Genomic DNA, 72,089 nt, shown 5'->3' with positions numbered 1-72,089 from the left:
AACATAAATCAGCAGTGCCTCCGTTATTGAAATATGTGATTTGATATGTGATTCAATGTGATTTTTAATGTTGGGCCATTTCATCTGTAAGTGGTTGAGATGAACAAGGTTAGGGCTAATAAGAGGCACGAGATCCAAAGGTGTGCAGTACCTATTCGCATACAGTGGGGATAAGATTCAGCACATTTACGAAGACAGTAAATGTCCACAGTTGATTGATGTTTCATTACATATTACCAGATAGCAATGTCTTTAACCAAAAACAAAAACGTGTGACCTTTGTTGCAGTCACTCACTCAAGTTGCATTTTTAAATTGGCAAGAGGAACAGGGTCAAAGGTCAAGCGCATGGCTCAAATATTCATCAGTATGCCATCTAACAGACAAACAATTTACAATTTGAATGTTTCAATATAATATTGCCCCATTTGACACTGCTGAACAATGCAGAAGTGTGTCTGTAAATACCAGAGTCATTTGTATCCAACTTGTTATTAGATCTAGACATCAGTTAAAAGCACAAAAGCACAAAGTCGATTTTAACTTCCCATGCCTCTGCATCAAATTATATTTCTGACTTTTTCTGACTGTTTTGATCCTGTCTGTTTTCATATTTTATATGCAATAAGATAAAATAATGCCTTTCTTGAATGGGAATAGTGTCCATGGATAAACTAAACCTTCCCACAGAATGCAATAGTGTCCATCCGGTTTCTCTGCGCTAATTACTGTGCTGTTGGTCTCTGGCCATCTTGTAATTCCCCTTGTGTAACAATATTGGATGATGTATCATAAAGCGCCCTGCCTCCCAGTTCGTTTTTGCGTCACAAGGAAACTCATTAGTGTGGATGAGCCTTTTAGTACTATTGAGCAGACCTGCAGGCTCTAGTATACCAGAAGCCCTAAATTAGTCTCCAACAGCTCCATATGATGTCAGAAACTGCGCATGGAGGACTTAAGACTTTAGAGAAAGAGATTCCAACAATAAACACACACAAGGATTATTGTCTCATTTAAATGACCTTATACATATATTTAGTTAACTGTTCATCTCCCGCTTCTCATGGAATGTCAACCCAGTACAGCAGATATGTGCAGATAGAAAATCATGAGCATAGTACACCGATTCTGGATATCAGTGATGAAACTATCTTACTGTTTGAAAATTCACCAAAATGATTATAAATACACAAGTTAAAAGTCACGCTAACCATCTCTCAAACTCCGATAAGAAGGAGCTCTTCCTCCATGACAAGAGCCGCCTTACACGAGCCTGTGTAAAAGTAAATACTCTCCACAGTGTTTTGTACTCGAGCTGCTCCCAGGCCTTGGTTCACCACGGCCTGCTCTGATCAGTGACACGAGTTGAGGCAGAGAAATTACATTCCAAGGGGAAAAGTGTATTGTCAAGAATGCAATTATCTCACACTGTTCACAATCCCTAATGTTTGGCACAAATTGGCCTGAACAATTAATTGCAACACAGGAGAGCATTCATGACAGAGAGGGCAGTGTTATGCTCAGTGCAGTGATCATCAGTCTCAGCTGTGTCTGTGTGTGTCTTCTCCCAGAGAGAAGCACCATCTTGCATTTTTCGAACAGGCAGCAAGAGTAGATAATCAGCTGGAATGATACCACAGTTAGGCTATATACTGTATGCTCAATGTTTAAGTTGGTACATGAGGATTGTGGACATTTGAGCATATGGATCATTGTGAGGTGAAGTGTACATCGGTCCTCTGAATTTTCGCCCTTCTAAGCCTCCAGGCTAGTGTTGAATGTTGGAAGGCAAGCTGAACATCGAATAAGTCTTGACATTATACGGTCAGCTAGAAATAAAAAAAAAATGCTCCTTGTTCAAGAATGTAGACAGATCCTCAATAAGAGAGGAAGATAATTTTATTATTTATAACTAGAAAAGAGTCTACAACTGTTTTGGGAAGGGAGCAGTCTGACCAGGCAGAGACAGCTTCACACAAATAGCACTATGGTACCTGATCTGCAGGAATACCTTAGCATGACCACTCAACTCACCTCAGCATAACAGAGCCATTAAAAATGGCGGGAAATGTCAATGTGACTCCATTTGCACGATACTGTTGGCTTTTAAGATGAAATCAATTGCCAGGTTGTAAGTGAGAATGTTTTTCTTGATATCAGACAGACACAAATAGACAGTGGTTCATAGACACACACAGTTGGACAGCACTTTGGGGATGGGTTCTTTGGTTCAGTCCTAAAGTAGCAAGCGTTGTGAGTATGAAAATAAAGCAATTGTGGCATCGTTGGCTGGATGCCCTCTGAACCTGCACTGGAACTGTCAGAATGGAGGAAGCAGAAAATGAACAAGTTCGTAAGTTGATGAGAAACTTTACTGTCCCTGTTGTGGAAAATTATCTTTGGCTTGACCACCAAGTGTTAAAACACAGTGAAATTGTGAACACAGGGCAATGATGAGAACAAACAGCAACTGTGTGAAAACCTTGACTGTAATGGAAGTGAAGTGCCTGAAAAGTGTTTGCAGATCGGTCTCTGCACCTTCACAAAGAACATAAAATCACCCTCATTCCTTGCTCATGGATTACAAACATGAGATGAAGTATTAGCAAAGGGACTTACACCTGCTGCTCTCCATTAGAAAGCTCACCAAAGCTCGCATAATATTTAAACACCTGGCCGGTGGTTGCAGAGGGATTACAAGACCTCTTGATCTTCCTGCCACTTTCATTATGTTGTAGGGGGAAAAAAAGAGGTTCCGGACAGCATTAGTATTACCAGGGAAGGTCGGAAATTCAATTTTTCCCCATGCACTTGATAATTCCAGTCATCCGGATAGTAAATAATTTACTGTCAAACCACAGTAGACTAGGGACCCACCCAAACGAACATGCCACACAATGCCCTACAGTTTAGCTCAACAGGAAGAGTATCTTCAAATGGCCTTATAATGTATAGCGACTGATGCTGTTCCACCACACATACAGTAAATACATCAAATCCCATATATTGATCAGGAAATGAATACAATTATCCCAGGATAGGGGTATTATGACAATATGTAGGCGGGGTGACATCATCAGGGTTATTTTAAATGATTTATTGTTTATTTTTTATTTATTTTTTTCCAGATTAGATACAATTTTTGGGGTCAAGAAGTAAAAATGAAATTCCACACATGATCTGATAATATTTATCTCCTCTTTTTTTCCTTCCAGTTTCAATGTTTCCTGCCTTGTTGCTCCTCATATTACACCTGTATATTCTTGACATTTCCAAGAAGAAGCGGTCGTGATTATGTCAAATATGTCTTTCCATATTTCTTTTCCATTATTCTTTCCATGCCAAAATATGGTCAATGTTAACCACCTGGACACGCGTTGTGTCGCTGGTGTTTTGATTAATTCAACCGCGAACAAGATAATGCAACAGTGAGAACATGTTTATTTGATTAAATTTGACAGATGTGTTTAATGCTTCCAGAATAGCTTTTGAGTCTCTGGAGCTGGCAGGAAGCAAAGAAGTAATTTGCAAGAATGTCCTCATTAGGTAGCCCTAACAAATATGAATGATTGGGAGAGGTCTATAGGGAGGCCGTCTAAGAAAAAAGCTTACCAGCTGCCTCAGCAGGAAGGAATGGCTGGGTAAACAACTTCATGTCAGGTCAAGTTTAACTGATCACACAGCAGCATGGAGAGCATGCTCTACTAAAGTGCTAACTGTCTAGAGTTTAAAACCCCATTAATGAGATGATAGTTTCTTGGGTTAACCCTTACAAGCTCTATCCGTTCTCAACGACAGACCATATAGCAAAAACCTGTAGGCAAAACAATAAGTGAATTAATAAATAAATGTATAGTGAATACACTGTCAGTTTTATGTATGTATTAAAAAGTGTTACCTGTTTTTAGAACATCCACGCACAGTCCTGCAGTTTTTAGCCAACAGGTTTGAAAATCAAGCACACAACGAATGCACGTTTGGAATGTGGTGCCTGCCTTAACCTTCAACCTCTATAGTGCATGAACCTTCAACCTGTTTGAGTCAGGGAAACTGGATCAGCTTACTGGGGCAAAGTTTATTCATAAAAAAAAAAAATGTTTGGTTGCTTACACAATTTTTTTTTCTTTAAAATTTTTTTTTTTTCAAACATGAATGTGGCCATTATTTTAATAGTTCAGGATTGTATGCAAGATAACAGGTATGTTTATGCATGGCAGTGGCACTAATAGGCCATCACTCATTTTCGTTTCCTGTACCTTGCACATGTTTAAAATAAAAACATGAATATACGAACCTGTGTATTATTTGAATAGCTTAGTATTGAATGCACAATAAAGAGGTATGTTTATACACAGCACTAGGCCTAGTTTAATATAAAACACAAGTTTATACAATATATATAGTCGGGGGTCCCTGCTCCATCTCACTATCAGTTTGGGGGTCCTTGGCCTGAAAAACGTTGAAGACCCCTAGTTCATCAAACCCACTATTGAAGTTGTAAAAACACTGAGGCATTGAGATGCTTTTATAAATGTGCAAACCAGCGCTTTGATGCATGAACTCTTGCACAGGCAATAATTTACATCAGACACTTTTTTGTTCATATGAACTAAACTGGGCAGGATTGGCAACAGACCCATTCATATAAAGAGTTGAGACTGTAATATCATGTTTAAACAAGAAAATGAACTAGATGAACATACCAAAACATAAATGAATTCAATACAGTGACAATCATGCAGAAAGAAATACTTTGAAGTTGTATTATTGTGGCGGTATTGTGTCTTACTTTTTCCTGCTTCTGCGTTGAGAAAGTTGTCAATATCTCCTCACATGTGTGTGTACTGAAAAATAAATACTGTTCCACTATATTGTTAAAGCAATGGATTTAGAATCACAAAAATAATCTATTAAATGTTTTTCGCTTGGGTGTGTTTGTTCATTTGGTTGATCTTTAGCTCTGAAAATTAGATTTGTTTTTTCTAAAAAGCTCGCCTTAAGCAATAGTTACTTTGACCACTACACACAGATGGAGCATACACAAATTAATTACATTTGAGGGAAGGAAAATATTATTTGAACCTTACTGAATGTGAGTTTGTTAATATTAAACGTTTAAGATGAATAGGCAGGTTCAGTAGTCACAATAGCTTGTAAGTCAGTTAATTAGCTGTCCCACCGACCACCCAAGAAGCCATTACCATGTTTCTTTTTCATTTATAGCTTATTTGTGGTCTGAATTAAGATTTATGTGAGCACGCAAAGAACAAAGAACAAGCTGCACTTAAACTCACGTCCACAATGACAAATGTAACTAAATGGCTTGCAGATTCCTGCCTTCACCTGAATGTTAAAAAGACTGTTTGTATGTTCTCCACAAAGAGGGCTTGCAAAGTGCCACTGGTGAATCTGACACTACAGGTAGTGTCAGATTTTAAATATTTACGAATTGTTATTGATTCTAATCTAATCAGGTAAAACATGTGACAAAGGTCGTAAAATTGAATCTCATGAATTTTAAATACATAAGACACTGTCTAACCATGCAAGCTGCAACATTGTATTTTAATGAAATGATTATTCCCCCATCTGACCTACTGCTGAACCAGCTGAGCACAAGCCAGCAGCACAACATTCAAATATATTCATATTCTCCATAAACAAGCTCTAAAAACACTTGATAAAAAACCCAAAAGTCACCATCACTGCAATATTCTCACCAAAAACCATATCCTGAGTTGGGAGAACACCATTAAATTCACTGATGTGTCTGGTTTTAAAAATGTTACATGGCTTCTCTGTGAAGGCAGCACACTCGTGGAATGCTCTGCCACCACACATACGCGCACAAAACACATGCAAAACATGCAAGCAGAACCTTAAGGAATGGCTTGTTGCCAATCAGGTATGCAAGCGTTGATGTGCTTTCTGTCCTGCCTGCTTGTTTCGCCTACATCTGCATTTCTCTTGATCAGTGTTGCTATTTTCCATTTTTTGATGTGTATGTTATGTGCTTCAGTGTTCTACTGTATATGTGCTTGTACTGTAGGTGGGTTTGTTCTGCATGCTGCAGCCTGTTATGTCTGCTCTGCTTTAATGTCCTACACTTTTCTTCTGTATTGGTTTTGTCGATACGTTTGCTGTTCGTTTGTCTATGAATTTTAATTATGTTTCCATTTGAGACTTTGTTATTTCAGGCTGCCTTAAAACACCTGGCCGGGGGCAGCAGATGTAAATTAGCCTCTCTGGCTAACTCTGGCTCACTTACAGTTCAACTGTCGATTGGTGTGCATTGTCCCTGACAAATAAATAAATAAACAAACAATAAACAAACAAAGCTAATTCAGCCATTGATATAATGTCTAACTCCACTTCCCAGAAATACACGTCTACCTCAAACTTTAACATGGTCTATACACAACATACTGAACATAAAAGCAAGGGTTGGTAATGTTGGCAATTGTCCAACTGAAAAATCCAGCCTGCTGTTGCAAACTCTTTCCCAATAAAAATAACGAGTCACTAAATCTAGCGAGAAAATTCATTCAATAAAATATTGCAGGGATGCATTTTGTAAGCAAACTCCAGAAGTTAGCCCCGCCCAGAAAATAAGATCTGTGGCAAGTTTATGATACTTTTTACATGTATTGTGACCAAGCATCGTCTTTAAATATTCCATTACATCAGAGTGATTCTCCCTTTGCTTAGCCAGTCAAACGTCACACTGGAGTTCTTTTAGCATAGTTTTCTATTTGAGTTTGAAACTGTTAATCCTTTTTATGACCTAAGCAGCACCTCCCTACTGGGAGCTGCCTTTAAACTGTGTCTGCATTTCTGTCTGTGATTTCCTTGAAACAATGGGTGACTCTGTGCCCACCGGTTTAATCCAGCCCACTCTCCCCTACTATAGGTTAATATGTTGTATTTAATGTGATCCTACTGACATGTTTGATGTCAGTCTGTCTACTGCTCGTGCACGTGCTATTTAAGCATCAAAGCGCTCGTCTTGAGCCAACGTTTTACAACTTTCATATCGCTTGGATTAAGTGCAGTGTGACCAAGTGCATTTCATGGTGCGTGTCCCCCTTATGTATGTTCATTAAAAGCTGCCCAAAAACCCAACCGATAGCCACCGAAATGATGCGGCTTATTGATCAAGTGCAGAACAAAGTTCACCAATAGTTGACACGGACTTTTCTGGCCAATCTTTGCTTTAGAGGCGGGGGATAGACAGTGTGCGAGATGATACATATGCGCTTCAGCTCTTCTGAGGAGAAGCCAAAGTCGGCAGAGGTAGTCTCGAGGTGGAAGAGAGATTGTTTTGAGAAAGATGGTTTCAATTCAATCGCAATCTCTGGCGCCGGTGTCCTGCGGACAGGCTCTTCTCGGTGTGGGCTGTTTGGCTGTCGCCCTCCTCGCTTTTCTGCTGGTTCGCCAGCTCGTCAAGCAGAGAAGACCACCGGGCTTTCCTCCTGGTCCATCTACCATCCCTGTGATAGGAAACATTATATCTTTGGCCACCGAGCCGCACGTCTTCCTCAAGAAGCAGAGCGAAGTTCATGGACAGGTAACGATTCGGACTCGTTTTTATGGCTGCAGTGCTTTTACAACTCTGCAAACTTTGCAGTGCATGACCTTATGCCAGATGATCAGACTTGCATGACACACACACGCACGCACACACACACACACACACACACACACACGTACGAGCAAAAGAGACTCGCTCTAACATTTTCTCTGCAGCATTTGGAGGTGAATAACCGACAAAATCAGGGGCTGCCGAAAAGCACACAGAGTTTCTTTTGGTGGCAAGTTGTGCTTTTTAATGTTAGACATCATTTAAGTGCAGAGCTGGATATCTTGTAAATGGAGAGATAACCTTAAATATATGGGTCAGTCTGTCTCATTCACTCACTGTCTGGTTCAGGGAAGTTTAACTGGCTCATGAAAACCCACTTTGGACACGAGTGACAAAGAGCGGGATATGAGCAAAATGTTGCATCATGGCTACAACTGTGGTATTAATCTCACATATCTTGACACAAGGCATTCATTTGCATAGAACGGTCTGCAAATAACAAAAGTACAGTGCTCATGTCGCAACGTGTACCTTTCAGATTTTCAGTCTGGACCTGGGAGGCATCCTGACGGTGGTGTTAACTGGATATGACTGTGTCAGGGAATGCCTCTACAATCAAAGCGAGGTGTTTGCTGATCGCCCATCGCTGCCTTTATTCATGAAAATGACCAAAATGGGTGGTAAGATGATGTCATAAGAATGCAATGCATACTATTTCTCATGCAACAGTATCTGAATCATTGCAGTTGCCATGACATAAGCTCATCTGCTTTACGTCTTTCTCCACCTTCCAAAGGGCTTCTCAATTGTAAATATGGCAAAGCCTGGATTGAACACCGTAAACTGGCTTGCAACTCTTTCCGTTACTTCGGCAGCGGCCAGAAAGAGTTCGAGAGGAAGATCTCAGAGGAGTGCATGTTCTTCGTCGATGCCATTGACGAACACAAGGGAAAACCCTTTAACCCCAAACACCTGGTAACCAACGCCGTGTCCAACATCACCAACCTGATCATTTTCGGTCAGCGTTTCACTTACGATGACCGCGACTTCCAGCACATGATGGAGCTATTTAGTGAGAACGTGGAGCTAGCAGTGAGCGGCTGGGCCCTCCTCTACAACGCCTTCCCTTGGATGGAGTATGTGCCCTTTGGGAAACACCAGAAGCTGTTCCGCAATGCTGCTGAGGTGTACGACTTCTTGCTGCAGGTTATAAAGCGTTTTTCACAGGGCAGGGTGCCACATGTGCCTCGCCACTATGTTGATGCCTATTTGGATGAGTTGGAGCGGAGCGCAGGAGAACCCGACTCCTCTTTTTCCTATGAGAACCTCATCTATTCAGTGGGTGAGCTCATTATTGCTGGCACAGAGACCACGACTAATACCCTGCGCTGGGCCATGCTGTACATGGCTCTCTACCCCAACATACAAGGTCAGTTATAGTAGAAGCCACATCCCGATATGACAACATTTGACCCAGAGAGAGATTTGATGGACATCTGTTTATCGGCTCCTCTAAATGTAATGCTTGTGTAAATGTTCCGCATGAATAAACGCCTGATGCCATCTGTTTTTCTCTTCAAAGACAGGGTGCACAGGGAGATCGACAGCGTGCTGGCCAATGAGAGGGCACCCACGTGGGAGGACAAACAGAAGATGCCCTATGTGGAGGCTGTTCTGCACGAGATCCTTCGCTTCTGCAACATTGTCCCCCTCGGTATTTTCCGTGCCACCTCCGAGGATGCAAACGTCAACGGGTACACAATTCCCAAAGGCACCATGGTGATCACAAACCTCTATTCAGTGCACTTTGACGAGAAGTACTGGACCGATCCAGGTGCTTTCTCACCACAGAGGTTTCTGGACAGCAATGGTAACTTTGTGAGGCGTGAGGCCTTCCTGCCATTCTCCCTGGGTTAGTCTCTCTGTTTCTCTTAGATTCCAATACTCTTGATGAAAATGATTGTGGCTTTAGGTTCTTTGATGAGTGAAACTGGAAGGTAATCACAGTATGTCCCAGGTCAGTGGTGACCTCAAATCAAATGCTGCCAAGCCATAAACATAAAACTCAACTGAAACACATGAATGTGCATCAGCGAGAGGTCTTAAAGACACTAAATTCTGTCTTCAGCTTAATTTTTCTCAGTGCAAACTACTTCCCCCTATAAATGAAATAGAAATGTAAAACTGTATGTATCATGTATACATACCAGCATCCCATCTACATAACTCCATACCCACCTTTGCATTACAAGACTAAATAAAATAAATACCCTGTGTTGAGATTAGAGCCAAAATATATTCTCTCATCTCTCTTTTGTCATGTTCTATACAGTCCGTTACGATCACAGTTCATTGGCCGATAAGCATCCATAACATCCCCAAATTCAAAAGAAACATCTGTTAAAAACCAAATGTGTTTCCTTCAGCTGTCGCATATATTTATGATTTTCATTTTGTTCAAGTTCCTGTTCTCATTTGTTCCCTCATCTGTAGCGTTTGTGTTCCCCAATGTCTTTCTTGTATTTTTGAGGACAGATGTGTCTGTGTGTGTATGAGAGAGTCTAAATGAAAGAACTTTCTTTTTTTTTCAGGGAGGCGGTGCTGCCTGGGCGAACAGCTGGCCAGGATGGAGATGTTCCTCTTCTTCACCACTTTGCTGCAGAGGTTTCATCTTCACTTCCCTCCAGGAAGCATTCCCAGTGTCACTCCCAAACTGGGCATGACCTTACAGCCCAAACCTTACTCCATCTGTGCTGTCCGCAGGCAGCAGAAAAGTCCCTGCTTTGGAGACACTCCTTATCACAATTAGCCAAACAAGAATTAAATACAGCTTGTTCAAATATTCAAGCCAGAATTGAACTAGTTTGCAGAGCAATGCAACCACATGATACAGGTGCATAACGCTGTATCGCTCTGGACTGTAGCGTCCAGTTCCTGTGCATCACAGTTTTTCCAAAGTAGCTCTTTACATATGAACATTTCATTCAGTTTATACAATTACTATTGAATTATTTGACTGAGCAATATATGCATGTTTGCACAATACTTTTAAGCAGCAATGGAGGCGACAAAACTGTGTGCTGAAAGACATACCGGGAACAATTGATTTAGTTCTCTGTAGCTCAGGGTTGCTCTGACTCCAGAAAGTGAAATGTCTATGAACCTTGGTGCAGGTAGTGATGTCAATTATTGATAGTAAGTACACCTATGATGGATCATAGCCCTGTCCCCCAGACAGCTTCAGGTCAGACAAATGACACCACTTGTGGAGTAACGTGTGGAGCGAAATGTGACTTTCAAAGAAAGTTCTGAATACTGTGTGTTGGACATGGGCCATCACCTGAACAGACTCTGACCCTTCCTCTAGGGATTGCTCACTCTGGAAAATATGTCTCTTGGAAGGCAAATGCAACTCTGGTGGATTTCTAGAAACTGACTGTGCAACACTGGTTTCTGCTAAATGGTGTTTATCAGTACGAACAGAGTACTGCATTTATGTTTGAGGTTCACTTTTGTTTGTCCTTTTGTTTTTGCAATACTGGTGGTATGAGTTTTGTGTTGTGTGTATTCATAAAGTCTTTTTCTTAAGATATTTAAAACATGCCATGTCATCTTTTAGCTGCTGCTAAATTGCTAAAACCCAACACTAAAATGTACAAAGATCGCATATTTATTACTTAAGTGTTATCCACATGTTAAGACCCCAGATTATCCCTTTCGGTACTTGCAGAATAATTTCAATAGGAGTATGCCTATTAACCCAAGACAGCTGAGTCACCTATGTTCTAAATTTGCCTCTCTCTCTCTCTCTCTCTGTCTGTCTCCCCCCCTTTGCACTGCTCTGCTCCCAGTAGAATACACTCGGACTTCAACACATTACGTGCTTTTTCTTCTGTGGCTTATTCACAAATTGAGCAGACACAGACAACATTCGCATCAATGTGGAGTTTCATGCGACCTGGTGAATGAAAGTTCAATACTCTGTCTCATTTCAGCTCAGTTTTTCTCGACACCAACTCCTGAGGAAAATATCTGGTTCTTTAGCTGCTAAACGCTCCCCTATGTTCACCCAATAGTCGCTGGCTGCCGTTTGGTGCTGGAGAGGTAGAGTACAGTGGGTTTTCAGAACGTTTTTGCCAAAAATAGGGTCCCGCTTCCGCCAAAAAAATGACACTCATCATGTCTGAGGGTGTGTGATCTTTAGCAACCTCTTTCCTGTCATATGCACCGGTTTGAGCCTTTGTTAACGTAAAACATTTTTCTAACAGCCGCTTTAAAGGCTCTGCACACCCACACAGGGGATTTCTGTTAATGTGGCTGATTAGACCTCTGCTCAGGCTGAAGTTGGTTGGAGCTCTGCCGGGTTTCATGCCCTTCTATAAAAAACGAGGGCGTACATTGTTCCCCCATATCAAGTGCAACCCGACCAAGAGTAAGAGAGATGTCAATCAAGCAGTTTGTACACACCCACTGACCTGAGAGGAGGTTTAATAAGGCGTATCAGTGAAAACACCTGTGAGCGTCTTTAAGGTGATACTCTTCTGTTTATTTTGGGTGGCCTGGACACAAAAAGTAGGTTATTGTAGTATATAGTGAGTTTATACAGACACACACACACACACACACACCAATACAAATCAATGAGAACTTCTGATACTTTAGGGATGGTGTTTTATGACAGCTATAAATAACAACAAAAATCAGTTGCCCCCACAATGTAGATAAGGGTGAATGGTTACATTAGACAAACGTACGTATATTGATGCTACATAAGGGTAACAACCATTCATAGATGTATTTATGGCACAATCATCAGAGGACACTGTGGTTTGAAAGACTGCACAGTGAGAAGCCAACAAACCTTTACAACTTAACGAGCCGGAGTATGTCGGGTCGGGAGCTACCGAGGATTTATGATCCAGCATGGCTCCATGTGAGAAAAACTGACGACAGAGTTGTCAGAATGCATATGGCTCTGACCTGAGTCCAACTCTGAATTTTACCACCGTCACTGCCACTTTAGAGCCCGGTGAAATATTTGACTCGAGGTGTTTCTCTTGCATGAACAGTACTGGAGCCCAGAGAGATTATGCCAATCAGTGTATCAAAGCCCACAAACGACTGTATGTAGGTCAAGTTTGGCACGAGTTGGGTCGACTGAGACAACAGTGATACAGAGAGATAATGGAGAATACAAGAGTGGTTATGAGACAGAACAGCGAGAGACTGAAACCAAGTGTCAAATCAAAATCAAAACACCAAACCCCACAGTTCCACACCTGTAAATAGAAGTGGATAAAAACTCTGGAAACACAACGGTAATTACAGGATCTCAATGTACAACATGTCAGCTGCGTGTAGAAAACGGATGCATTCATTTGATTATTTAAAAAATATATATTTATATGCACATACTCTTTTGTACAGCGGCTAAACACTTGTTTGGTATTAAAATGTGCACACCTGTATCTATTGTTTTGTCATTAAATATTACTATTGATTTACACTGCTTACTTAACATAGTCTCCAGAGATTATGATTTTATAAGGTGACAAAGGAGCTATCGGCACATATTCAGCCTTCCCTTTCATTAAACATTGTATTCTAGTGGAATGCCAAGAGTTCTTGAGACAAAAATAGAGTAGTATATATATATATATATATATATATATATATATATACAAAACCAAAATGGAAATGAACCCTGTATCCCTGGGTTTGGCAAAAACAAAGACATAATGAGGAAAAAGAGAGAGTTGGGTGAGCTTTCAATTGATCTAAACATCTGTTTGCCTGCTGACTGAAACACAGATCAATAAATATGTACTGTTTGCTTGAAAACAGAGAAGATCGAACATTGAAAAAGAAATTACCCCATAAACTGCGAAACGGTGTTGCTGCAGGAGAGACTTTCGCTGTCTGCTAAGAATGGAGAGAAGCGTTTCTCTAGTGAGGTTGTAAAAAGGTTACGCAAACAGTGAATGGCCGAGAGACCGTATGCTCCTCTGTCACTGAGCATTTCAATTGCTTGAATTTGTTTGTAATCTTTCAATGAACGACTTGACTACAAACTACTTCAGTCACCCAGATTAAAATGGTAAAATTCCTGAATCCTGAGTAGCCTTTAGAATAGTATTTAGAATCAAAACAGGAAAAGCACTCCTGATCTCAATGTTAAAACACCAGAGGACATTTCACTGATTAGAAATCAACCATCACTGAAAGGACGCACAAATGTACACAAAACTTACATATTAATAATTAAAAATGTGCTCTCTTTCCCCCTACTCATTCTCTCTATCACATTCCTCGACACAAAATGAAGCAAGGAAAGTTAAAGAACCCCCCCCCCCCAAAAATAAAAATAGACAGGTGGTACACATGAGTAAAAGCATCAAAAATGATGCAGATATAATGCTCTTAATCAGTCAACATTTCAATAATGTCTCTGTGACTGAGTCTGATACAGTGTTTTGTGTCGCCAGCAAGGAGAGAGAACTACACAAGCCGAGGCTCTGGGCCAGTATGGACTCAGTAAAGGTTCAGGCAGGCACCTTTGAGAGAGAGAGAGAGAGAGAGAGAGAGAGAGAGAGAGAGAGAGAGAGAGAGAGAGAGAGAGAGAGAGAGAGAGAGAGAGAGAGAGAGAGAGAGAGAGAGAGAGAGAGAGAGAGAGAGAGAGAGAGAGAACTAATTCAAAAATATACCTGACATTGAAGCTGAAACAGTCTCAGTCTCTTGTCTTTCCATGTTTGAACTGTTTGCTTTGGTAAAGGGTATCAATCGCTTCATGACGACGCTTGCTTCACTATTTTTCCTCTTTTCTCCATCTTTCATCTTTAAATAGACAGGAATTGTTTTGTACCTAAGGGATGTGTAAGAGCTTCGTATTCAAGGCAGCATCACAGCCAGGTCACCATGGAGGGAAAGTCAAAGCTGGACCCTGTCCACAATCTTCTTCTTCTTCTTCTGCACCCTTTCTCCTCAGCTCTGGTGCTTTTTTCTGGGTGCGCTCGACTCTCCATGGGGTGAAAGTGCATAGGAGTTGGGCTCCCACCGTTGCAGCAAGGATCCGCTCACAGTAGTAAGGCCTTTTTGTTTCTCCAAAAACAATGTGACTGCTTAAGCATCTGAGTGTCTGCACAGTGAATCTTTCGATATGTGTGTGTGTGTTCATGTGAGAGAGAAGGAGAGCGAGAGAGAGAGGAAGCAAAGTGTGTTTTATGTGCATTTGTCAACTGTCTGTGTGTGTGTTTCTCACGTCCGTTTGTGTTGGTGAAAGGCAGGTGGTTGAGGGACTCATGTCCTTGTACTGCCTCTCCTCTTCATCTTCACGCGTCTCTGTTCTTTCCTTCGATCGCTTGCTACTGCCGCTCCTCTCCCTCCTCCTCCTCCTGGATGACCTGGATGTCATCTGACGAGGAGGTGGGCAGGCCGGCTGGCAGGATGGGGAGGAGGCCGTCTGGCTGCTGCTGCTTGCCGAGCTCCTTGCTCTTCTCCTCCTCCTCCTCTATGGTCTTCTTCCACACCTTGTGGTTCTCCGTCAGGTGCTGCATAATGTTGCAGAACAACCTGTGGCGGCTCTTCCTCCTTTCTGCAACGAAGAAAACACAAAGAACTGTTAAGAAAATCTAGATTGGTTTCCTGTAATCTGTTTTTGCAAGGAAAGCCTGACAGTACTGATCAGCTGTTGGTGTCTTACTTGGGGCCAGCTCGTCCTCCAGCTCATCATCTTCATCCTCATCTTCATCTGTGTCTGTGTCCACCTGCCCCTCCTCATCGTCTTCATCTGATCTCTCTTCATTAATCCAGTGGCCCGGAAGCAGGCCAGCGGCATCATAGGAGTTACAAAGTGGTCCAACAATGTGAGTGATGAAGGACTCCTGTAGCTTTGCCAGCTGCGGAGAGGAGCGGTCCATGAAGGGGCTGATGGGTAATCCCAAACTAGCCTCCTCGTCACCCTGCAGATTAGAAACAAAGATTATGGTCTCGGGGGACATAGATCTTCAACGATGAGCCTTGATATAAACTACAATCACGGTAATGGGAAGAAAGCTATTAGTGTTACAGTACTCTAACTAATTTGTTTGTTTTGATTTATTGTTTTTTTATTCTGCAGAACATTTCCCATGCAGGACAATAAAGACTGCACTGAGCTGAGCTGAAAGGTCCTCCTTAGACGATTAATTGTCATATAAATTTGCCTCTCTACATTAATAGAGGTCACTAATATAACTAATCTATCCCTCTTGTTTTTGTTTTTTTCCCTTGTCCTGTCCCTTATTTGTAACTTTGCTGTTTAGATGTTTAAATGTGTCAGACATGTGTTTTCTGTGGAGGCGTTAGTGCTGGGAAGGTGATTACTTTAGGGTATCGATTTCTGCCGTTACTGACATATTACTACGTTAACGAGAACGGACCGGACGGATTGACGGACCACATAATGCCACAGAGGTCGCCGGGCACGGAGGCGTGAAGAACAAGAGAATCTTGTTTGAGGTATTCCTTTTTACCTGGTTTAAAATGCTAAAGATAATAAAGATAATACACATCAGCAGGCAGTCTGTACCTGCTCATAAAATTCATTGACGATGCCTTCTGTCCACTTGAGGTGCAGGTCACGGACTTTGGCCGGCCCATTGATATCTGCCAGCTTGATACACACTTGACACACCAGCAGCCTGTCGTTCTCATTGGTCCAATCAATTCCTGGACTGTTCACATCATTCACCTGTTAACAAACAAACATATTTTTTCCTGCATCCATTACGCTGCGTACTAATTAGTCGCTACTAACTAAACGTTAACGTACCAGCCTAATGTTTCAATCAATATTTTGCCAGATATTATTAAAGGATCAATGAATAGATAATGATATATTGTGGTCATATAACTCATCTCAGACCTTGGCATTGAACTCAGCCAGGAAGTCAAAGTGCTTCTTGAGGTCTGTGGCCAGTATGGCCTCGATGACGAGGAAGCGAAATCGCTTGAACTCCACGTGATCCAGGTTGACCAGGAAGTTGAACTCGGGCCGGGACAGGTAGAGGCTCCAGGCAGACGCAGCGTGGTGGTTCTCCAGCACCGACCTGTCATTGTACAGCACCGCCTACGCCACACAGGAGGGAAAAGCCAAGTGGTGAGCGAGGGGAAAGATCACACGCTAAGAAGATTCCTCCAATTTCCTCTCAAATGTCAGCAATAAATCTGCTTACATAACACGTCTGCATGTGTGTTACACAATGTGTTAAGGCTTTAAAAATAGAAAGCACTCAGGAAATGAGATAAACAGGACTTGAGGGCATTTGGTTGTGAATGTAGATATGTAATCGCCTCAAACGCAAATATAGCTGAGGTAAGAGACAGAAGTAGTTATGAGGACATTGGATACCACATAGGCTCACTGGCAATCAATAGGTTCAGGGTTCCCTCTCCCTTCGTTTAACCCACTTTCCTGGGACTTCTTCAAAACCCAGACAGTGTGAGTGCTATCAGTGGTCATGTTGAGAAATTACAATATTTAAACAGGGGCATGCAGTTAACCTTTCCCCCGCTCTTTTAAATGACTGTTCACAGTGAAGGAGCACGATGGGGATCAACTGGCTGTGTGGAGTGGAGGTAATCTTATACAGGATCTCCTCTTCAGACATAGTTTGCACAGTATATTTAACTTTGTGTTAATCTCGGGACATCAAATAATGAAAGTATTGTATTTTGCGTAAATCGAGCAGAAATTTTTCATCCAAAAAGGCTCCTGTTAAATGATACTACGCATAGCTTGGCTTTGTGTTATGCAATATGTAAGGACAAGCCATCTAATGCAAATGTTGACTGGGAAGTTACAGATTGAACTGTAAAACTGCAAACATAGGGTTTCTGTAGGATACTCATAATGCATGAGAACAAAACAACATTTTGAATGAATTGTTTCTAGTTCTGCAAATACACGTTAGGCAGTCAAGGTGATTAAGAGGTATGTAAAAACTAAAGAATTATGACGATTTAAAAAATTAGATAAAAATAGGATATGCAGGCAGTGCATTTCGTGTGGCTTAGTGCATGTGTGGGTTGACAGACGTGCAGCAACCACCAGGAGCCACTCAGACAGACTTTGTCACTACTGCAGAGAGACAGATGTGTCATTTTGTGTTTGTACACAGGGCTGGTCTCGGGGACAAGATGTCAGTGGTTATATTTGCCTTCCTGTTAGAAGGCAAGTTGCAGACCTGTTGCAAGCAGTGTCCCTCACCATGGAGCGGTTACCTTAGTAGAGTACAGACAAATGCTGATACCGCAGCAAATGCATTTCATTTCATTAATATCCACGGACGATATTGTGTGTTGCTTTGTAAAGCTTGGACAACTGCAATAATAGTGCACATACACACGTAATGTACGGGTGTAATAGAAAAGTATAAAGAAAGCACTGTGCTCCGGTGTTAACAAGGATAGCCAGCAAATTGACCACCAACTTTGAGAAGTATAAACGCATGTAGTTGAGTTTAGTATCAAGGTGGCCAGTTTAAAGAGGGGACTAAGGTGACAACCAATGATCTAACGCCATCAGTTACCTTTGGATATACTTTTGTACATCTTCCGACACAACAGTTGTGGTTAAATGTAATTTTGCACAAACCCATATTTTGAAGATCTGCTCCTGTGTTTCTGTAAAAACAAGTGTGTTTATGTGTCCCAGTGAGCTTCATAAGTTTGTCCATTTATGCTACAAAACTTAAATAAATGCTGCAGGATACCTGATATGCATTAGTGGCTACTAGAAAGGCATTTGTGCGACCGGGATGGTCATAATCGTGCATTGCAGCTGCTACATAAAGGGCCATGAGCTCCAGGGCAGGTATGTTCCAGGACAGGCAGCCATAGCTGTCATCTGAAATCGAGGAGCTTTTGGAGGAGGCGTAGGATATCCTGCCTGGAGAGATCCCACTATCTGAATCTGGAACATGACAACAAACATGATGGATGTCAATGGATGTCGCAGTGATGAAAAATAACGTGTAGGTCTACACCGTCTACACCATTGTTGTGGCAAAAACAGGTTTGAATTGTGGCTTTTCCCAAATAGAGCAAAACCTTATTTGTGACTTATCTCTATAATTTAAGCAGAAATTGGATCGAGAGTACACTCTCTCTCTCTCACACACACACACACACACACACACACACACACACACACACACACACACACACACACACACACACACACACACACACACACACACACACACACACACACACACACACACACACACACACACACACAATTTCTCATATCACGGCTGATTTCTCTGTCCCTTCTTATCAAATGACAGCTGTTCTGGCAGCCTCAGTGTTAGACGTCAGCATTTAAGCCCCAGGTCATTTTTAATGGAGCTAAACTTTCATCAGCAGAGACGAGCCTGGGAATTTCTGCTTTTTTTTTTTTTTGCACACCTATATGTATGCTGTACAGGTGACAACTAGTCTGGTTTCAGGTTAGATGTTATATTGTTCTGTTTAACTTTGCATTGAACTAATGTGCATTCTCCCACCCAATAATCTGACTTCTTCCACCAGATGTTCAGCAGCATTGGTACACCAAAATGTCTTAAACCAATCAAAGACCATATTATTCATGCTAGCTACATTCTCAATCAGTTCAACACATGGAGATGTTACACAATGCAACCATGCATTTAGCCCGAGATGATTATTGTGCAGCCATGTGTCCGGGTCGTAACCTGTGTTCAACAAACGATCTAACAGCTATGTCTGTGAGCAGTGAGTATATGAGCCCACCTGTGTCACTTCCTGTCACATGCTCACTGTGAATCTGCTGGAACCCGGGGATTGGTCGAGTGGTCAGGTACCAGACAGCATGGAGCACATCAGTAGCATGGACCCTGTTGTGATCTGGAACCATAATAGTTTAATTTGTCTATTGCACCATTAGCACTCACTTGAAAGGTGAGATCATTTATGGATAACTGAAACTGCATCGTAGCCTGGCCACACAATGAACAACACCATGAACAACCTGGCCTTACATTAAAAAAAAACAAAAAAAACTAATGTGAGTCTTTGAATTTCTTGAAACACTACACTGTGGAATACTCACAGGGAATGTCCCTGTAGCCACTTTCCAGAGCACAGAAGTATGTCATGAACTCCCTCACAGGGATCTTGAAAATTTCAAACAGACATGTATCCTGGAAAAGGGTGTATGTCACCTGGGGAAACACAAGCCAGCTTTACTGAAACACCAATCAGAACACAACCAGCTCCCTCAACGGTGTTCAGTGGCACATTAAAATACATTGAACATTAAAATGACTTTGTGCACACCATTATGCATGGACGAGAAGTTCATTATCTGTGCAGACATGTCATTTCCAGCAAAAAAAAAAAAAAAAGGGGGACACCATTTGCACTTACTGAAATCTAATAATGTATACGTATGTTGCATGTTTACATTAAAGTCAGACTAAATCCTAAAAGTCCTGCCCAAAAGGCTGCAATGATGATTGTATCCAGAACGGTTTGCTTTTCTTTACAGAGTAGACAGGCCGACAAATTAAAAGAGAAACTGCTACAGCGACAGGAGAGGACTGGTTTGTGCGTGTTGTACTAACATAGCTGAGTATCCTTCCGTTCTTCCCTCCTGTTCTGTCCACCAGGTCAAAGATCTGGAAGTTCCAGGTGTTCATCCTCTCCATGAGAGCCTCATGGTCCTCCAGCATAGGATGTAGTCTGAACTCCTGCTCACCCGAGACACAATCAGAAAATATCGTACAAATTAGCAGAAGTATTGTTTCCACTGACACACAATGCTCTGAACATGCAAAAAAAAATATGAGCATGTATTGCTGATAGAATAGTACAAACTACATGACAAATGGAGTAATTGTGTCTTCAGCTGTTTTGCAGTAAACAATCATATTGTAACCCGGAGCCCTCTGATCAAGCACACCTTTGATTCCTGAGTCTGCTGGTCTGTGCTGGAGGTCTTCTCCTTCTCCTCCCCTGCAGCGTCTGGTCTCCCGTCCCCAGACACGTCCGCCTCCACGCTCTCCTCCCTGATATGAGGCTCTCCTGTGAAGTCCAACCCTTCACCTGCTGCATCCACAGAGCACAGGAAGCCGTGAGTATATGGACACACGCGCACACACACACACTCACATGTCAACTTCTCTCTTTTTATCTTGTTACGTTCAAGTGCATGGATTTTAAACTGAATTTAAATGAATACATTGCAGTAGCAGAATGAAACTGTTCTTAGAATGTATTCTCTATATTGATTTCCCATATATTGAAGTATTTAAATGGACTTTTAGTAAAGATAATGTCTCTTACTCAGTTTGAAAAAATAACTTAAATAAACTGAATAGAAAATAAATGAATCAAACCCTATACTAGTCACCAGAAGGTATAGCGGCTGTTGAAGTTGAGAAAACAAAGTGTTAGTCTCGCGAATAAACTAAATGTTACAAAATTAAAATATACATTCATACATGTGTGCACCTCTGTCTGTCTTTGTGTGCAGCAACTTGCATTATGTTTGGGGTCCAGCAGAGGGCAGCGTTAACCCACTAAACTGCTTACAGAAGTGTTTCTCTTTCGATCTCCAGCAAGACTGTTTGCCACCACGCCGATACGCTACTTAATGTGCATGAAATGTAATGCAACGTGTTGTATGTACCTGAGCGCCTGCGTTGAGCCTCACTGGTAAATGGTTGATATGATTCCCCTGTTTCACCGCTGGAACCTCCCTTGAGCATCTGACGACCACAACTAGCATGGACGCAACAATCACAGGCATGAGCAATTGCAGTTATAACCACTGACATAGAATACACAGTGACGCGCTGCTTCAGTGCTGCAGGTCTCACCTGGTGCACAGAGGGAAGTGGGAGCTACGGAGGGCCTGCTGGAAATCAGGTGAGCTGAGGGTGTATTCCAAGGGCTTGTGCAGGTTCAGATTGACACTCGGCTTTGTCAGGAAGTCAGCCGTGTCGGGGAACTCCACAGGCGATCGAGTGACGAGGGACGACGAAGAACCGGCGCCCACTCCGAGAAGACTGTGGCTTGGCGAGGTGACTGGGCTCAGGCTGGGAGATGCGCCTGGAGAGGACAAAGGGAGAACAGAGCGGCATGAGATTTAGTCAAAACATGAGCAACTAATCCACATGTGGTGTCTCTGAGACGTTTTGGGGTAAAGTCTCACCTGCTCTCCTGGACCCGGCATGGTAGGTGAGGGTAACAGAGGAAGACCTCTGCTTGGGAATGGTGAGCAGGTTTGGATTGGGCCCATTAGACAGGCCTGAGCTGGAGCACAAAACACACATATTCAACTCTGGCTTGAAAAATATAAAATCACCTTTCAATCTCAGCATACTGTGAGCAAAGCTAAAGAACAAGATATGGAATACTCAATGTCTTGCTGTCAGGTGTTTCGTTTCGATCGTCTTAAACAAAGACGCTCTTCGGCCAACAACATAGCTAGTCTCTACTACCATCCTGTGGAGAAATATAGACACTACACCCCAGTGTCCACAGCAGGTTTATTGTTTGAGTGAATTGAACACTGTGTGATAGATTTGTTTACAGTCACTAAAGGAGCCTGACCTTCTCTCAATGCATGTGAACCGTAGGTACTCTTATCGTCCACTTAAACTCATTCCTTAATTATTGTAAATTCTGATTTATTTATCACTCAGACAAGAAACAACACTATGACGTGTTAACAGCGCCTTCTGCTTTTGCTTTCTCTGTGAAATTGAAACTCACACAGGGCTAAAACATACATTTTGGCGTCGGCAGAAACCCAATAAAAGAGAGTACTTCAAAACAATTTCACACAATTTCTTGTTCGTGGGTGACAGACTGCTATAAATCAAGCTCAGAGTCACAGTTTACAATTAAAACTACGTGCATTTATAGGTTCTTTGTTTCTCAGCTGATGATAGCGGGGTCTGGTCTGTCCCATGAAGCAGGATTTGTGGGTCTGGCAGCTAACTTTGCACTTCTCAGTCTCGATCTCACACAAACGGCTTCAAACCAAAACAAAGGCTGTGTTTTGTGTTCACGGTTCAAGAAATGAAAGTTCCTTCCTCGCCAATCAACTGTGATGAAAAGGGAGTCACTGCAGTATGGACATTAGAGTGGCATGTTTTCTAAAGGTTAGAATGACTTTGCTTTTCGTGATCATTTACTGTATGACATATATGAAATAGAGCCAATGTTCTGCTCTGGTAATAAAAGTGACACCTCAGCATAGGCATCTAACTGTCAAATCTGGCTTCTCTACTCAAAATCAAACGTGATCTACGTTTATCGCCTGGTCCTCAGTACAGATGCATAATACCCAGTCGACCTGGTTTTCTGTGAAGTGTATGGTTTCTATTTTTATAATGAAGATGAATTCTTGCTCTGAGACCCATTCATAACATCTTTTTCAGGCTGACCATAAACAAAAAATGACCCTTGATTTCACTGTGCACAGCTGCTCCTGAGCCACCTGAGGAAGATCATAGCTGGAGTAAAGTCACATTGCAAATACGGCCAATTAATCTGCTCCTAGACTGGGCAGGTTCAGGGTAAAATGTAGCCCAGGTGACGTGTGCGAGCTATTCTGAAGACGGTGTGTTTTTGTTTGTTGGTACCTGGTCAAGTTGAATTCAGGGTGAGGTCTCTTGCCAGTGTTGCGTTCCCAGCGTAAAGAGGCGGAGTCGAGAGGAGAGAGTGCTGAGCACGAGGAGGAGGAGGTGGAGCTCCGCCTGGGCTGAGGGGTGGGGAGGCTGTTTCTGCTGCTCAAACCCTGATGGGGAAAGGAAGCCTCCAGTATAGACAAATGTGTTGTTTCTTTACACAAACTGAAGATGCTGGTCATGTTACGTAAACAACATGATCACATGATTTCTGAACTCAAGCCACATTCAGACTGACAATAGCACAACGCCAAAAACCATAAAACTAGCAGCGGGCTCCTGCTAAATAAAAAACAACGTACAAGAACATGGTCATATGGCCAATATGTTTACTGGCTCAATGTTTGCGTCATCTAGCAACATAACACAACATCTGGCTAATCAAGTATGTGAATGGTGAAATTCAGGTATCTACATTGTGACAATCAAGGATATTGTCGCTCTAATAACTTTTCACAGCTGTAAAATCCTTTCTCACAGTAGATACTGCCGTTTCTGAAGGAACTTTTAGTGCCTGAGCTCGTTCCTAAGTTCGGACACTATGACTCCTTCGTATAGCGTATTACTCATCTCTTTAAGCATCCATACTAGGTAGTTGCAGTGGTCGTGCTTTTACCCACCTTAATGATTCTCCTGTCACTCCTCTCCACAGAGTCCTCCACCTCATCGCAGGGGTAGAAACCTGGGAAGGGGGTGAAGGGGTTGACCCTTGGGCGGCATGAGCCCGAAAATGTCCCCATGAGGCTTGAGATGCTGCGCAGGGCTGAGATGGTGGGTGGCAAGAGAGAGGAATCCATCAGCAGGTCCGACACCAGGTTCCTGGCCTCGTTGATGACTGAGAGATCCACGCCGTTGCCGCTCACTGCACCCTGCCAAATGCACACAATACATCACACGGATTAGGGAACGGGGCAGCAAATGCACTGTCAGAGAGGCAACTTCAGTCCAACACACTCAAAAGTAGTCTCATGCCAAATGTTGGCTCATGGCTTGTGCAGCCTCCTGCCGGAGTGCACCATAATATTGACAACAGACAGCGTGACAACCTACTGATTCATGCCAATCAGTGTCAACATTTGGGCTAGCCGTGTAGCGGTAGGAACAACGAGAGTAATGCAAATACACTGCATCTAGAGCCCATATGAAAAGTGTAGTGCTATTCTAATATCTGAAGTTAAATCTCATAAATTGTGAGAGCACTGTAGCACAGACAGGTGTAACCCCCGCGTTATTCAGGGCACCTTTTAATGTGGGAAAGTATCCTGGCTGGCTTGGCTCGGCCTAACAGGAACAAATAATGTGTTTTAGTCTGTGGGAGCTAAATTCTTTATTGGATTACGCAAATAGTTCAAACAAGACGAGGAATGTCTGAGTAAGATAAAAATGTGGCATGACAACAATTCCAAGGTCAGTGTATGCCAGCTTTTGCACAATGTGTATTTTGCCGAACCAAAAGATGTCAGCGAAAGAACTGAGTGTACTAAAGGTGACTGATAGATCTGTGTGTGTTACTTGGATGAACCACGCACAGGCACCTTTAAGCACAACTTAGATAAACACAGTACTGACCTGATACTGTGGTTTGTACCAGTGCTTCAGATCCCAGTCCCACAAGATCATCTGAAAGATACAAGAGAGACACATTAACTGCATATTATGTTTATTGTGCATAACAGAGAATATGAAACGTATTGACACAGAGAGAGCACAGGCTTTGACCGCCGCTCCACTATTAGCACACTGTCCTAAGACTTTTCAGTGAGGGCACTGGCAGGTCAGCGCCAGAGCTTCTGTTAAGTCTATTCTGCCTGTTATCCAAACACACAGTGTGGTAACAGTTTAAACGAAGGATTTCCTGCGCCACGCGATGCACTTTATACTACAGGTATGCCATTGCACAATGCCTTAGCCACAGCACACTGAGGCCTTTCACTGACAGCAACAGAAGAAAAGCAAACCACTGAAACCACCACAGTGCGTCTACAATGGAGCTATGAGATCTTATCTGGCTCAAACTACGTCAATTGGCAGCATTTCCACACTGTCTGTTGGTAACCAAACAGGAGCTCTCACACATGCACGTTACAGCGGTGTACAGTCAAAGCTGCAGCAGGTTGTGTAACACCAAGCTGCAGGGCCTGAAATAATCTAATCCTCTGGCTCAAGTATAAATACAGAAATGATTAGTTATGATAGCGCTAACTAGGTTTGTTAGACAGTCCAATTATACTTTTGCACATTCACTGATTTCCCTAATGTGTGCATTTCATTTTGTCAGCTATATGCACATTCAAGTGAAAGCACTGAATTCCCCTTTGACAGCATTGAAAACATAAAGTCTTCCGCTTGTGGTGAAGCTGTCGCTTCATGCGGCGACAAAAGGACACAGACTGTAAGTCTACTTTCGTGTTTTAATGGTAAGAAATATGGCAGTTTTGCGATGTAAAATCCAGGCAATAGACATTTATTTTTAAGAGCAAACGTGCAGTCTCACCCCACACCACAAGGGGGAGAGACACGGACATTAAGCCTCACAGTTACCAACAGCCTCAACCTGACATGTAAACACACACCCTCACATATCCTTTTTTTCATCATGAACATAAAAAATGTTAAATACTTGATTAATCATTCGGTCACATTCATTCAGCAATGGCAAGAACTTCAACAACATATTTAGTCAAATAAATTCACTTTGTTTAATAAGATATTTCCTTTTTAGACGTAAACTTTCCAATGTACTCTTATATACTAGCCTTCACAGCAAGGTTTTTTCGGACTATTTATCCTATTCCTATCCTATACATCTGTAGGATAGGATAGGATAGGATGACACATGCGGTGCATGTAAGCAATAACTACGGTTACTAAACAGATCAGTGGCTCCATCCCGTCTCCTCCAATCAGTAACTGTTTCATTGATCAAAGGGGGGAATGTTGGGTGTTTTTCATCAGCATCTGTACAATGCTTCCAAACATGTAATATGGCAAATAAGCACTGCCATGGCAACCTGACATAGAGGCCAGCAAACAATGCTCCATACACCATGGCAACGGGATGGCGGGAGACGGCCGGAGGACAGAGTTGTTGGCCTTCTGCTTGTTTACGGAGAAGGGCTGAAATGGAGAGGGAGATGGGTAAACGCTCGAGGAGACGATGCCATTAAGTGGAGAGTTAAGAACCGAGAACCAAAGACGGAGATTAAAAAAAAGAAACAAGACACAATGAAATAGGACGTACGCTTGGCCTTCATTTCACTCAACCTAAAGAAGTTTAGCTACATTCTCTACTGTCCCTCTCGATCACGCACGTAGTACACTGTGACACACTCAACACAGCATAGTTTGTGTACAATCTCTCCGCACCACACCTTTACAGTATACCTTTGCACATTCTGTGCACAATGTACATTAACATAAACGTCTTCTCCGCCTCACACACACACACACACACACACACACACACACACACACACACACACACACACACACACACACACACACACACACACACACACACACACACACACACACACACACACACACACACACACAGGAAAAGCTGGCTGAATGGGGGCTCCACCACCGCCGCCATTATCGCCATCGCAGCAACTTATTTACAGTGAGGGCCTTTTGCAAGTGACGAGATTAAAATCTTTCAATGAACAGGAGATATTTTCTTTAGCGATGTTATGGAAACGTGACATGAGGGCAGACGCAGAGATGGAGACACACAACAGCTGACACGTGAGAGACACCTGCACACATGCAGACGCACAAAAGCTGGCAAACATTTAGCTGCATTTGTGAAACAAACATTGTAGACATCCAGCACAACGAGGTACAAGCACTTCAAGCATTTCCATTTTCTACTACTTTTCCACTCAACTAGCTCCATTTAAAAGGGGAGCTATTATAATTTGTACTTGTTTAAACAAAGGAATCATGAGACCATCTTGTAAAAATGTTGTGGGGACATTTGTGCAATTGATCATTGTACATCAATTTCATAACTTCATATTTACACTGGGAATATGGGGACCTGCGTGCAACAACCTCAGACTGCCTACCTTTTAAATCTTTCCTCTACTACTCATATATTTCACTACTTTCTATTTGGGGCTGTCTTTTAAGCACACGTGCACAGAAGGATCTGCCAGTCTGCGTAACTCTGTGTGCACACCATGAAGACTATTTGTGGCGCAGGTAAAAAAAAAAGGTATGTTAATGCACACCTGCATGAATATGCAAAGCAAACAGGGAGAGACGCACGAGGGTCGCACCGATCCAGCTTTCTTAGTCCCGACACAGATACCTTAAAAATCTTCAAAATAAACAGAAGTTAAAGTTCATTTTTTTAATGTAGAAACAGAGATTAGAATTCCAGTGTAAAATGTATTGAATAGAATTGAATTGGCCCCATTGTCAACCATATCCAATCCAGCTGTTTTGAGTCCAACATCCGTATCGGTACACAGAGAAAACAGACAATAACACACACAATCAAACACACACTCCAAACTAAATATACACATCAAAATAACACTGCACAAACACACCGTTATTAACACAAGTCGTAAAGATTTCCGAACAGGAGTCAATAAACCTGCGCAAGCTAGTAGACGGCCAGTTGTTACACCTGCGTGTCATATTAGCTCGGCTCTGTGGTGTGAGAGGTGCTAGAACTGATAAAAACACGCTAATAAGAGTGTGGGGGACAGAGAAAGGGTATCAATGAGGCAGGCAGGCTGTTGTATGGAGAGAAGCAGGGCACTGCTGACGTCAGTCTGTGGCGACACACACACACACCGTCAGCAGCCCTCAGTACATGCACACACCGCTAATGAGGACTGGTCTCTAGCTGTCAAGACACGCACGGGAAGAAAAGGGGGGAGAGAGCGAGAGGGAGAGGGAGAGAGAGAGAGAGAGAGCGAGAGAGAACAGGCTGGCTTGATTCTCTTAGGCCTGTTGAGGAAAGACAGTTAACCAGATGAGAGGACTGCAGTGTGTGTGTGTGTGTGTGTGTGTGTGTGTGTGTGTGTGTGTGTGTGTGTGTGTGTGTGTGTGTGTGTGTCCTAGTGGTCAGACATAGCTTGAACTGCCAGGATATGGCTGGGCCTGTACAGCACAGTGCCAAAGCTCTGGCAGGTAAACTGACGGTAGGTCAGCAAAGAAACAGTCTCTGAACTTTTGACCCAGACTGCTACAACGGTGTTTCCTATAGTTGTATACCCATATAACAAAATACATTATAGGTTTACTGTAAAATATACTAAATACAATTATCACTATAAATATATAATCATGTTTGGTAACAATGATACATAATGACTATTTTCTTCATAATCCCGTTAATCTTCCTCACAGATAATGACAAACACAAAAAAAGATAACAAGTGCAACAGTGAACTTACATTAATCCCTTACCAAAGAAGAGGAAGTTGGAAAAAAAAAGGTTTTAAACTTAAATTATGTGGAAGTGGTTAAGATATCTTTAAAGTAGAAATAAGGCTTTGACAAAGGCAAAATATGAATATTGTAACAAGGACAGGAAGCATGACCACTGGTAAATGGAGGGCTTGTTGGCTTAAAACACAAGCGTTGGCCCAAAAGCTCACAGTGTCCAACGTGCTAATTGTTGACATCCAGCAGTGGAGCTCAACCTCAACAACAAGCAACTGTATCCTTGGTTTGCGGACATTCACCTCAATAACATTTTAAAAACATTTATCACCACTTCTTTGGCTTGAGCAAATGGGAAATAGAAAAAATTATTACAGTCTCAGTACAGACACCCATTAAGACTGTTCTGAGCGGCTCATCTTTTAAATCAATTCAAAAGCCACGTTGACACAAATAGAATTTATTTCTACTTAGTTATAATTTATTGCATTTTTCAAGATCAAATTAAATTAAATTAATTTTGTGTATGGTTTAAAAAGCACTCAAACATTAATCTTGAATGTTGAAAACAACATAAGAAATTTAACAACTGATGGGTTTGTAATATATTCATTTTTAGTATCTGTGGACAGATCTTTGGTAACTTTTGTTTCTCTAAATACATCAGAGCATGATAGCAACATTGTAATAGGTCATGCTGATGTATTTTCAAATGAATATATCATTGCCAGAATTGCTGTATCGAAATACCTTATTTTTTACTCTTTTGTTCCACTTTTTGGGGAGTCCGTTGTTTTACAAAGTCACAATTAATGCAGAACGCAATCAGTCACTCTTTGCTGAACGGTTCAAAGAATATACTGAATCAGAGTTAGCTGTTCGATGTCAAAAGCATGACGTAACTAAGCGGTTTCCAGTGAAAGGTTTGAAGAAATAAACTACTTCCTCCCAGTCTAACCAGCCAAACAATCTACAGGACCAAAGACTTGTAAAAATCTTTTTGCATCTGTGCTGCTTGGCTCGCCACCAGCCCACAGGTCAACGGAGCCAACGGGAAAACTCTCGGTACTCCAGATGGCCAGTCCGTCTATGGCTGTCACCAGTGTTGTCAGGGCAACCTAGCAGGACCATGGAAAATTATTTGACGAGGAAAAGGAGCTTGTGCAAAATGTCATCCCTCTCTTTCACACTGGTCTACCACTTCACTGGACTGGTGTTGCTCGGCGTCTGCCCTGAGAAAGCCAGCGTCCATTGGTGTCATTTGTAGAATGAAGTACCTAAGTATGACGAGATCTGTTTCTGGCATGAACTAAAGGGACAGGTCACCATGTCATACATGGTTCTCCTCTTATCTGTAGAGCTATTTATCAATCTACATTGTTTTGTTGTGAGTTGCCTAGCTTTGGAGATATCGGCCGTAGAGATGTCTGCCTTCTCTCGAATATAATGGGACCATATGGCACTCTCCAGAAATCATGACTTTATTTACTCAAGATAATCCACATACCTTGTTGAACTGTAATTCTGGGAAGAAACATTGCAGTTCAGTTTTTCATGGCGCTTTGAGCTCCACAGGCAGTGTCCCATTCTATGCGAGCGAAGGCACACATCTCTACAGCCGGTAAATCCAAAATTAGGCCACTCCCACCTGAACAATCTATATTGATAAACAGCACTACAGGTAAGAGGAAAAATATGTTTGTTTTTTTTAATTTTGGGTTGAACCGTCCCTTTAACGGATACATTTCTCTGGTTGTAAAAAATAACTTGGTGAAATTTAATGTCACAACAGACAGAAATGAACAGCAAAGAAGAGCTTAAACAAACAAACAAAAATCCACTAATATTTCAATAGTTTTCATTAATATCACAATGCGGTTTCCATAAAAAACAACATGTAATTGGCTTTAATTAGAGTGAGAAGCCGCCTTCTAAGTTTTCAATTTCGTCTCAATCCTTGGGGGTGGAGCAACAGAAAGCACATAATATGTCCATTTCACCCCACAAGGTAGCATTCTTTAAAATGTTCACAGTGCAAAGCTTTACGGGTATTTATAAAAGTGAGTGTGCTCAGTGTGGAGACACCCAGGCTAGTGACGAGCAGGAAATAGGCTTTGGAATAACCAAGTAATCACCTAAACATGTTGTGAATCAGAGGGAGATACTGTGTGACACTACAGGAGAAGCTGATCTAAAGCATGATGTAGTACAGGTTACTAGCCAGGTAACGATCAGTGTCTGTATGGCATTAGGTTACTTGGCACCATGTTCCCGTGTGCTACAGGAGGATAACAAGATAGCAACACTGATTAAAGGGAACACAGCCACAGCACAGAGGGAACGCTGGTATAACCGAACAAAATCTTTTGGATCCAGGTATCCCATCTGAAAAGAGTGTTGAAACAATAATTATGGGGAAAGATGAGCTTAACTTTTTATATATTTGGCTCAAGTTAGTGTCATTACTGATCTGCTTTTCAAGGAAATGGAGACAACTCATTGGTTTCCTCCTCACATCCCAGCACCTTGTCACAATATATGAGGACGGTGCTCTTACCACCAATCTGTGAAATAAACAACTAATGCGAGATTGATTTCTTGTAATACAGTAAGTTTTAAAAACTGTACATCGACAGGCCTTCATTCACAAAGTAGACACACCCTCCTCCAGGTCATAACCCTGACCTGTGTCACAACGCAAGATACAGTGAAACACCTTTTCTAAACCTCTCTAGCCTCAGTCTCTCTCCAGACAGCCATGGTTGTTTTTAATTATTTCCACTTTTCATTTCGTCAAGACCACGAGATTGGACGAGTCAAAGGGACATGGAAGTGACCTGGTTTCATCAGACGTACAGTATGGTCATCATGGTTGGTGTCCATCACGGTGGGGACCCATTAAGGATGAAGAAAAGGCACAGAGGCCTAACAGGCTACAACCGCTGGACTGGATGAGTAGAGGAGGCTACAGAGAAGAACACCTGGAGGCTCAGGAAGGGAAGGCCACACTAGACATCCCTCAGGCCGCTCTGAGGCTGCAGGTGTGTCCTCGTTTCAAGAGGAAGCCTCGGGAGATATTAAAGGGTCCCGGCGGATCTTCCACACTGTCAGATTTACTGCATCTCTCATCTGACCTTAGATAACTTCAGCATCCACCAGAAAGAGATGCAAGAAGGTCAAGAATAAAGTCAGGTGACTGGATTGGTAAGAGCTATATTAGTTGACCAAAGATTGTTAAATAATGATTACTTTTTTACTACGTTAAATACTTTTAAATTCTTTGTCCACCTTTCAAAGCATCCCAGCTGTTTTCATTTTACATCAAAACAGCTGATATCACGTGACATGGATTTGCATCTATGTGTATTTTACACCCAACCGAGTTGGCGTATCTACTGCCAGTCCTCAGTCCGTCAGAGCTAGAGAATAACTGCATTTCCCCACATATATTCTGTCAGTGTGACGCACAAGAAACGAGCCAGTTATCCTCATCTATTCATGCTACTTAACCCATTGTGTTCACCTGCGGTGCATTGTGTTGCAGAAAATGCTTTGAAAGATCATCATGTGGAACAAGCAACGAGATTGAGCAATGAGACTGTCAGCACCTCCTGTGGTAGCTGTTGACAAGGAAAGCTTTGTTATAGGGAACAAAACAAAAATGCCACAACAAACGTTTGAGACATCGTGTGCTGCAAGATGGTTATCAACGCAGATGATGGCTGGAAGGATTCTTGAGCCCATCCTGGACGGACCTGGACGTCTGTCAGCAAAGCGCTCTTATAGCCAATGGGTTTTACAGACACACAGTCAGGCGAAGAATTACTCTTCTCTACTTGTGCAACTATATATCACAGTCTTCAACATACTTGGGGCAGAGAGCGCAGAGCCTCACACATGTACAGCAGTGGGAGGAAAAGCAAAGAGGTCACGATGGAGCCTTAGCTCAGGAAATGGGGCAACAGCTGCGCAGTGCCATGCTTCATGTTGAGGAGAAGCCACACAAAGTGGCGTAGAAAATGTAAACCGCAAACAAGTGGAAATAGGTTTCAGTAAGACGTAATCTATTTTAAATGTTAACAACAGATTCATTATTTCAGTTCAACAATGCAACTTTAGCTTTGCCTTTTTACTGAAAATGGAATTTAAGATGTACCCGTTTCTATATTGTAAAGATCTGTTTTGAATTCTAATAAAATAAACGTACAATGTGAGAATATATGTATTTTACATTTGGGAAATTATCCAAATTTGATAAATTCTTAAGATTCTATTTTGTTATGGACTGTAAAAATGTTAAATCTTCAGAAAATGTTCATTATAAGTCATTCTGTTTATTTTCATACATTGAACTTTACACCCTATCTTTGTTTAAAGAACAATAGCTGAGGATTGTACAAAAAGCCATTATTAGAATTATACAGCAATACAATAGGAATAATAGTGGGTTTTCTCCCCTTTTCAGTGTATTGCTATGAAATGAAATGTTAGTTATTGTGATACAGATTGTTCATCATATGACTCAGTCAACAAAAAACAAAGAGACTAGTCGCTACTACACCTTTGAGATTTAGGAGAGCTGAATATAAAGAGGTTGTTTTGGTGTAGGGATGTGACAACTAATTTGTAGCTTAACAAGAGACACATATCTCAGTTTAACTGTCAGCGTTGACTCACACAGACAAAGCATGAGTCAATGCCAATGCCACAATCTGAGTAAAGTCAACCCTAATACATCAATGATGAACTTTTCCCCACAGTGGTCTGTTTCATGCTCAAACGGCCGGTAACTCAGATTCTACTCAGCAGCTACCAATGCTGGCAAAATACAGCCTGCGCACCACTTGGCAGTGTTTTTAAGACCTACAAAACCATAAAAAAAGATGAAATTGGATTTGAATCTGACCGACAACATGCATCTTTTCCTTTGTAATCTAATGCCACTGTGTGCCATCTAGTAAATCAGAAAGGACAGACATTTTGAAAAAAACCTAACTTGATAATAACTAATAAACTGATCGAAGATAGGATGCAGTTACTAAGGCTTTGTTTGGGCACGGTGTTTGAAAGTGTGTCCCTTACATGCACAGCTACTCTGCAGGTCAGATATACTGCAGGTATAGGTCTCACGAGACTTGTCAGACAATGCATTCTGCACACTGTAAACAAATGTTTAAAATATGAATTATAGAAACAGAGTTCAGCTTTTAATTCAAGTTGCCGACGGCAAACAGACTGGCCTCAAGTCAAATCATTTAAAAACTTTTAGGATGACAATTTTTAGACATAAACATATTCCACATGAAGGGATTTAATCCATGCAAGACTTTGGCCCCACATTTACTGGAAACCATTCAGTAAATCATGCCCCTATAAATAGTTGCAGGCAGTCTGCACTGCAGGCTGTGTATGCAGGTTACATTTTATCAGAGCTTCGATTTTTTATTTTTTTTTGTTGACGTGGAACGCAACAATTCATAGCTATCACGAGAGATTGGCAAGAATATAGGCATGTATGACCTTTGGAGAGTGGTGGCAGAGTGCCGAAGTGTAAATACTCGGAATAGTACTTCACAAAGTCCTTTCTGCTGACATTGATTTGCTGATCTGCAGGTTCATAAATATCCCGGGCTCACCCAGTGTTAACACAAGTAATTATTAAAAGGACTATTGACCTTATGACGCACAGAGAGTACAGTCAGAGCCTAACGAGAGCTTCATGTCATCAAAAAACATTCAAGCCGCTGTTTATTCAGGTAAAATAAGCAGCCACATCTGTTTATGTTTTGTTTCCCTTTTCTTAAACCTGTATTTCCCTCGACCGATATCAGCAAAACGTTTGGTTTGCAACACGCTGTTTGGAGTTAGTATTGTCAAAGATATGCGAGAGGACAGAGGTGATCTCAGTGCCAACGCTTTTAGTTGAATCTGCGGCCAGGCCGCCCTGGACCAGACGGCTTTACCGTCAAAGGCACCCTGCGCACATGGTGGTGTTGTATGCATTTTTGGTTGCATGGCTTTTTGTTCCATACATTTTATCTACGTTTGTTTACGATCTTACTCCAGGAGTTTGACTCTTGGCAGGCACATGGGATCTACTGGGTGTTTACTCCCCAAGCTCTTGAACTTTAATGCCGCGTTTAAACCGACAACAACGCCACGTCAACAACGACAGTGAGGTCGCTCTGGGCTCTGGCACAGCGTAGTCCGGTGAAAACGCTGAACCTGGCTCAGCTTTTACAACAATGCAATATGTCATATAGCTACACACTACACTGGCTGGATTAAATGATGCCACTGTGGTAACTTTCCTCAGTTATACATTTGTTCTCCTCTTCATAGAACAACCTCCTGTCTGGTGTTTTGGCATCTGATATGCATGTTATCATGGATCAGATCGGCAGTAATTGAATGGCGTTTAACATTATGTATGCTAACTGCGTATGGCAGCTGCACCACATGTTTATTTGTACCGAGCCTTCATTTAAAAAGGACAGCTCGGGACATTTTGGACAGGCTGTTCATTTATGTATAATTCAGCGCTGAAGGGATTAGTGGATTAACGGAAAATGAATGGTTAACAATTTAGAAAATTGATTGAGTGGTTAAGTCATTTATCAAGCAAAAATGCTGCACACTCTGAGGCTCCAACTTTTCAAATGTGAGAATAAGCTATACTTTCCTTTTATTTAGATCAGTCATATTTTGCATTTTTTATGAGTAATTTGTTGTAATTGTTGTCAAACAAATAGTCTATATTCTCAGCATATTCTACCTTAGACAGTTTCCTTCTATCCAAGTGCAAACATGTCATGCATGTCCTTCACACGCAAACTTTTTTGACCACTGTGGAGCCCAAGACCAAGCTGTAGTTTGGAGGTAGGGAGACCTGAGTACAACAGGAAGGTTATACCTGATATGGACATGAGCGCTAGATGAGGGAGGCTCAAAGCCTTGTAAGGGAACATCTGGTTTTATCATGGAATCAGTGCAAGCTCCTCTCATAAACACAACCTAACGCCTGTGCCCTGGAGCTCTGGCCAATAACAAGCATGTGAACACAAACGCCATCCATCAGGGGCGAGCAGCGGGAGGAGGAGTTGACAGGGAAGTAGAGAGAGTGAGACACGGACACAAAGAGCAGCGAGAGGAGACGGAAATTGAGTGTTAAGTAAATCATTTACAATCAAGTGAGCAACGCTGGCTCTCGGCAGCTTCTTATTTCTACTTTACGTGTCAAATTCACAAAGCTGCCTTTTAAAGCAGAGGTTGGAAAAAAAAAAAAAAAAAAGAAGCTTACAGTTGTACACTTGTCAAATTAAATTAAAGGTCAAAATCAATATGGAACTGGCCGCTCTTGGGCGCCTCAACGTCTGTCTACTTGTCGTTAAAGTTATTTGAGATTACACTCAAATTACTTATGGTTATACATTTTGAGGGTAATTTAACCAAATTCAATACACTCTTCTAGGCAGGTTCATACTGAGGGTCTGTTTGTGTGCTCCAGAGAAACAAAGGGCATGTTGCCGCCTGTCCTTTCCTGCCCTGATTGTGGTGTGAAGGCCTGGGTTGGTTCATAGAAGTACAGGTCAGCGTCCTACGGGACTCCTTCATGTATTTTTGTAAATGCCTCACAGCTACAAAGGTTTCTTGTACGGCAATTGTAGCTGGATGTTGTTTTTACAAGGTGCGATAGGCTATAGAAACTTTGCTGAGTGATATAAGATCATAAAATAAGTGGCTGTAAATCATTAGGCTCATACACACACATACACACAAGAGTCCAGGGAGAATTATTACTGTGCTCTGTAGCTCGATGGAGCCCTTTAGCCTCTTTTAGGTCAATATTTTGGTTTAACATTCGAGTATTCACTGTGTGGTTCAGTCCGTAGCGCCCCGCTCTCATCTATCCCCGTCTGTAGCAGCAGCAGGAAGATGTTTTCAGTCAGAAAGCTACCTGCCTGACAGCAGACAAAGTTGGCGACTAGCTGGTGAAGAAAGTGAAAAATGTAGCAACCTCAATACGCAAACATTTTACTCAGGAGTTGGTGGAGACCAAACCGGAGATGAAAGTGAATTTTGGACATCAGATGGCCAGAACATGACCCTCATGAGATAATAATGTTGCTCTGTGTCTGCTGAACGTGTAAGTAGGCCACCGTTTGCTAACAATAAGGCAAAATGAATATCTCAAAGCTGCGCGTCAGGAAGCTGGTTTTCCTCCGCCCTCTAATGGCCAGAAATACAAGAATGCAGCTTTAGGGTCTGTGTTTAAAAAAACACTGAGTCTGCATTTCAAATGGCATATTTTGTCTTTTTACTTTTAGTGCATACTGCAGCTGCCCTTACAAAGTACGTACTGTTGCATGCAGTATGCATTCAATTGGAACACACTACTTCCTCATAACATTGCACCTTGAACTTTGACCCTCTTGTTCACATGTCAGCTACGCAGAGGATTGTGGGTCAGAATAGCCAGAAAAGCATGCTGGCTTGCAGACTGCAAAAAGCGACCGGATTTAGCAGGACATCCGGGTATTTTTGGCATTCTGCATTTGACATACTATGTTCTGGGACATACAAAATCTTTTTCTGGCATACTAAATCATAATGGAAGTATGGGTACTGGAAACCACAGTATGTTTGATTTTTCTCATAGATCTCTATTATTTAAATCCTTTCAAATGTAAACATTTCACACATTTCTAGATCTTCGGAATATTTTTGACAGCTGAAATGTCAAAGACCGTACTGCAGTTCTGGCATTCCATTCGACGCAGATGTTTCAAGCAAAATGCCTTTTTTTCAGTGTGAGGCAATCACCCACAAGTGTGCAACAATCCGCGTCCCTTGGTATGGCAAGACAATCGACAACTGTACGCTTTTTACAACAATGTGTGGGCATACAGCATCCCCGTGCTGATAGTTTGCAACACTGTAACACTTCAGGGACTGAATCATACACTGTGAGATGCCCAAAATGTATTTTGTTGCAACTTTGCAATGTAACAAAAGCAATAAGTTGATGTTTCATGAGAATTATCCACCCTGGCTTGGTACACACTGTAAAGTCCCTGGTGTTTAGTGCACACATAATGGAGTGAGACTGCCATGAGGCAAGCATGCACTAAGAGACGAACATGGAGTTGCTGTTGGAAAAGAGTTAAGGAGTGCAAAGTAAGGACGAGCACTCGAGTTCAAGAAGTACTGATCGAAACAGTGAGTTTCATAAATTGATGCAGTAAATCCGTTCAACATTCTTTCTGATGTCAGATTCTTGGAAATAGTCAGACAAAGAAACACACATGTCTTCTTGCTTTTAAGACAGATCGCATCAACAATATTTGAATTCAATAGATATTTCTGCAAATTAGCACAGAAGTATTCCAGAGAGGCTATTTGGGGGTGACCTGCATCACAGGATGCAACAGTCACATGACTCCAATTCAACAGTCACATGACTCCAATTCAACAACTGAGCACAGGATATCTAATTCATTTGTAGATATTTATCTTCTGCTATTGATGCTTTCAACAAACAGAAATCAGCACAAAATGTATCCGAAATGGCAGTTAAAGACTAATGTCACAAATGAAGGCAGAATAGAAAATGTTTTAAAGTTGTTTTAAAAAAAGTGGGTGTTTGAAGTGTTAAATCTAAAATTCCTCATAAGAGAGTCTTGCAGTTTACGGTTTAAACAGGCTACTTTCAAATAGACCGGGGTCTTTGAGTTTTTCCTCCCCTCGGTATCCCATCATCAGAACGAGCAGACTCAGCAGCTAGTGCTGACAGAGTGCGGATCACAACATGATGCTGAAACCACCAGAGTTCAGCATTTTACATCTGTAAGTATAAACTCGGAGCTCGGTGAGGTCTGCCTACGTCTCCTGAGACAGATGCCACATGGCATAAATAGTGGAACACTGGCTGATGTCACACAAACAAACCCGAGGTAGGTTTACTAAACAGAGTTAAGGCGAGCAAAGGTGAGGCCTACATGTACCCAGTTTGCCAAGTTGTGTGTAGTATACAGTCCTTTGACTTTAGATTTCTAGGTATAGAAACACTGTGGCATTACTGAAAAAGAGCACTCCTGTTTATAAATAAAGTCTAAAAAGGGGCAAAACGTCTGTATTAGCAATAGTCTGAAAACAGTGATTGTCAGGTTCAACAATAAAAGAAAGGGAGAGCTAGAAAATGTTAATTTCCTTGGATTAAAGACACGAGACCATTGCACGTATCTTTTTTCTTTATATACTTTATGAAATTGTTTATTGTTTTTTGGACCCAATGTCACCCGGGGCATTTTGGATGAACCACACCTGCCATCACAGAGCTTGTTAGCCTGTTGTTGTGCATGATGTATAAATATGGATGTGGTTTCCACTTTTCAACCATACTGACGTTACAAACATATTAAGCTTTGTTTATACTCTCGCTTCAAACCGTAATGCGGAGCACGGAGGCGTTTATACTCAATACGCTTTCGTTGCATGATTCTCTGAAACGTCAGAGGGCGTGCAAACAAAAATGACCCGTGAATAAGCAAGAAGACAACGAGTGCAACCGGCAAGAAGCCATAAACCAACCTCCACAATGCTGAGCAGGAACTGAAATTAACTGGAAACTCATATCTCATATCTCACGGAGGACTTTATTGCCTTTGCACAAGCCCTGTAAAGAAACACGTCAAGTATTAAATGTACAATAAAGAAACGAAGGCTGAATATCCTGGAACAATTTGATTTGGCTGGCAAATGTATGTACGTGTATTAAAATGAAGATTTGTAAGACCTCCTGTTTCTAAAGCATCTAAAAACGAATTGGGATTCTTTGTATCATCCCTGAACGACATATAAATAGTGCTTCTATCAGTGAAGTAGTTGTGACATTCAGGTGATTGTGCGCACAGCGCGCGCCAAGTTAGAAAATTCAGAGGTGCACGGCCGAGCGGCCTGAACACTCGCTGACCCATCGCGCACCACGTGCAGGCTGTGATTACATCATTTTCTGGCGCGTGCGCCTCGCGTCGGCTTCACTAAGGAGAGCATAAACTAAGCTTCAATCCTGGCATGGAGTGAGTGTGCAGGCGTCACCTTTTTCTTCATTGACGCCGTTTTCTGTTAGCCTTGCATGTCATGTGCGTAGAATTATTTAAATGTCATTCCACCTTGTGAAAGACCAATCGGCATAATTCCTTTAAAATTATATTTAGAAATGAAAGAATCTACAACACTGTAGGTTATTGTCATGAAGCATCCGACTCACTGAATACTGGACGGACAAATCAGTCCAGTGTCATGAAACATACAGCAGACTTAAGGACGCCCACAAAACATTTCGGTGCCGTTTGTTTTGTAGAGCTGCGTTGCCTGTATGTGTTCCATGACACGTTAACTTCACTGCATCATCTTCATGGACAGCATATTAATGTGTCCCAAACATGATAAATGATCGTCGCTGAATACATAGCTTAACAGACCTCTATGATACCTTTAGCCTTAGGCAGGGCCGCACAGTCGTTGTTCTTTATAGCATTGCCAACCTTTAGTGATTAGTTACAATATTGATGCATGTGATCAAACACTTAACAGGTGAAATGTATGATGATTATGAGTGAGTCTTACAAGCATACTTGAGATTAACTGGCCTCTGTCCCCTGGCTGTGTCACATCGGCACATTTGTTGCATAAGTATCAAAGTCTTTCTTCAGCTCAAATACTTGTGTAATAGAACTAGAATTGCTTACAACCCAAGTGTCTTGTTCCGATAGATGGGTGAAAAATATGAGACACTGCCTAAATGTTAGGCATAGTGATTTAGCAAGCCTTTCAGCCTCCTTTTGTCAACAGAAAAATATGTAAAAAAAAAAAAGGAGAAAAGAAACACACCAACTAGCTAGCCTAGAACATCTTTGGCTCTCCTCAATTTGATTTAAGCCTATTTTTGCTATTTGTAAAAAAAAGCAATCAATCCAATGTGTTGCGGAATGTATCAGTATCAGAAAGAGAGTTCAGCATTTTTATAGTGTATAAATACACGAATGCAGTATCTCTTAATTGAATATCGAGACAAATCTTTGGCTTGCAGCACTCCAGAGTGAGAGAGTGACTCTTCAAAGGTTCTTATGAGCACATCATGACGGGGCCTTCCCGGGGAGCAGACTGTGTGGGGCGGTCCCAGCAGCTCTGACTGTATCTGAGAGGCACAGTGTGCATCAGCTGCAGAGGGAGTGTGCGATTAGAACCCTGTGCCCTCCGCTCACTTGTTCTGTCATCAGTGAGCTCCATATGACTGCCGCAAACACCTATCTCAGCACCCCCTCCCCCCCAGTCCTGCTGGTGCTGGTTTATCTCCAGCAGCAGCCTGCATCAGCAATCTTCTACTGTAAACCTGGTAGATTACTGCGTCACTGCTCTCTAACCTTTCTCACATTAAAAACAAAGATACTGTCTCGTGTGTGTCAAGCAAGCATAAGCTAATTGTTTTGCTTCGGTATTGTAGCTTTGATGCAGACAAAACACGTGTCAAACTGCAACAGAAATAAATTCTTGCAAAAGTGAGAACTAAAAACAATGCTTCAAGGAAGACGTGCACTTCTATTTTAACCTCAAATGTAGATAAACTTTTTGTTCGGTCCACTTCAACGGGTCAAATTTCATGTGCTGTCACAGGAGAGTGAATGGAGGGGGGGGGGGGGGGGGGTGATACAGGTCCCTGGGAACAATGGCGAGCAGATCAAGAGCAACCTTGGCCGGATGGGGGAGGAATCACACTGAGGCTCAGAGTCAGAGCATTTCGTCAGACACTAAATCTATCTACAAAATCTTACTTACATTATGTTAGGGGAAGAGGAGGAGGGGTGTCTGGCATTTGAGGCTGTGTGTGTGTGTGTGTGTGTGTGTGTGTGTGTGTGTGTGTGTGTGTGTGTGTGTGTGCTTGTGTGTTGGGGGAGGGGCGGACGGGGGTCAAAGAGAGAAAGAAAAGGAGACAGCGACAGACTGAACAAAAAGTGAAGAAAAGGGGGTGGGGATTGGCCGAGATCAGTTTCTCCAATATATATATATATTATTTATTTTTGCTCAATTAAACCTCACCATTCCACTTTGAAAGATTTACTTTTACCATAAGTCGCTCAGAATAAATTGTGCAGTTATTGGAAATGGCGATCCTGTTGGTTGAAGTTGGGGTTTTCATTGCAGTGACTAATAGAGCTTCTCAGTTTTGCCCTTTTCAGTGGGATCTGCCCTCAGCTGCTAAACACACACAAGCCCTCCTCTGTAGCTGTGGCTGACGTCAACCGTCACTTAGCAACAGCCTTTTGGTGTAAAAGCAGCAGCGCTGACACCGTTTTCAAAAGAGGCGCACAGAGAACGACAGAGAGAACTGAGAGACAGAGATAGAGAGAATGAAGCGAGGGAGAGAAAAGTAGAGGGAGAAAGTGAGTAAAATTTCAGTCGAGATTGCTGTGCAATGTTTGGATGAGAATGCAATGCCGAAAATGACAATTGTATGCATTCTCGGTGCCACATAAACGCTGGAATCCCTCGAGTCCAACTGTGCCTTCAAATGATCACGTAAAGCTTTAAGAACATTGAAGGAAAAGATGATGTTCTGTCAACAAAGTCGTCTGGAGGCTATGACCAGCCAGTAAAACCTCTGGTGTGCACTCATTTACATCAAACTTAAATATACTACCATCCCATCCCCTCATACAATTTACATATGTGCTCACTTACACCGTCTATGTTACAGATGTCAAATTTTACTAACCCCCCCCCCCCCCCCCCCCCCCCACTCTCACCCTGTCACGGACTGAACCAACAGTCAACACATGCGAGGTTCAACAACCTCATCCTGAACTTAAAAGCTCAGCCACCTGAAATATTTGCATTGTTGGGAACCTTGTGGTGTGATCCAAACTCTTTGAGACGAGCTGCGCGGGAAAACAAACTCCTCGGTCTCCTAAACTCCAAAACTACAAAAAGAAAATTGTGTTGCAAATGAAGCCAGCAGTGCGAGGAACATTTGTTCTCATTAGTAATCTTCCATATTTCATATTTGCAGTTTTTTCATGTAGTGGAAACAAGCAAAGTATGGGAGGCTGATACAATAGTTGCAGGTGTGTGTGGGGGGGGTGTCTAATTAGCCCAAACTTAGTTGATGGCTCGGCACCCCCCCCCCCCCCCTATAGTCCAACATTCTGAGCCCAAACTAAACAAGAACTCAGCCACGAAGAAGCTTTGTGCACAATAACTCGAGTAGATAGACGAGGTCAGGACATCACATCAAGGCTCATTAGAGGAAGATAAGAAAGAGGGGGAGAGCTGCACAGCTCTTTATACGCATTTCCAAACACAGCATCAAACGAGCCATAACCCCAACTATGTCCTCAAACAACAATGACAAGAGAGACTAAATAAAACCCGTGTGTGAATATTTGCTCTTCAGACACCAGAGTCATTACGGCTAAGCTCTGGCAGACCTATCATGAAAACTAAAGAGCGGCGAGCTAATTGCTGGTGATCGTGACGCAAACCGTTTCCAGGGTAACCCGGGTTTTGGAGTACCCGCTCCAGCATTTCCTCATCTGTTTGCACTCACACTAGCAGGCTGACAATGCAGCCACTGCATCCTGTTTCACTCTGCAGTCAGCCAAACACACACACACACACACACACACACACACACACACACACACACACACACACACACACACACACACACACACACACACACACACACACACAGTACCTCGCTCAGCTTAACCCTTTGTACCGAAGAATTAAAAGCAGCTACGCAAACTCGTTGTGACGTTTATATTATTCACAGAAGCCCATCAGGGTCCAACAGCAACAACAAAACTAATTGTATTAAAATATTTACATTAAAAAAAAAAGAAAAGAAAAGAAGACTATCACACATATCGGTAACATTGTTAAATGCTGATTCAGCTTTTGGTTTGGCATTCATAAAATGTTTACCTATTAAGAAAGTGGCATCAGTGAGGCGTTGCTAAGCGATGAATTAGGACATCTCGGCCTTGATATTGCGACTGTAACACAAGCTCCTGAACACGGAGGTTAACTTCACACGTCACTCTGCCTCAGCTCAACAACAGCTCGGTTTCACATTTCATCAAATAGATTTGTATTATAACAATCAGCTGAAAGACAACATCAACAACACGTTCACTAGATATATATTTCCATATTTGTATTCATCTTCTCTTATAAATTAAACTGTGGATACCACACAGGGCTTCGTACGTTAAAGCTGTCCTATGTTCACATGGAGTGAGAGAAATTGTTCACAAACATTGATAATATCGACATTTAAGTTTCCTTCAAATAAAACTAAAAACACACAGAACCTTTCTTGCAACATTAAATGGCCTATATTTTAAGACAATGCATTTCTTCTCCATCAGCACAGTCCTTCGAAGCTACAGTCTATTCCAACTTAAGTTAGAAAAACAAGTAGAAAAAGAACAAATTACGTTGAGCTCAATCTTTCTTCTTTTTAAAAGAAATAAGTGCAAAGAAAACATGAAGTAAATTCGATTGTGGCGTTTATGACGCATTCTGAGCACGTAGGTGTCCCAGCATGCTCAGCAAGGTTTCATGTGATTCTCATTTATACCTTTAAGCAAGATGGACTTATTTATATATAACACAACCAGCATGTGGAGGATTTAAAGTATACTGGAAACAAAACTGAGCGATTGTTTCAGCACACGCAACTCATCTTGAATTGAACACGCGTTGTTCAGACAGTTTAGTTTTGATGACAGTGAAGCAAAAGGCAAAGAAGCTGGCAGACAGTTCCACTCACAGATGCTTTCATCTGCACAGAGAATACTCACGAAGAGGCAGAGGATGCAAACAGTATGAACACGACATTGGCTACAATATCATTTGATCTCGTTAGACCAGTGAAAACACAAATAACCTTATTAGTATTTTTTATAAATCACAAATCTATTCGATTTTAAACCATTCAATTTGACCCAAATGACTTGGTCTGTGCTTCTATGATACTGATGGAGGGTTTATTCATTAGATGTGAACATTACAGAACTAGTTCAATGCACTCACACCAATAGTGACGGCCTGTATACATTCAGACAAAAATGTCAAATTATAAAATCGGAAAAAGTGATATTGCGAAATACTCAAGAAGCCTTTATCTTAGTCTGATTTCTGGATGAATAAGTAGAGCCGGGGGGGGGGGGGGTTTCGGTGGCAAATTTTTCCTCCTACAGACTTTCTATTGCACACCGTCGCAAGACGCACAATTTCTCCCTTTCTCATCACTGCTGGAGGCAGACACTATATTCTACAGGGCGATTAATGAGACTTGGCATTTTTGCTTTTTCTTCTTCTTTGCAATCACCCTGCGGTACGTCACTGGGTTGTGACGTCAATGTTATATCATTCCACATGGCTTTACAGCAAGCGAACGTGACAGCTGAGAGCTGCTCTGCGTTTTCACTGCTCTCCCTTCCAACCTTTCTCTCTGCAGCCTGCGTCTCTGCTCTTATCTGGATGGGGGGGGGGGGGTTAGTTAAGTGTATTATTTACCCCCGCCTGCCCCCAAAAATACAATAATCCTACTTAAAAAATATATATGATCTCCACTTTATCTACTTTAGCTCAAAAAAAACGAACTGGGTCTCAGAGACACTTGCCGACATAATTTCGGGGAGGAACAAGCTGCCATTCAGGTTGGAGGATATAATCGTTGTTTTGGATTCCTACGACCCAAATATGCAGCAGAGAATTTGTGACCTGTGTGACGGACTTATTTTGAGTCTCCTATTGAATAATAATTTAGCACAATACAGTGGAGCTTGTTAATGCAATAAATCTAGGACTCAGTGTGCCTAACCCCCGGCACTTGCAGCCAATCCATAAAGCTTTGGTTGTGCAAGAGGTTTAGAGCTACTGTGCCAAAAAACATTATCCGAGACTTGAAATGATCAGAGCAAAAACGAACATTACTTGAATCTGGGAAAGACTAAATGAGACAACTGCTTTCATGTGTAAATCATGTTTGCACCTTTTACAGACAGAAACCTTTGTCCCGTTTCAGGATTTCTAAATGAGCAGTCTAAACACCCAACTGTGAAGGGCTTTCCTTTCTAGTCAGTGTGACACATTTTAGGATCGCACCTCCAATCAGAAGACGTGCTCGGCTACAGAGACCGTCACCGAACTCGAACGCAACACTGAGTACGAGCAAAGAGGACTGGGAGGTTGACCTTTAAGAGAAATGGAGCAATCTTTTGACTCATCATAATGTGGCCATAACACGACATTCAAATGAATACATCTGTAAATGCTAAGCACTTATTCTCATTTTTGTTTGAACTTCTTGCCTTTTTGTTCACGTCGAATAGCACGATTGTACTTAGAATATGCAAATGACAAAGTATTTTATCAAAGATGATGCTGTCAAAAGATGCTTTAAATAACTCGATAGCTTGCATTCATAAAAAAAGAAGATTACAGTAATTAAAAAATAATTTAAGCAAAAACTAACTTTCAAATAGTACGAAATATTGCTTGATTGGTTTCCCCGAATCTAACAACGTCCTACTTACTTCATCTTGATGTTAAAAAATATCTAAAGAAAATGTTGAAACTGTAAATAGTCTGGTGAAATGTGTGCCACTTGACAGCTGGATTTAGGTGATCAATGAAGCTAGTTGGTATTGGTGGTCACATTTAACAATCATTTGTAAAGTCAGCCTTTTCAAATGTAACTGTTGAAATGCTTGTGATAAAACTAAAACAAACTGTGGAAGCTTTGAAGGGCTGGAGAGAAACTATATTTTTGTAGCTCAAATATGTGCTTGTCAGTATCGGTGCATGTCCACTGTAGCTATTCAACGCTGTACGTTTTTCTGTCATTTAGCTTTAAGCAAAACCTCTTTTAAAAAGTTTTACAAAGAACGGTCACAATTTCAGCCTAAACATAAAAGAGCTTCGTCTAAACACACAGTTACCAACTGTGAATGAACTTCTGCTGTTTACAATACCAACTACCGGTAATAGCTTTAGGTGGCCCATTCAAGCTTTCTACGAGGAGTGAAGGTGAAGAAAATGTTGGGACAAAACAATAAATGTTTATAAGAATATTCACACACGTGTGTCCTCCATTTGAACTCGCAGATCGGATTCACGGATTATTAAAAAAAAAAAGAGGGGCGGACGCCATAAACGATTGTCTGAAATTCTTGTATTTTTAGGTGAAAGTGTCACTCAGGTATTACGGCTTCACAGCTCTTTAAATCCTTCATGTGCACGACGAATGACAAGCTGGACACAAACAACCACAGGTGTCTGGTGGCACAACGCTGGCCCTGCTGTCTCTCAGGCCATCGTCAGAAGCAGCACTTTCAGTTTGAATATTCATGACGGTGTCCACTTGCACAAAGTCTGCACCCACACTAATGTGAGTGCTTGTGAAGAACACATCAAGATATTTCATATATACGTGAATACAAAATGTCTCACAGTAATAAAGCAACTACTGCAAATATCTTCAAGTGTTTGTATTAATACACAAGACGTGTCATAATATATGAAATCAACAGATGCAGTGGAGGCAATGAAACGTAATGTAAAGCGTCAATTGCCATGTTGCCATTATGTTCTATATTAGGACTCGGAGCGTATTGCCCACTCATTTACCACAATACTAAATAAAGTCATGTTTAAAAAGGTATTTGTGGTCTGGGTTTACCTCCTGGTTAGGACCTTTGCACCAGACAAAGTACTGTTGCTGTAATTACCTGCAGTACAATACATAATCCACATGATTGAAGGATGTTGGTTAAACTGTTCACGGCATAAATATTTGGGGTGTCCTGCTATGCCATTTTAAGAAGCACCTGGCAGTGAACCATAGCCATGGTGTGACATGATGAATCATCAAAAAGGCTGAGGCTAATCAAAAAAAAATTGTGACAATGCGTTCAAGTTTTTCTTTAGACTCTTGTGAAAGAAACATTTTCTTAATATCTAGTTTACTTCGTTTCAAGAGTTAGTTCCCAGATTGTGTCTCCGGACCAAAACATCTTCACTTTCATCTACATAACGCCGAAAATGTGCGACGATGTAGAACACATCACCACTGAACCCTTAGCAACTCCTTTCCAGGCCCGTCTCTGTGCCTCTTTTTGCCGGCCTCTGACGCAGAAGCGCTCTCATTAAGTTATATCACAAAAGATAATTTCTTATGCTCAGTTTACGGGTCTTCTTCACTGACTAGATTACCAGATTATCAAACCCAGGAAAGGAAAAGCTCAGTGCCACCAGTAGCTACAATTCAAAACGAGATCCAAGAGCGTCAGCAATCGCTCTTACCTACAATAATTGTAGGGCACTGTAAGGCCGGCCCATTTAGTAAGATCTATCCCAGCATGCAGTGGGCACAACACGTCAGACAGGTTGCCAGTAAGGTGCATCAAAATGACACCGACAGATAGAGACACACACCCAAACATTCACAACTTTGACGTAAGGGTTTACTGGCAGAGAGGCTGCCAAACACGTCTTTTAAGGACAGCATGATGACGACGCAGGCCATAACATGCTCGCAATTTTAGTTATCTTTTTCCTCAATATAATTTGTGATGCATGTCAGATATTCAATTGATAATAACACAATCAATAACCTCTTAACCACTACATTATTTTGGGGTTGCTTGTTATTGTTTTTGTCTGTCTACTCTACGGTGTACATTTATGTGATTTTTTTGGAGCAGCTGAAGCAGACAATGTAGCAATTTAAGGAAAATGAATACCAATTTTTAAAAAAACATGGTTTGTTTGATCAAATAACAAAAAATAATGTCCTGTTTCAACTTTCAATGCTTCAACTGACAGTGATAAGGTTAGTACTTTAAGTGCATCGCATGCTGTACATATCTAAAGAGACAATTCAGTCTTACTCAGTTTCAAGTTTTGGATTCCCAGTCGCTGAATATGTCAACACTGTACTACACTGATTGTCTGTTGAGTGAAACATAAATATGGAATGGGAATACTCTTGTTTTTACGAATACACAATGCTTCCTTCGTTGTTTACGATCACAAATCTTCTGCAAACAACTTGGATCAACATACGGTGCTTTCAAAAACACCTCATCTTAAGTTCAAGTCAATAACTTTGTCTTCCAAATGAAAAGGTGGGCAAATGTTGGAGCTGAGACCCTCATCACGAAAACTTACTTTCGAAAAAAAGATAGAACAGCCTCCATATATATACACTGTTTACTTTTAGTTAATTTTCAGTTAAATGAAATTGTAAATATGTAATAACAGAACAATGATTCATAGGATAAAGCAAACGGCGAAATTGTGTTTGTCTTGAATGACCCAACCTGTTTTGTTCTGTTTCAGTCTTCAGTCACTGAGGCCTAACTCAATGTGACTAATCGGCTAACAGCCTAAAACACAAAAAGGTGGAAAAACAACTGCTGGAAATAGAACAACCGAGACAAACTGATGGATATACATGTTTTAGTTCTCTGATCATTTCTAACAAAGTGTGACGGACACAAAAGCAATGTGTGTGAGCAGACGGCTTGGCATCCACTAAAACAATGTTTTGTTTTTTAAAAATAAATAAATGCCGACAATAATGTTGGCATTTATTTACACACAAATTAAGTCAGCAACTTGCAGCAGCAGCTTTGTGCCCACAACATATTGGATGCAACACGATCGTCTTCATTGAGAATGGACATCACTCGATATCGGTGTATTGGTTTACAAAACGAATGCAAAGTAGAAGGGAGCACTATTTTGCAGTGGACCTGCAAGCAGACGTTATACAGCTTGTGTACACAAGCAAACAAAAAGATGAGGAAACACACGCTGAATGTGGACACGTAAACACTGGATAATCCCTGCGTGTGCTCGCCATCGTTTTGTTTTGTTGACTGCTACAGTCAGGTGGGACCGTAGGCCACATCACTTGCTATACTGCTGTCTGTGTTGTTATTCTCCCAGCCTGATGTAGGTGATTATCTGGTATATAAACTTTCAAATGAAAATATTCCCCACAAAAGTACATACCGGTATATGCTCAAAATGATGGATGCTATGAAGTGATGTAGACAAGAAGATTGCACACAATAGGATGCTGAATGTAAATTCTAAGTATATCTTTCGGCTGTAAAAGACACTTTTTAAATAATTGTCTGAAATGCAAAGCCCTTGCTCGGCATTTAGGGCTCATGTAATAACACTGCAAAACACAATGTTAGTTTGCCTATACCTGGAACATTATACAACGTTCTCTTTTAGCCGAACACTTTAACACAGAGTCACCTATTGCAAATCTAATTATTTGGTTAAATGCTTTTTTTGTTGGTCAGTAGTTGGATTTACTTTGTGGGTTTTTTCATGACATGAGATTGTGCGTTTCCCTCCTCTGATTCACATGTGTGCCTGGGTAGCTGTGGATGATGGGGGGGGGGGGGGGGGGTATTTGTGAACAATAACAACAGACGTGGTCCTGCAGGGGAATACATACCTGTTCTCTGGATATACAGGGTAACGAAGGTCTGCGGGGCATTTTACAACTGCCATAATAGCTGGTCGACGTTTCCCCGAGTGAGACGCAACTGGACCTTCTCCTAGGTCTGATCACCGGGACCTTTTCCTCCGCGGAGGAAACCCCACTCGGTGCTTCCCTCGACGGGTAGTAACGGTCAAAACAGAGCCCCAGCAGGGAGCCCGAGACCCCGGCGAAGCAGGCGAAGAGCGGTCTGATGAGTGCGGGCAGACCGCTCAAACTTGTGAAAGAAACCAGCCACACAACGCTGGCAAAAACCAGTATGAGAACACTGTGTTTGAGTTTCAGAGTGGGGATCAGGGTGAGCAGACCCACACATCCCAACACGAATAACAACCTGCCCACCATTTGCATCTGGTGTTGGTCCTCTCCCCATTGCAAAAACCGCAAAACCAAAAAATCCCCGAGGTAACACGATGCTGGCAGTGACACGAGCCAACATTTACCGCTCTCCCTCTTTTTCCTCCGCAGGTAAAACGTTAAAAAGAAGAAAGCACAGCCTATGCTGAATAAAGGACTGATGGACTGGGAGAAGCCCGACAAAAAAGTCCGCAAATCCCAAAGCGAGTCACTTTGCAAGCTCCTAGAAATGAGGAAAGAAACCACGAGGGCTACGAACGCGCCGACGTAAAGGGTAGAGACCTTTAACAGTTTTGAATTAAGAATGTCTTCGTTGCAAAACCTGCACACGTTCAACAAAAAACCCCTCGGATGGTCCTGTTTGAGAGGGGTGACGCAGCTCTTCACATAGCCGTTCCTGAAGCCCTCTGAGCTGTTTACACTTCCAGTTCCGTCGTGGTGCCTTGTTTTACTGTGCAAAAGCTCTCCTTCCTCCCGTGCAGCCATGGCTCGACTGTGGCTCCTCGTATTCCACGCAAAAAGTCCCCCTCTTCCAATATTCACGCCGTGTTAACGCTGAACTACATGACAGCGAATGCACTCCATGGTCACTCAAACGTGCTCCAGCACTCGGACTAAAGAAAGAAGGTGAGATGTTGTTTTCACAGAAAAGGGGCTCTCTGTCGCCACCTAGAGGCCACCACTGAGACCGGTCAGGACTTTGTACGGTGGAGCGTTCAATTAATCCTGGGCGGCATCATTATTATAACGTAATCAATATACTCAGGGGTTGCAGTTAAATACCAAACTTTAAAAAATGCTCCCATCTAGAGAATAAAAAAAACCTCACGGGTACTTTTCAATCGTTTCACTCCCCTATCCTAGTTTAACTGTTTCAGATATTCCTTGTAGGAAATACTTTATTATTGATTTGAAATGTGTTTTAGACTCGATCTTATCTCTACACAATTTTAATATCACTTGTTCAAAATAGACACGTATATTCAACTTTATTTTCAGACACATGAGTCCACATAAAAAAAGATAAACAAATACATAAATGAATGAGTGAATTTAGCCGAATGTTACAGAGTTTGTTTCATTTTTGGATGCTTCTAACGACTCAAGCTCTCGCATATCATTTGAATTGGCTTGGCCAAAGTCTACTTAAATTGTATGACTAAAGTAATAGTATACGTCATAAAAATAATTGGTCTTTTGATCGGTGTCGCCACGCTGCATCAAGTTGCTCTGGGATCGTTTGCTTCGCCTGGTTCGCTCAGTCGAATGTCGATCACACTGATCAGAAAAACAATGTAACCGGTGGTAGCTGTTGAGTAGTGGTCATAGTTCACGATTAATAAATATGTAGTTGAACATAATTTCCGAATCAAAGTTAATGTTTATGACTGGCAAAAAAAAGCCCCACCTGGATGCTATCGGCTATAGCTAGCTAACGCTAAATACATAAAGGCTTTCCACGAAGGTAAACTAACCAGCTTGTTGACATCCTAAACTTAGAAGAACAGTCTGTGAACATGATAGACAACAAGACTCGATTGACTGAACGTATTGACCCACGTGAACTGACTTAATAAAACAAGTGCTCACCCTAAAACGAAAGACCTGTCCCTTATTTCACGGAACTGTAATTATTATATGGTCCAGGTCATATAGACTTAAACAAAACACAACAGCAGAGTGATTACAGTAGAGACAAATATCTGTGAAAAAAGGTCTATGGAAAGGCAGGGCAGTTTTATCAATAGCACATTTTAGTAAGGTAAAGATTCAAATGTATGCAGCAACGAATAATGGACAGAGGAAGAAAGTACAAGAAAAGAAGAGAACAACAAACAACAAAAAGACAAAGAACCCTCAACCCCCCACGAGAAACTGACAAGTCCTGCATCTATCCCACAGAAAACAAACAGACATTTATACTGATAATGTATCAACCTTGAGGAAATAAAAAAGTTTTCACTTTGCGTAGTTTGGGCCCAGTTGTCTCAGACCGTAAAAGACACTGTGACTACCATGTGGATTGCACATTTCCAGATGTAGCTGGCTCAGATGTAATATATCAAATAAAGGTGATATGAGCCCATGTCACAAAGACTATATCAAGACATGTCATCAGACGTTTCTGAAAAGTAAAGATCTGATGACATTATTCTAAGCTTTACTCCCAGTCAGTTACTGTTGGTTGAGTTTGTTGTCAGTGGGGTGAACAATGCTGCCTTTTATCACTGAATACACTTGTGTAAATTAAATATAGGCCCATGCGTGTCTTTTGCCTCTCCTTTTGTTCCGTAACCGGTATGATGATGCCGTTTGGAGAGCTCAGGTTCAAACCACCATGACAACATTTTTTATGTGTTAATATTCTATGAAATTGTTCACTAGTGTCCTTTTAATATTTTTCCTATAATTAATTACTTTATTCCTTCCTGTAATCTGAATGATCTGGTACAATAGGAACTGTGTGGCCTAAGAGAAACCATGCCAACAGAACAGGATATTTTTAACGAAGTTAAATGAGAATCCCATGAACAATAGTTTTGTTAGTAAGCATGCAGTAGATAGCAGCATGTGTTTTGCCATTGCTCTTTGTCTGACAAGGTTCTGCAGTGTAATGTAAACAAGTACTTTGCTCTTGACTTGAACCATAAACCCTCATCATAAAAACTGCAGTTAAAGATTTATGCCTATGTAAACACTTGCATGTGTTAGAATTATTGTAGTATATTGTAGTGTTTGCAGCCATACAATACTGTTAAACCAATGAGTATTGTTTGTGTAGTGACAGCCTGATGCAGTTTAGTCCTCTGTGCCATAAAACTTCATGGTCCTCAAAAAACTATTCCACAGACAATATACAAATATTTGTATGATGTTTGCTTAGGGCCTTTGGCCATGGATTGTTGCATTGCTGTCAATTTGTAGTTAAAGAGTGGACAATAGTGACTTAATGAACCACTTTAAGACACACGGTTCATTCAAGTTTCCGTGCATTCACTGTATCACTAAGACTAAGACTAAGCTTCCACTGGAGGGTGCTGCATACCGACACTGAAAACCTGATAATAAATGATTGTACAACATTACAACTAGCTGTACAATTATTTTGAAAGTATACTTTGTCTCTTTCTTAAAGTGTTTACAGGAAATACATCACTGTTGCAATAATCATTATTATTATTTTTTATACAATTTTTTGTTATATGAAAGGGCAGTTTAGTGCCCAGTTCATTATAGCAGTTACTTAGTCTTAATTTAGCTTTATTGTGAAACGTCTTCAATACCATCCACCCATCATTGGCGACAGTCTTGTTTCTCATGTCTGTGACGTTTGGGGTTAATGTGACGTTTGGGGTTAATTTTGCATTCGCGTTTGAGCCATCCGGCGCACGGTAGCAGTGATGTGGCTCAGAAAGTAATCTTCCACGTCAGTAGGAAGTAGTGGAGAGAGGGATCACCTGAGAATTGTTACAGATGTAATTATCCAAAATTGAGTGTCGAAGGCCACTTCGGAGGATAATAGTCGTGCAATCAGGTAAGTTATGTTACTTAGTCTTAACCAACATCAGTGATGTTTGTTTTTCTGACCCGTTGTAATTGCTAAAACAGCTAAGTTAGATCACGATACTGTCCTCCATTTCATTGCTAGCCTGGGCAAAAGCTAATCTGGCGTCAGCTAACGTTCGCTAGTTCGCAATTGATTATATAGCTTAATTTAACGTAATCAATTGAATAGTCGACAGACTAGCCTCAATGATGTTTGCGTTTAATCTGGGCTTTCGCTCTACAACGTTTGATGCTAACGGAGGTAGCGCTGCTAACGCTGTAACAGCAGCTTCAGTGTGTACGAAGGTGTTAATGCTGCGTGACACACTTTATTAACTTCGGGAGTAATAACCTCGTTATCAGAACATTGTTTTTTTTTTATTGACAGTAGTCTGTTTTTTTACAGACAAAAGCATCAGAAAATGTATAAAATATATTAGAAATTACCAATTTTCAATTCATGTGTTGTGCATTTCTTTGAGGGGACTGGAAGGACACTGTTCTGTTAGGCGACGGTACTAAATAAACAATGAGCCGGTGTGCTATAAACGTGCAGTTTACCTCCAGTAAATAAGAAGCGGCTATATTTGGTAAACCATGCTTTGTAGACTCTATTAGCTCTGAACGTTTTCCAGTAAAAGTAATCCCCTTGATTGATACCTGGTTGACTGTTCTGTGTTTTAAAAAGCTCATAGAAGAAGAGTTGTCTGCCATGCTTTCTTCGGCTTCTCTTGTTTGTGTCCGTTGTTTATGCAGATTTAGTTTAGTTTGTAGTTATCGCCCACATTTGCTGCACTTATATTTATGTGTCTGAGTATATGTTTTCTCTGCTTTTTACTAAATCTACTCCTCTTCTGTTTCTCATAGGTATTTTTACAGTGAGCAGCATTCATTGGGATTCTTCTAAACGGACACAAGCCCAGTGGCAAAATGACAGCTGCAGAGAACGTTTGTTACACTCTGATCAATGTGTCATCTGACTCGGAGCCAAGTCAGCCTCAAAGCTGATCTCGGTAACTATTCTTAAAATGAACTTGCAAAGCTATCTTACATGCAGATGGGAGATATTCATTTCTAAATGTCTCCACCTCAATACAACAGGAGGTGGCTGGAATTTAATTTGTGGTGGTCACAGAGTTGAAAAAATACTCATAAAAACCCAACATCTCCTTTCTGAAATGAATGAATTGCTCATCAAATTACAAATCACTTTATATCCTCAGTGGAATAAAAAACAATTCCTTCAGAAAGGTTTTAGATAAAGATCCATGAAAGTCATAATACATGCGTGAGGCCATGCCGATCAGATTCATAGTAAAGTAATGGTTTTTTTTTTACAGAAAAGGGGGAGATCAAGGCAAAGACTGAAGCCCTGAAGAAGGTCATCATCATGATCCTGAATGGCGAGAAGCTGCCAGGGCTGCTGATGACCATAATCCGCTTCGTGCTGCCACTTCACGACCACACCATCAAAAAGCTGCTGCTGGTTTTCTGGGAGATTGTTCCCAAAACAACGCCAGATGGAAAACTGCTTCAGGAAATGATCCTGGTCTGTGACGCCTACAGGAAGGTAAGATTCATCCACTCAGTCTGGAGAGCTGTATATTTGTAAATCAGGTGTTCCCTCCATCGCTATACACCGTGTGTATCAGCAGGGAAAATACAGTTTACAGTAACGGTGTGAAAACAAAATGGGGAGAGTTCTTTTTTTTTCAGCAATCATATGAAATCGTTCTCTGAATTCCAGGACCTGCAGCATCCCAACGAGTTCATCCGCGGCTCCACTCTGCGCTTCCTGTGCAAGCTGAAGGAGTCCGAGTTGCTCGAGCCTCTCATGCCGGCGATCCGGGCCTGTCTGGAGCACCGTCACAGTTATGTGCGCCGCAATGCCGTCCTGGCCATTTACACCATCTATAGGTACAGACTGTTTCATATTTGATGTTCAATTGCCCTTCCACACACACACACACACACACACACACACACACACACACACACACACACACACACACACACACACACACACACACACACACACACACACACACACACACACACACACACACACACACACACACACACACACACACACACACACACACACACACACACACACACACACACACACACACACACACACACACACACACACACACACACACACACACACACACACACACACACACACACACACACACACACACACACACACACACACACACACACACACACACACACACACACACACACACACACACACACACACACACACACACACACACACACACACACACACACACACACACACACACACACACACACACACACACACACACACACACACACACACACACACACACGTTTTGTACTGTGAATAACAAACGGCTGATGATATTTACTTGTTTTAGGAACTTTGAACATCTCATCCCAGACGCTCCAGAGTTGATCCACGATTTTCTTGTCAATGAGAAAGATGCCAGCTGTAAGAGAAATGCTTTCATGATGCTGATTCATGCAGATCAGGTCCGTAGCATGTTGTCCTTTTCTCACTGTTCCTATTGCTGTGTGCCACTATGACCTACAGTCTCTATCCCAAACTTACCTCGTGTCATTCGACGCATTCGCATCTTACAGGATCGGGCTCTGGATTACCTCAGCACATGTATTGACCAAGTTCACACTTTTGGCGACATTCTCCAGCTGGTCATTGTGGAGCTGATTTACAAAGTGAGTCGAGGCCTTTACTGGTCTAATATAAGCTTAGTAACACAACGGCATACTACCAGAGGAGCTGCTTTCATGTCTGAACTCTTGCTGCGTTTGTTCTCTGCCTGCTAGGTTTGCCACGCTAACCCCTCTGAGCGCGCTCGGTTTATCCGATGCATCTACAACCTGCTGCAGTCCTCCAGTCCGGCTGTTAAGTACGAGGCTGCTGGCACTCTTGTCACCCTCTCCAGTGCTCCCACAGCCGTTAAGGTGCATTACCACGGTTTAGTCAGTGATCTTGTGTGTGCCATATACTGCATACATACGGTACTGATATTGTACTACACATGACCCAACAGCGGCGTAGTCTTTGGTCTTGTACCTTCTCTTATGCACTCTGTGTTTTTGGACTTCAGGCGGCTGCCCAGTGCTACATTGATTTGATTATCAAGGAGAGCGACAACAACGTGAAGCTGATTGTTCTTGATCGTCTGATTGAACTGAAGGAGCACCCCACTCACGAGCGTGTACTCCAGGTACGCTGAATTATTGCTGTGGCTAGTTTTAGTAACATTTTAGTAATAGTATTTATGATGTTAGTCTTTTGAGTTGACCCATTTGCTGCACCGGCAGGGCATCGTCTCGGTTAAGACCTAACGTGGTCGTCTCTAATGCTTTGTTATCCAGGATCTAGTGATGGACATCCTGCGCGTTCTCAGCACTCCGGACTTGGAAGTCAGAAAGAAGACCCTGCAGCTGGCGCTGGACCTTGTTTCATCGCGCAATGTTGAAGAGGTCAGTGGCGTGCACAGTACATCCATGTTATTGTTGTTGATTACATGTCCGAACGTACGTGGACACTGGGGGGAGGAAATGGAATATGCTGTTAATAAAGCGGCATCTGTTTGTTTTCCAGTTGGTGATTGTTTTGAAGAAAGAAGTGATCAAGACCAACAACGTATCGGAACATGAAGACACGGATAAGTACAGGCAGCTGTTGGTGCGCACGCTCCACTCCTGCAGCGTGCGCTTCCCTGACATGGCGGCCAATGTCATACCTGTGGTGAGTTTCTTATTGTTTCGCTCTTGAAATTTGTTATATTTCATTGTTTTGAGACCCAATGGCGGTTTATGCTCTACATATGACAGGAATATATAGTCAGGCAGTTCTTTTGTGTTGACATTACTTACAGCTGATGGAGTTCCTAAGTGACAGTAACGAAGCAGCTGCTGCTGATGTGCTGGAGTTTGTACGGGAGGCCATTCAGCGGTTTGACAGCTTGAGACCTCTCATCATCGAGAAGATGCTGGAAGTCTTTCACGCCATCAAAACCGTCAAGTAAGACTCTTTAAGCACTCTGAGGGGAATACTATGCCTCGTCTTGGTTGGTGTCTCTCCCCTAATGGTTATAAAAAGCAGGTTCAATTTGGGTTAGCCGATGTGATTTGTATAAATAGGTAAGGCGGTCAGCGGTTAAGTATATATTATTTATAAATATTCAGTCTTTACTAATGAGAAGTCGATGCTCGTTCTGAAGCGGTACCTCATCTGTGAGGCAAAATAGCACATTACAGTAGTTCACCAGTTGTGTGTCCTCTCTGAAATTATGTGATAAATATCGACCGCAGTAGATGGACGATTGAAAATACACAAAAAGAGAACGTTTTGGTTTGCTGGTTACTTGAAATGAGGAATGGAAGTGGTCTGATTTTGGTCAGTCTGGTCGAACAGTCATTTGTCAACTGTTCTGTAGACTCCATAGGCTGAGTCGTGTCGTTAGGGCAGGGTAGTACATCAGTACAGGAGTATGTAGCATTGTGAATGCTCATGACCTTTGTCCCCGTCGTCATGCTTCAGGATCTACAGGGGAGCGTTGTGGATCTTGGGAGAATACTGCAGCACCAAGGACGACATCCAGAGTGTGATGACAGAAGTGCGTAGGTCCTTGGGCGAGGTATGTTTGTCTGCTATTGTCAGAATTGAATGAGACACAAGCTTACCTGGCAGTCCATGTAAAATTGTTAGAAATGTCTGACATATGGCTCTCGCATGGACAGATCCCGATTGTAGAAAATGAGATAAAGAAAGAGACGGGAGAGGTGAAAGCAGAGGATGAAGTAAGTGTGGCTCCAGCCCAGAAGCTGGTGACAGAGATGGGCACCTATGTGACACAGAGTGCCCTCAGCTCCTCCAGGCCTTCAAAGAAAGACGAGGATCGGTAAAAACTGCAGATATTTTTTTGGGGGGTTGGGGTATTGTTATTTGGCTTTACTATTCAGTGGAGTATACGGAGTTCGGTCATCAATAAACACTGGTTTTGTTGTTGCAGACCCCCACTCAGAGGCTTCCTGATGGATGGAGACTTCTATGTGGCAGCTTCCCTCGCCACCACACTGACCAAAGTGGCCCTGCGCTACGTTGCTATAGTTCAAGACAAAAAGAAACAAAATGTAAGTTGTCCTCTCTTCACCGACACCTTTTGTAAAAACCACTAAACCAACTGCCGGCCCCTCTAATCCCTGCTGTGTTGCTGTCCCCTCTCAGTCCTTTGTTGCGGAGTCCATGCTGATCATGGTCACTGTGCTGCACCTGGGCAAGTCCTCTCTGCCCAAGAAGCCAATCACAGACGATGACGTGGACCGCATCTCGCTGTGCCTCAAGGTTCTGTCCGAGTGCTCGCCACTTATGAATGACATTTTCAACAAGGAGTGCCGCAGATCCCTGTCACATATGCTGACTGTCAGACTGGAGGAAGAGAAGATGTCACAGAAGGTAATCGCCGTTGACTCAGAGGGCTGAACTTAATATTTAACCTCTTGACCGATGGGCACAGCTGGAGCATCACCACAAGTAGAGGAAGTGAACACATGTTTTGTGTTGATTGCATCGTTTGGACCCAGCCTTCATGTATCACTATTGAAAGTGTGTAGAACATGTGATAACTGTGTGTAGGTGGAATATGTTTTTGTTTTTAAGAATGTATGGCCTCACTATGCAACAATAATACATGTGGGCCCTGGTTGCTCTTCACAAAATCACTGTCACTGTAATATTTGTCTTCATTCTGCACAAAATGTTACTTGATTTTATTTGATTTCTTGCTGTTACCCTTTTGTTTTGAAGGTATGTATGGTGTTTGAACTCCGTTGTGAGCTACTCATAGGCCGGATAAGCCACCAAAAAATAACCACATACGTTTCTTATTGTGACCACAGAAAGAGTCTGAGAAGCGCAACGTCACAGTGCAGGCAGACGACCCAATCTCCTTCATGCAGCTGACAGCCAAAAACGAGATGACGTCTAAGGACGACCAGTTCCAGCTCAGTCTGCTGGCTGCTATGGGCAACACTCAGAGGAAGGAGGCTGCTGATCCCGTCGCTTCAAAACTCAACAAGGTACACCACCACAAGCCCCGCCAGAGAGATGAAAATGACATTGAGAACAGCACTACTCCTTTGTAGAAAGGAAATCGCCAAAAAAATACTATATATAAAAATATTACTTAGTTATAATATAATTAAATGTAATTCATTTTTGTCCTTTCTAGGTGACCCAGCTGACGGGCTTCTCAGACCCGGTGTATGCTGAAGCCTATGTTCATGTCAACCAGTATGACATCGTGTTGGACGTGCTGGTGGTCAACCAAACCAGTGATACTCTCCAGAATTGCACTCTTGAGCTGGCCACTTTAGGTTAGTCTGGTTTATTGTCCACCTCACTCCACAAATGTACAGGTTCTCTTCTCGATTACCGTAATGCTTATCCAAGGCAGTCCCATTGTGTTGCTACATAGTGCTGTGTGTGCATTTCACTAAATGTCTCCATCACACAGGGGACCTCAAGTTGGTTGAGAAGCCTTCACCTCTAACTCTGGCTCCTCACGATTTTGCTAACATCAAGGCCAATGTCAAGGTGGCTTCGACGGAGAATGGCATTATATTTGGCAACATTGGTAAGACGGTCATTTTGTGTCTGTTTCCCTTCACAATTCAACGTGCTTGTTTTGCTGCCTGTGGGCACAGAATGTTTTCTCATTTGTTGGGGATGTTTGATTCTGTCTTTCCAGTCTACGATGTGTCGGGAGCTGCTAGCGACAGAAACTGTGTCGTGCTCAGTGACATCCACATTGACATCATGGACTACATCCAGCCAGCTTCCTGCACCGATGCAGAATTCAGACAGATGTGGGCAGAGTTTGAGTGGGAAAGGGAAAACAAGGTAAGCGTTTGCATTCCACACAAGCATTGCATTTCTACTGTGTGGTCAGTTCCCAGAAACAAACTGGCTTCACAAACATCACTTTGTTTTGCATCTTAAATCAGATATTTTTTACAAGGTTCTCTAGTTTTACTTCAAATTAAAACGCGTGAATGTAGAAGATTGTCTCTAAGAAGTCTTTCTGTGTCGTAGGTAACAGTGAACACCAACATCACTGACCTGAACGAGTACCTTCAGCATATCCTCAAGTCCACCAACATGAAGTGTCTGACTCCTGAGAAGGTTGGTATGAGACGTCACATACAGCAAAGAAAGGCAATGGTGGTTTTAAAGCTAGCAGGACTCCTAAAGATAAATGGTGCTGGTGCATGTTGAGAAGAATCATAAGTGGCCTTTGTCAGTAATGTATCGCCATGCCCATCATATCAGATGAGTTGTGTCGATCCTATGCTGTTGTTTTACAATATTCTCAGCTCTCTTCTTTTTGTCTCGTAAACCAGGCACTGTCGGGCTTCTGCGGCTTCATGGCTGCCAACCTTTATGCTCGTTCTATCTTTGGAGAAGATGCCCTGGCTAATGTCAGCATCGAGAAGCCCATCCACCTGGGGCCTGACGCTCCTGTCAACGGACACATACGCATTCGAGCCAAAAGTCAGGTGGGTCACAGCTGCTGCACCATGAACACGTACTCTTCTCTGAAGTCGGTTTTTTTCGCTCTCAACTTGAGCAATGCACCGAGTATAACATTCAATCTAATAACCCGTTGAAAGAAAGGATAAGCAGAGTGAATATATGAAATAAGCTGTTACAGGTGATGTTGCACTGAAAGCTTTTTGCTCTCATCAGTAAGAAAACAATCTGCTACAATAAATCCTCCCTCCTCCATTTCACAGGGGATGGCCTTGAGTCTCGGTGACAAGATCAACCTCTCCCAAAAAAAGTCAAATGCCTGAGATGACTCTGGTCCAGCTGTAAAAGTCACCTGCTCTTCTCTTCTATCATCCATCTTTTCATCACAGATAATTAAGAACTCTACATGGTTAGTTGCTTCTGTGCTGTTTCTTTTTCTTTTTTTTAACCTCACTGCTGTCATTTCAGTAATTTTCTTTCCCTGTCCCGTTTAAATTTTCAATAAACAAATGTATTAAAAGTGACAGAACTTTGCTCCATGCTTTATTCATTGGGTCATATGTAGATGTAGTAAATCAGAAGGTGTTTCAGGTTTCCAAAGGTGAAGTTTGGATGAATACTCTGTGATTCTATCAACAGCCACTGTCCGGGGGCTTTCTCCCGTAATGTTTGGCTGTACATGAGGCATGATGGTAAATGTTTAGTGAGTGACTTCAAAGAATATTGTCACTCAAAGGAGCTTGTGTCCCAGAGTGAAGGGAGTCCAGCCTGCAGCTCCGGGCTCTAACTAGAATTCCTCAGATGCCTCGTGTCAAATCAAAATTGACAATAACATCATGAAGACTCATATACAACCATATGCATGCATTTATTTTAACGGAGGACAATGTATTGCAGTGATTTCACAGGTACGCTCAAAGCCCTCTGCAGGTTTTACGCTGATAATGAGATGGAGATGGATTAGTGGTGGCAGAGAGTTACATGTTGCACTTGCCCTCCTGTTTATAATTTATGAGTAAAGGGACATCTCTGGGAATGTGCCAGATTAAAGGGTCACAGCCCTGCTCGCACATTTACAATCTGTGTAAAATATTTCTCTCCAGGGGGTTAGAGAGAGGCTGAAAGGTGGCTTTAAGGTCAAAACTTCATCTCTAAAACTAAATAGTTTGCTGTGGCAGCACTGTCACAGCCAAGCTACTGCGTGCATCGTGCAGCCTTTTTGGATTTAGGGTTTATGTTACTCATAATGATTACAGTCGCAGCTAAACTCCATAACCTAAGATTTAGCGCCCTGTGTTTTTGTGATGATTCTTAATTGTTGTTGGCAGACAGTACTCCTCTCAACATAGATTAAAGTTACATTCTTTAGTTCCTCATATTTTTTATATGTATTTGTACGGTGTCTGTGGAACAGTGGGTTTATGGTGACCGTGGCTAAGTTGAGAGCAGGGCCGTCCTGCAATCAAAGGATCGGCGGTTCGATCCCCGGCTCCACTAGCCGCATGTCAATGTGTCCTTGAGCAAGACACTTAACCCCAAATTGCTCCCGTAGCTGTGCCTACGGTGTATAGATAGATACTGAATTGTAAGTTGCTTTGGATAAAAGTGTCTGCTAAATGACTACTGTAATGTGTGGTGGCTTTATTTTAGATCACGGCCAATGTCAAAACAACTTCTGCTTTTCCTCCTACGGTATCTGTGTAATATTGTATTTCTATTAGACACTTGCAGGTTGACTGTTGTGTTTTATAAATGTCTATTCTGCATTTTTATGACAAGAACTGCTGCAGCAAAGCTTTCTAATCTGTCAACAAGCTCAGTGCTTTAAGCACATAAGTGACACTAGATGGCGCCACATGTGTCAGAGCAGACACTGTGTTGGTATTTTGCACAGTGTAATCCTGTCGTAGGATCTGTCACAACATGGCATATAATTGACATGTTGACATAATACAAGTCATGCTTTTACTGAAGTAAAGCCATTTCAGATCAACTGACTTAAGTCAGCACTTCAGGGGCAATCACACTTTTCAGTGACAGAAAATCCGACTCCATTTTTACTTTCACCTTTGTGGTAAATGATCGTGACACACAGTGCAATATAAACGTCAACATGTCGAGCTCCTGTAGATTATTAAAATAAAGCCTCATATATCTTTACGAAGGGGACTTGTAATTTAGATTTGTTTACAAGGCATGTTGTGCAGCTATACTTTTATTGCATCATTTACCTATTTTTTTAACCTAGTATCTGCATTCTGAAAAGTGTCTCAGTTTACAGCATGATGGGAAACTGCCACTTGTAGGAACCAGAGTTTTGATAATGCACGGCTAATGGTTTGTGTGATATGCTTCTGCTTTGGTTTGTACGAAGGTGTTAATGCTGCGTGACACACTTTATTAACTTCGGGAGTAATAACCTCGTTATCAGAACATTGTTTTTTTTTTATTGACAGTAGTCTGTTTTTTTACAGACAAAAGCATCAGAAAATGTATAAAATATATTAGAAATTACCAATTTTCAATTCATGTGTTGTGCATTTCTTTGAGGGGACTGGAAGGACACTGTTCTGTTAGGCGACGGTACTAAATAAACAATGAGCCGGTGTGCTATAAACGTGCAGTTTACCTCCAGTAAATAAGAAGCGGCTATATTTGGTAAACCATGCTTTGTAGACTCTATTAGCTCTGAACGTTTTCCAGTAAAAGTAATCCCCTTGATTGATACCTGGTTGACTGTTCTGTGTTTTAAAAAGCTCATAGAAGAAGAGTTGTCTGCCATGCTTTCTTCGGCTTCTCTTGTTTGTGTCCGTTGTTTATGCAGATTTAGTTTAGTTTGTAGTTATCGCCCACATTTGCTGCACTTATATTTATGTGTCTGAGTATATGTTTTCTCTGCTTTTTACTAAATCTACTCCTCTTCTGTTTCTCATAGGTATTTTTACAGTGAGCAGCATTCATTGGGATTCTTCTAAACGGACACAAGCCCAGTGGCAAAATGACAGCTGCAGAGAACGTTTGTTACACTCTGATCAATGTGTCATCTGACTCGGAGCCCCCTTCTGAAGTCAGCCTCAAAGCTGATCTCGGTAACTATTCTTAAAATGAACTTGCAAAGCTATCTTACATGCAGATGGGAGATATTCATTTCTAAATGTCTCCACCTCAATACAACAGGAGGTGGCTGGAATTTAATTTGTGGTGGTCACAGAGTTGAAAAAATACTCATAAAAACCCAACATCTCCTTTCTGAAATGAATGAATTGCTCATCAAATTACAAATCACTTTATATCCTCAGTGGAATAAAAAACAATTCCTTCAGAAAGGTTTTAGATAAAGATCCATGAAAGTCATAATACATGCGTGAGGCCATGCCGATCAGATTCATAGTAAAGTAATGGTTTTTTTTTTACAGAAAAGGGGGAGATCAAGGCAAAGACTGAAGCCCTGAAGAAGGTCATCATCATGATCCTGAATGGCGAGAAGCTGCCAGGGCTGCTGATGACCATAATCCGCTTCGTGCTGCCACTTCACGACCACACCATCAAAAAGCTGCTGCTGGTTTTCTGGGAGATTGTTCCCAAAACAACGCCAGATGGAAAACTGCTTCAGGAAATGATCCTGGTCTGTGACGCCTACAGGAAGGTAAGATTCATCCACTCAGTCTGGAGAGCTGTATATTTGTAAATCAGGTGTTCCCTCCATCGCTATACACCGTGTGTATCAGCAGGGAAAATACAGTTTACAGTAACGGTGTGAAAACAAAATGGGGAGAGTTCTTTTTTTTTCAGCAATCATATGAAATCGTTCTCTGAATTCCAGGACCTGCAGCATCCCAACGAGTTCATCCGCGGCTCCACTCTGCGCTTCCTGTGCAAGCTGAAGGAGTCCGAGTTGCCGAGTTGCTCGAGCCTCTCATGCCGGCGATCCGGGCCTGTCTGGAGCACCGTCACAGTTATGTGCGCCGCAATGCCGTCCTGGCCATTTACACCATCTATAGGTACAGACTGTTTCATATTTGATGTTCAATTGCCCTTCCACACACACACACACACACACACACACACACACACACACACACACACACACACACACACACACACACACACACACACACACACACACACACACACACACACACACACACACACACACACACACACACACACACACACACACACACACACACACACACACACACACACACACACACACACACACACACACACACACACACACACACACACACACACACACACACACACACACACACACACACACACACACACACACACACACACACACACACACACACACACACACACACACACACACACACACACACACACACACACACACACACACGTTTTGTACTGTGAATAACAAACGGCTGATGATATTTACTTGTTTTAGGAACTTTGAACATCTCATCCCAGACGCTCCAGAGTTGATCCACGATTTTCTTGTCAATGAGAAAGATGCCAGCTGTAAGAGAAATGCTTTCATGATGCTGATTCATGCAGATCAGGTCCGTAGCATGTTGTCCTTTTCTCACTGTTCCTATTGCTGTGTGCCACTATGACCTACAGTCTCTATCCCAAACTTACCTCGTGTCATTCGACGCATTCGCATCTTACAGGATCGGGCTCTGGATTACCTCAGCACATGTATTGACCAAGTTCACACTTTTGGCGACATTCTCCAGCTGGTCATTGTGGAGCTGATTTACAAAGTGAGTCGAGGCCTTTACTGGTCTAATATAAGCTTAGTAACACAACGGCATACTACCAGAGGAGCTGCTTTCATGTCTGAACTCTTGCTGCGTTTGTTCTCTGCCTGCTAGGTTTGCCACGCTAACCCCTCTGAGCGCGCTCGGTTTATCCGATGCATCTACAACCTGCTGCAGTCCTCCAGTCCGGCTGTTAAGTACGAGGCTGCTGGCACTCTTGTCACCCTCTCCAGTGCTCCCACAGCCGTTAAGGTGCATTACCACGGTTTAGTCAGTGATCTTGTGTGTGCCATATACTGCATACATACGGTACTGATATTGTACTACACATGACCCAACAGCGGCGTAGTCTTTGGTCTTGTACCTTCTCTTATGCACTCTGTGTTTTTGGACTTCAGGCGGCTGCCCAGTGCTACATTGATTTGATTATCAAGGAGAGCGACAACAACGTGAAGCTGATTGTTCTTGATCGTCTGATTGAACTGAAGGAGCACCCCACTCACGAGCGTGTACTCCAGGTACGCTGAATTATTGCTGTGGCTAGTTTTAGTAACATTTTAGTAATAGTATTTATGATGTTAGTCTTTTGAGTTGACCCATTTGCTGCACCGGCAGGGCATCGTCTCGGTTAAGACCTAACGTGGTCGTCTCTAATGCTTTGTTATCCAGGATCTAGTGATGGACATCCTGCGCGTTCTCAGCACTCCGGACTTGGAAGTCAGAAAGAAGACCCTGCAGCTGGCGCTGGACCTTGTTTCATCGCGCAATGTTGAAGAGGTCAGTGGCGTGCACAGTACATCCATGTTATTGTTGTTGATTACATGTCCGAACGTACGTGGACACTGGGGGGAGGAAATGGAATATGCTGTTAATAAAGCGGCATCTGTTTGTTTTCCAGTTGGTGATTGTTTTGAAGAAAGAAGTGATCAAGACCAACAACGTATCGGAACATGAAGACACGGATAAGTACAGGCAGCTGTTGGTGCGCACGCTCCACTCCTGCAGCGTGCGCTTCCCTGACATGGCGGCCAATGTCATACCTGTGGTGAGTTTCTTATTGTTTCGCTCTTGAAATTTGTTATATTTCATTGTTTTGAGACCCAATGGCGGTTTATGCTCTACATATGACAGGAATATATAGTCAGGCAGTTCTTTTGTGTTGACATTACTTACAGCTGATGGAGTTCCTAAGTGACAGTAACGAAGCAGCTGCTGCTGATGTGCTGGAGTTTGTACGGGAGGCCATTCAGCGGTTTGACAGCTTGAGACCTCTCATCATCGAGAAGATGCTGGAAGTCTTTCACGCCATCAAAACCGTCAAGTAAGACTCTTTAAGCACTCTGAGGGGAATACTATGCCTCGTCTTGGTTGGTGTCTCTCCCCTAATGGTTATAAAAAGCAGGTTCAATTTGGGTTAGCCGATGTGATTTGTATAAATAGGTAAGGCGGTCAGCGGTTAAGTATATATTATTTATAAATATTCAGTCTTTACTAATGAGAAGTCGATGCTCGTTCTGAAGCGGTACCTCATCTGTGAGGCAAAATAGCACATTACAGTAGTTCACCAGTTGTGTGTCCTCTCTGAAATTATGTGATAAATATCGACCGCAGTAGATGGACGATTGAAAATACACAAAAAGAGAACGTTTTGGTTTGCTGGTTACTTGAAATGAGGAATGGAAGTGGTCTGATTTTGGTCAGTCTGGTCGAACAGTCATTTGTCAACTGTTCTGTAGACTCCATAGGCTGAGTCGTGTCGTTAGGGCAGGGTAGTACATCAGTACAGGAGTATGTAGCATTGTGAATGCTCATGACCTTTGTCCCCGTCGTCATGCTTCAGGATCTACAGGGGAGCGTTGTGGATCTTGGGAGAATACTGCAGCACCAAGGACGACATCCAGAGTGTGATGACAGAAGTGCGTAGGTCCTTGGGCGAGGTATGTTTGTCTGCTATTGTCAGAATTGAATGAGACACAAGCTTACCTGGCAGTCCATGTAAAATTGTTAGAAATGTCTGACATATGGCTCTCGCATGGACAGATCCCGATTGTAGAAAATGAGATAAAGAAAGAGACGGGAGAGGTGAAAGCAGAGGATGAAGTAAGTGTGGCTCCAGCCCAGAAGCTGGTGACAGAGATGGGCACCTATGTGACACAGAGTGCCCTCAGCTCCTCCAGGCCTTCAAAGAAAGACGAGGATCGGTAAAAACTGCAGATATTTTTTTGGGGGGTTGGGGTATTGTTATTTGGCTTTACTATTCAGTGGAGTATACGGAGTTCGGTCATCAATAAACACTGGTTTTGTTGTTGCAGACCCCCACTCAGAGGCTTCCTGATGGATGGAGACTTCTATGTGGCAGCTTCCCTCGCCACCACACTGACCAAAGTGGCCCTGCGCTACGTTGCTATAGTTCAAGACAAAAAGAAACAAAATGTAAGTTGTCCTCTCTTCACCGACACCTTTTGTAAAAACCACTAAACCAACTGCCGGCCCCTCTAATCCCTGCTGTGTTGCTGTCCCCTCTCAGTCCTTTGTTGCGGAGTCCATGCTGATCATGGTCACTGTGCTGCACCTGGGCAAGTCCTCTCTGCCCAAGAAGCCAATCACAGACGATGACGTGGACCGCATCTCGCTGTGCCTCAAGGTTCTGTCCGAGTGCTCGCCACTTATGAATGACATTTTCAACAAGGAGTGCCGCAGATCCCTGTCACATATGCTGACTGTCAGACTGGAGGAAGAGAAGATGTCACAGAAGGTAATCGCCGTTGACTCAGAGGGCTGAACTTAATATTTAACCTCTTGACCGATGGGCACAGCTGGAGCATCACCACAAGTAGAGGAAGTGAACACATGTTTTGTGTTGATTGCATCGTTTGGACCCAGCCTTCATGTATCACTATTGAAAGTGTGTAGAACATGTGATAACTGTGTGTAGGTGGAATATGTTTTTGTTTTTAAGAATGTATGGCCTCACTATGCAACAATAATACATGTGGGCCCTGGTTGCTCTTCACAAAATCACTGTCACTGTAATATTTGTCTTCATTCTGCACAAAATGTTACTTGATTTTATTTGATTTCTTGCTGTTACCCTTTTGTTTTGAAGGTATGTATGGTGTTTGAACTCCGTTGTGAGCTACTCATAGGCCGGATAAGCCACCAAAAAATAACCACATACGTTTCTTATTGTGACCACAGAAAGAGTCTGAGAAGCGCAACGTCACAGTGCAGGCAGACGACCCAATCTCCTTCATGCAGCTGACAGCCAAAAACGAGATGACGTCTAAGGACGACCAGTTCCAGCTCAGTCTGCTGGCTGCTATGGGCAACACTCAGAGGAAGGAGGCTGCTGATCCCGTCGCTTCAAAACTCAACAAGGTACACCACCACAAGCCCCGCCAGAGAGATGAAAATGACATTGAGAACAGCACTACTCCTTTGTAGAAAGGAAATCGCCAAAAAAATACTATATATAAAAATATTACTTAGTTATAATATAATTAAATGTAATTCATTTTTGTCCTTTCTAGGTGACCCAGCTGACGGGCTTCTCAGACCCGGTGTATGCTGAAGCCTATGTTCATGTCAACCAGTATGACATCGTGTTGGACGTGCTGGTGGTCAACCAAACCAGTGATACTCTCCAGAATTGCACTCTTGAGCTGGCCACTTTAGGTTAGTCTGGTTTATTGTCCACCTCACTCCACAAATGTACAGGTTCTCTTCTCGATTACCGTAATGCTTATCCAAGGCAGTCCCATTGTGTTGCTACATAGCGCTGTGTGTGCATTTCACTAAATGTCTCCATCACACAGGGGACCTCAAGTTGGTTGAGAAGCCTTCACCTCTAACTCTGGCTCCTCACGATTTTGCTAACATCAAGGCCAATGTCAAGGTGGCTTCGACGGAGAATGGCATTATATTTGGCAACATTGGTAAGACGGTCATTTTGTGTCTGTTTCCCTTCACAATTCAACGTGCTTGTTTTGCTGCCTGTGGGCACAGAATGTTTTCTCATTTGTTGGGGATGTTTGATTCTGTCTTTCCAGTCTACGATGTGTCGGGAGCTGCTAGCGACAGAAACTGTGTCGTGCTCAGTGACATCCACATTGACATCATGGACTACATCCAGCCAGCTTCCTGCACCGATGCAGAATTCAGACAGATGTGGGCAGAGTTTGAGTGGGAAAACAAGGTAAGCGTTTGCATTCCACACAAGCATTGCATTTCTACTGTGTGGTCAGTTCCCAGAAACAAACTGGCTTCACAAACATCACTTTGTTTTGCATCTTAAATCAGATATTTTTTACAAGGTTCTCTAGTTTTACTTCAAATTAAAACGCGTGAATGTAGAAGATTGTCTCTAAGAAGTCTTTCTGTGTCGTAGGTAACAGTGAACACCAACATCACTGACCTGAACGAGTACCTTCAGCATATCCTCAAGTCCACCAACATGAAGTGTCTGACTCCTGAGAAGGTTGGTATGAGACGTCACATACAGCAAAGAAAGGCAATGGTGGTTTTAAAGCTAGCAGGACTCCTAAAGATAAATGGTGCTGGTGCATGTTGAGAAGAATCATAAGTGGCCTTTGTCAGTAATGTATCGCCATGCCCATCATATCAGATGAGTTGTGTCGATCCTATGCTGTTGTTTTACAATATTCTCAGCTCTCTTCTTTTTGTCTCGTAAACCAGGCACTGTCGGGCTTCTGCGGCTTCATGGCTGCCAACCTTTATGCTCGTTCTATCTTTGGAGAAGATGCCCTGGCTAATGTCAGCATCGAGAAGCCCATCCACCTGGGGCCTGACGCTCCTGTCAACGGACACATACGCATTCGAGCCAAAAGTCAGGTGGGTCACAGCTGCTGCACCATGAACACGTACTCTTCTCTGAAGTCGGTTTTTTTCGCTCTCAACTTGAGCAATGCACCGAGTATAACATTCAATCTAATAACCCGTTGAAAGAAAGGATAAGCAGAGTGAATATATGAAATAAGCTGTTACAGGTGATGTTGCACTGAAAGCTTTTTGCTCTCATCAGTAAGAAAACAATCTGCTACAATAAATCCTCCCTCCTCCATTTCACAGGGGATGGCCTTGAGTCTCGGTGACAAGATCAACCTCTCCCAAAAAAAGTCAAATGCCTGAGATGACTCTGGTCCAGCTGTAAAAGTCACCTGCTCTTCTCTTCTATCATCCATCTTTTCATCACAGATAATTAAGAACTCTACATGGTTAGTTGCTTCTGTGCTGTTTCTTTTTCTTTTTTTTAACCTCACTGCTGTCATTTCAGTAATTTTCTTTCCCTGTCCCGTTTAAATTTTCAATAAACAAATGTATTAAAAGTGACAGAACTTTGCTCCATGCTTTATTCATTGGGTCATATGTAGATGTAGTAAATCAGAAGGTGTTTCAGGTTTCCAAAGGTGAAGTTTGGATGAATACTCTGTGATTCTATCAACAGCCACTGTCCGGGGGCTTTCTCCCGTAATGTTTGGCTGTACATGAGGCATGATGGTAAATGTTTAGTGAGTGACTTCAAAGAATATTGTCACTCAAAGGAGCTTGTGTCCCAGAGTGAAGGGAGTCCAGCCTGCAGCTCCGGGCTCTAACTAGAATTC

The 72,089-nt window shown here is 42.2% G+C and overlaps 4 protein-coding genes across 4 annotated transcripts; 3 read left to right on the top strand and 1 right to left on the bottom strand.

The window, feature by feature from the left end:
• Window positions 1-7,329: 7,329 nt before the first annotated feature.
• On the top strand, window positions 7,330-10,390 carry cyp2r1 (cytochrome P450, family 2, subfamily R, polypeptide 1; the record flags this gene model as incomplete). Its single annotated transcript, XM_079285692.1, has 5 exons — window positions 7,330-7,566; window positions 8,120-8,261; window positions 8,378-9,014; window positions 9,168-9,493; window positions 10,173-10,390. The coding sequence occupies 5 exons, from the start codon at window positions 7,330-7,332 to the stop codon at window positions 10,388-10,390; spliced, it is 1,560 nt and encodes a 519-aa protein (XP_079141818.1).
• A 1,858-nt stretch (window positions 10,391-12,248) lies between these two features.
• pde3b (phosphodiesterase 3B) lies at window positions 12,249-51,187 on the bottom strand. Its single transcript, XM_079293712.1, has 16 exons — window positions 50,236-51,187; window positions 24,852-24,902; window positions 23,903-24,151; window positions 23,238-23,392; window positions 21,800-21,900; window positions 21,465-21,696; window positions 21,275-21,366; window positions 20,546-20,691; window positions 20,208-20,333; window positions 19,694-19,805; window positions 19,375-19,488; window positions 18,333-18,532; window positions 16,484-16,687; window positions 16,148-16,309; window positions 15,281-15,539; window positions 12,249-15,172 (listed from the first exon to the last, which is right to left on the bottom strand). Exons 1-16 carry the CDS (start codon window positions 51,121-51,123, stop codon window positions 14,943-14,945), a joined length of 3,321 nt encoding a protein of 1,106 aa, XP_079149838.1. The 5' UTR covers window positions 51,124-51,187; the 3' UTR covers window positions 12,249-14,942.
• Window positions 51,188-54,057: 2,870 nt separating this feature from the next.
• On the top strand, window positions 54,058-62,256 carry LOC306789097 (coatomer subunit beta-like). Its single transcript, XM_079284885.1, is given in 23 exon segments — window positions 54,058-54,172; window positions 55,051-55,172; window positions 55,174-55,196; window positions 55,524-55,753; window positions 55,931-56,100; window positions 56,592-56,706; window positions 56,818-56,910; window positions 57,022-57,159; window positions 57,306-57,425; window positions 57,577-57,684; window positions 57,806-57,952; window positions 58,083-58,228; window positions 58,748-58,844; window positions 58,948-59,108; window positions 59,220-59,340; window positions 59,435-59,662; window positions 60,106-60,285; window positions 60,438-60,582; window positions 60,723-60,842; window positions 60,957-61,108; window positions 61,301-61,390; window positions 61,609-61,764; window positions 62,002-62,256. Coding segments are annotated over 22 exon segments (2,859 nt in total). The 5' UTR covers window positions 54,058-54,172; window positions 55,051-55,113; the 3' UTR covers window positions 62,062-62,256.
• A 2,421-nt stretch (window positions 62,257-64,677) lies between these two features.
• On the top strand, window positions 64,678-71,811 carry LOC306792856 (coatomer subunit beta-like). The gene is given in 22 exon segments (XM_079290206.1): window positions 64,678-64,827; window positions 65,155-65,384; window positions 65,562-65,633; window positions 65,636-65,739; window positions 66,153-66,267; window positions 66,379-66,471; window positions 66,583-66,720; window positions 66,867-66,986; window positions 67,138-67,245; window positions 67,367-67,513; window positions 67,644-67,789; window positions 68,309-68,405; window positions 68,509-68,669; window positions 68,781-68,901; window positions 68,996-69,223; window positions 69,667-69,846; window positions 69,999-70,143; window positions 70,284-70,403; window positions 70,518-70,663; window positions 70,856-70,945; window positions 71,164-71,319; window positions 71,557-71,811. Coding segments are annotated over 22 exon segments (2,868 nt in total). The 5' UTR covers window positions 64,678-64,736; the 3' UTR covers window positions 71,617-71,811.
• The last annotated feature ends 278 nt before the right edge of the window (window positions 71,812-72,089 follow it).

Source organism: Melanostigma gelatinosum, assembly GCF_949748355.1.
Source record: "Melanostigma gelatinosum genome assembly, chromosome: 2".
Taxonomy (NCBI): Eukaryota; Metazoa; Chordata; class Actinopteri; order Perciformes; family Zoarcidae; genus Melanostigma; species Melanostigma gelatinosum.
Note: the sequence above shows the minus strand (reverse complement) of the source record. Positions and strands in the feature narration are given on the sequence as shown.

Coding starts and splice junctions, on each gene's coding strand:
- pde3b (XM_079293712.1), bottom strand. CDS start 51,123: ATGGCTGCACGGGAGGAAGGAGAGCTTTTGCACAGTAAAACAAGGCAC. Junction 21,901..23,237: donor CCTGAATTCAACTTGACCAG/GTACCAACAAAC, acceptor TTTGTGCTCCAG/CTCAGGCCTGTCTAATGGGC. Junction 21,697..21,799: donor TGCCGGGTCCAGGAGAGCAG/GTGAGACTTTAC, acceptor TGTCCTCTCCAG/GCGCATCTCCCAGCCTGAGC.